The sequence below is a fragment of the Pelodiscus sinensis genome, chromosome 6 (assembly GCF_052426305.1).
Source record: "Pelodiscus sinensis isolate ZL-2025 chromosome 6, ASM5242630v1, whole genome shotgun sequence".
Taxonomy (NCBI): Eukaryota; Metazoa; Chordata; order Testudines; family Trionychidae; genus Pelodiscus; species Pelodiscus sinensis.
In genome coordinates, this window is record NC_143057.1 from 17,152,694 (window position 1) to 17,224,782 (window position 72,089).

General features: G+C 43.7%; 2 protein-coding genes across 2 annotated transcripts; both read left to right on the forward strand.

Moving 5' to 3' along the window:
* Window positions 1–35,631: 35,631 nt before the first annotated feature.
* Window positions 35,632–37,082, forward strand: TUSC1 (tumor suppressor candidate 1). Its single transcript, XM_075931467.2, has one exon. It carries the CDS (start codon window positions 35,664–35,666, stop codon window positions 36,216–36,218), a length of 555 nt encoding a protein of 184 aa, XP_075787582.1. The 5' UTR covers window positions 35,632–35,663; the 3' UTR covers window positions 36,219–37,082.
* A 6,375-nt stretch (window positions 37,083–43,457) lies between these two features.
* LOC149524123 (uncharacterized) lies at window positions 43,458–47,679 on the forward strand. Its single transcript, XM_089779176.1, has 4 exons — window positions 43,458–44,879; window positions 45,159–45,260; window positions 46,055–46,165; window positions 46,854–47,679. The coding sequence occupies exons 1-4, from the start codon at window positions 44,844–44,846 to the stop codon at window positions 46,911–46,913; spliced, it is 309 nt and encodes a 102-aa protein (XP_089635302.1). The 5' UTR covers window positions 43,458–44,843; the 3' UTR covers window positions 46,914–47,679.
* Window positions 47,680–72,089: the final 24,410 nt, after the last annotated feature.

The following is a 72,089-nucleotide window of genomic DNA, read 5'->3' on the forward strand; positions in this document are numbered from 1 at the left end:
TGCCAGAGCAGGGCAGGTCCCTTCCATTATGGCCTGTGCTGCCCTGGGCTACATCTAGACTGCATCCCTCTGCTGACAGAGGGATGCAAATCAAGCACTTTGGAAGTGCAAATGAGCCCGGGATTTAAATATCCCCGGCTTAATTTGCATACTCACGTTCCGACGCTGTGCCGATCAGCCTCAGTGTGGAAAGTGAAAGTAAAGTGCAACTGCAACTCTGCCGACAGCGGGGAGCTTTTTCGGCAGCTCCTGTTCTCCTCAAAAAATGAACATCGGAACGCGAGTATGCAAATGAAGCCTGGGATATTTAAATGGCAACTAAAATGATTAGGGGTTTGGAACGGGTGCCATATGAGCAGAGGTTAAAGCGACTGGGACTTTTCAGTTTAGAAAAGAGGAGACTAAGGGGGGATATGATAGAGGTCTGTCTATAAAATCATGAGTGGTGTCGAGAGGACCGATAAAGAAAAGTTATTTATTAGTTCCCTAAATAAAAGAACTAGAGGACACCAAATGAAATTAATGGGGAGCAGGTTTAGAACTAATAAAAGAAAGTTTTTCTTCACACAGCGTGTTGTCAACCTGTGGAACTCCTTGCCAGAGGAGGCCGTGAAGGCTAGGACTATAAGGGTATGTCTACACTACCACCCTAGTTCGAACTAGGGTGGTAATGTAGGCAACCGGAGTTGCAAATGAAGCCCGGAATTTGAATTTAAAAATGGCGGCGCCCGTCGAGATGCAAATGAAGCCTGGGAAATTCAAATCCCGGGCTTCATTTGCAAGTCCGGTTGCCTACATTACCACCCTAGTTCGAACTAGGGTGGTAGTGTAGACATACCCTAATAGAGTTTAAAGAGAAGCTAGATAATTTCATGAAGGTTAGATCCATAAAAGGCTATTAGCCAGGGGATAAAATGGTGTCCTTGGCCTCTGGGTGAAGCTCTCCCGCTTCTCCTGCCTAGTCGTCTTCCCTCAGAGGTCGGTCCATGATGTGGCGGGGTAATGCTGACTCCACCACACACAGTGGAGTCTGGGCTTCCTCACTGCCCAGGATGTGCTCCAACTCCTGGTAGTAAGGGCAGGTCTCGGGGGCTGCCCCAGAGCGGGAGCTCTGGTCCTGGGCTTTGGCATATCCCTGCCGCAGCTGTTTGACCTTGGCCCTGATTTGGTGCATGGTGACCTTTCTTGGCCAGTCCCTGGGCCATGCAATTGTATATGTCTGCATTCCTGTGGTGAGACTGCAGGGTTCCTTCCTGAGAACAGAGCTCCAGGGGTTTTTTTATTTCTGGGCCAGACTAGGCTGGTACCCGCCCTTTGATGCCCCTGGGTGGGTTCTCCTCACTCTCCTGTGAAGGGCCAGGGGGCCTTGAACCCGGGACATGGCTGGCATGGATGTGCTGGCTGGCTTCCTGACAGCAATGCCTGTCTGGGTGCATGTGCCTTTAAGAGGCTGCAGACAGGAACCATAGAGGTGCTCAACATCTGAAGGCTGGAATGTCCACCAGGGCTTCTTCCCAGTGGTCTTTTTTTTTTTTTCGAAAGAACTGGCTCCCTGCATCCACACACACCTTTTTTCGATAGATCTCTGTCGAAAAAGGTGTTCTTCCTGATAAAACAAGGTTTACCACTGTTGACAAAACCGCCACATTCTTTTGATTTACTGTCAACAGAACGCGGCGGTAGTCTAGACGCAGGTATAGTTTTTTCAAATAAAGGCCACTTTTTTTTTTAAAAAACCCTGCAGTTGTGAATGATGATAAAGTCCAATTCAAAAGATGCCTCAACATCTTCATTACTGACTTGGATGATGAGATGGATTGTTCCCTGAGCTAGTATATAGATGACACTTAGCTGGAAAGAGGTAGGTACGCAAGAAAGTAGGGATAGGGTCAAGAGTGACCTAGACAAATTGGAGGTTTGGGCCAAAATACATCTGATGAGGTTCAACAAAGACAAGTGCGGAGTCCTGAACTTAGGATAGAAAAGCCCCAAACACTGCTGGGGACTGACTGATTAGGCAGCAGTTGTGCAGAAAAGGACCTGGGGATTAGAGGGAATGAGAAGCTGGATATGAGTCAGCAGTGTGCCCTTGTAGCCCAGGAGACTAACACCATATTGGGGTATATTAGTAGAAACATTGTGAGCAGATTGAGGGGAGTGATTATTTGGACAAAGTACAGAGAGTATAGGAGATGGAGAGCAATGAAAATTATTAGGGGGCTAGGACACATGATTCATAAGGACAGGCTGAGGGAACAGGGCTTATTCAGTCTGCTGAAAAGACGAATGAGGGGTGATTTGGTAGCAACATTCAACTACTTCAAGGGGATTTTAAAGAGGATGGAATCAGGCTGTTCTCAGTGATGACAGAACAAGAAGCCATGCTCTCAAGTGGCAGTGCTGGAGGTCTAGGTTGAATAGTAGGAAACATTATTTCACCAGGAGGGTGGTGAAGGACTGGAATGTGTTACCTAGGGAGGTGGTCGAAGCTCTATTCTTAGAGGTTTTTAAGGCCTGGCTTGAGAAAGCCCTGGAAGAAATGATTCAGTTGGTGTTGATCCTGCGTTGAGCACAGGATTGCATTATATCCTGAGTTGAGCACAGGATTGCATTATATCCTGAGATCTCTTCCAGCCCTAACCTTCAATGATTCAAGGACTTTGTAGTCTTTTTTCTTTCTAGTTGGTAAACCTGCACCCATTTTAAATGTCAGTATCTTCAATAATAGTGTATTTTCAGACAATAATCCCTGAGCTTTCTAGGGTTCAGAGTTTTCACAGCACTCTAAGTAGCTCAATTATGCACAAGTTTGTATGTCTTGGAGGAAAATGATCAACTTGTTTAACAGTAAATGTATGTAACAATTGTTATAGAACCTAATATGCACATGTACAAACTCTTGAATGTTAAAGTGTATACTTGTGCACTGTTTCCCAGTCACTTTGAGATGGAACACTTAAGGCTTGATCTTCTGTATTTGAAATCAATAAGAGTTTTGCAATTGATTTCAGGAGAAGCAGAAACAACCCTTTACTATTGTTCAAAAGAAAAGCTCTCAATTGTGTTTCAGCTGAAGCTGTACATAGATCCCAGTGAGAGCCTTTAAGCAGAACAAAAATCTGAATTCCAGTACAGTTAATTTTCAATTCCTGGATATAGTTTCTTGCCCCACAATGTGATCTTCACTTCAGTATCTTCCAAGAAATTGGTGTTCTTTGCTCATTGGCCAAAATATTCATTGGTCAAAAAGTTCAGTAACACAGAGTTAAAGATGGCTAATATAGACATATCACAGTCATCAGAGAGAGGCCAAGGAAGCAGTCATAGGAACTGTCTTAGGTTAGAGGTTGGATCAAGGTTATAGTTTGGGTTCTGATTTAGGGGCAAGATTATATTATCAGATGTTCTGAGTGAGATTTCATCCCAAAGTTATGAATCTTGTGTGATTAGCTGACCTTGTGAAATGTCTACCTTTTTCTGTGTAAGGAAGGTATCTCTTGAGATCAGTTGTTCTCATGGTATTTCTGGCATATTCAAACTAGACCTGAAAAATAAGTCCCACTTAATTCTTTTTCTTCCCATCCATCCCTCTATGTATCTATCCTTCCCACACTCTCTAGTTATTTTGTAATTGAAAGGAGTTGCAGTCAAGGTTGTGATTTTGTCTTTTCTCCAAGACTGATTTTTTGCTTTATCTCTAATTGGACCCAATGTTCAACTGTTGTAGAGGGCAGTTTTCTAGGTGATCACTTCTGCTCCTTGCAAATGGTTATGAGTGCTTTCCTAGTGAGGGCTGATTAAGTGATTTGCTGTTTGAAACAAAGTGGAGAAAATTATTTAAATACTGATGAATAGCTATTTATAAAACAATAAGGAAGACAGCCCCAGTGCTGGAGTGTTTACAAGCTAAAGCTATGAAGCAAAAATGAGCACTTACTTGCGCTAACAGGAAAGCAGAGCCAAACTCTCCTGTGCCAAAGAGCTTGGCATCTGAAAGCTAAAGTACAAACCACAGAAAGCACTTGAAGACTGATCTGAAGAGGCTCTGAGCACCAACAGGTCCCAGTGAAGTCAATAGAGGAGCCAAGGACACAGTATCTTTTCAAAGCAGGCCATTAGCTTAAATGAGGGTAAAAGCAATGGTGGCTATAAAGTGCTTTACAGCGATTTATCTGACAGGTGGTGCCATTGAAATGGTAGAATTAGGACACTACAAACGGAACACATTTCAACTAAGCAATTGCAGCTGTTCTTTACAGAACTGTGTTTTCATTCTCCTCCCTGTAAACTATTTGGGAGCAAGACCTAGAGAATTAATACTGTCATATATTTTTTTTTGGATAAAAGGATTAATGTCTGTCACTCTTCTAAACTGTAACTAGCAAGGGTCTATAGTGCTCTTACCATAGCAAGAACCTTCATAAAATGAGCCTAATAATGAGAGTGTCTCCCATGTAAAAAAATCCCTGAATAGCACAAACATTCTTCTCTCCTTTAGTTTTGATGGGTAAACTAACAAGGACAAAATCAACGTTACATCTTCTGCAGGTCTGAGGAAATCCCCAGCATTTGAGCTGTCACTTGGGTAACACTCTAATTATTGTAGTTTTATTCTCCAGAGGTATCAGCATGCAGAGCTGGATCTGTATTGTGGATGGCTGCTAACATGCTTTGAGTGCAGAATTTATATTGTCTTCAGTAATAGCATCAAGTCACAATATGAACAGTGGATGTAATTTATGTTCCCATTTAGCAGCTATGTGTATTCTGCTGAAATTATATCAACAGCATTCTACTCTCATTTCTATATGACAGCCATACATTAATAACACTGAGAAAAGGGCAAAATTGTGTCTGGTAGAGTGAAATGCTGTAAATAAAGCAAGGTTTGCAGGTTTAGGTGGATAAAGAGTTACAGTATTAAATGACAGGGAAAAAAAATCAAAGGAAACCAATTGAGATATCTACAATAGCAATCAATTCACTCCTACACAAGTCTCTCCCTACAATGCAGGGGGAGAAAACTGCTGCATGTGAGAGATTACAGAAAACTTGACAAAATATCCTAGTAAAAAATGTGCAAAGCTCCATTTTTAATGCATACACATGAGTTAGTACAGTCTTCACTGAACAATGCATTGTGTAGAAAGGTGTGAAGTAGATAAGGTACACCAAGGTGTCCAATTTCCTGAGATGCAGATAAGGAACTGGGAAAACAAACATTTGCAAATTCTGAAAGAGCTGATGTCTATATATCCTACAACAGTACTATTTTCTAGAATCTAAAATATTGTGTGTCTGTTGGGCTAGATCCATAAAGATCAATACAAATTATATGCACATATTGGTAAATAAGTATACATATGTACTCTGCTGAAGCACATACTAACATAATTTTATTTTCCACGGATGGTTGCCTCAACCTGTGTTCTACCCACTAATCAATTTCTCTCAATATTTCAAAACTCTGAGCAATTTACATAAAACTTCTATTAACATAAAAAGCCTTAATAGTTTCTTGCTCCAGGCCCACATGAAATATTTCCCCTTAATACACTCTGCTCCAAGGCTCCTATCATTATTACATCTCAGATGACACTGGTTTAAATTCTAATACCTTGCACCCAAACAGGCTGAAAGTGGCAGGGACTGCACTCCAGAGGTTCCAAGCCAACGAGTTAGGTACAGGAGAGAAGAGGTGAGTTACCAGAGACAGAACTCTACCTCCCCAATGTGCTGGGCTGTTGAAGCTGGCTCAGACAGAAGAAAGTAAGATTAATCCTTTAAACGGCCTCAATAAATTATCTTTCCTTGGAGCAGGATGGGAGCACAGGTATCTTGGACATCTTTTACAACAGGTGAGTATGATAAACTTGTCTTCCCCTGGCTATGAAGTCACTTCACATATCTCACTCCAACATATCCGAGGTGTGAGGGGGAAAAAAGAAACAATCTGAAACTGTTGAATCAATCTGAAACATGCTGCCTTTAACTTCTTCCTCTCCCCTGTTCCTGTGTTTGCTCCTTTCACTGTGGGTGAGGAAGCAGGAGGGTTATTGAAGTGGTCTTATTCCCTCACCTTTCCCAGCCTGTCTTACTAGAACCAGGAACATTTCCTCTCCAGCCTTCTTACCCTCGGAGCTGACTGTCCCCTTCCCTCTAGTTTCTTTTTTGCCATAGCCCTGGTCTATACTAGAGCATTAATTCAAAATAACCCCTCTTGGGTTGAATTTATAAGTGGAGCGTCCACACTATCAAGCCCATTATTTCAAAATAACAGGCCACTTATTTGGAAATCTGTACTCCTGCTTCCCTTAGGGAATAACGCCAATTTTGAAAAAAAATGGCAGCCATGTTTACGCTAATGAAGCACAGGATATTTTAATCCCTGCTTCATTAGCAATTTCAACATGCCTAATCTCTGTCAACAGAGAGGTGTAGTCTAGACACAGCCTAGGCTACTTGCACAAGCACAGCCCTGACTGTGGATTACACCACACTGAACGGGTTCCCGACAGAACAGTAGCTATCTGGCATGGCGAGCTTGCACAGGCTGATGGCCATGCACTTCTGCACAAGGATGACGGGTCTCTTGCGGGTGTCCTGTTGCCTGATGGCAGGGGCAAGCCACTTGCAGAGCTCCAGGAAGATGGCCTTCTGCATGTGGAAGTTCTGCAGCCACTGCTGGTCAACCCAGAGCTGCAGGACGATGTAGTTCCACTAGTCCAAAATGGTCTCCTACTTCCAGAATTGGCATTCTGTGGTCTCCAGGAGATTGAGGGCATGAGCAACAGCAGGACCTGGGTGAGCATGTTCTGCGCTCCATGCTGAGGTTTGTGCTGTAAGTCCTGGTCCTCATCCTGCTGGAGCAACATGCAGGCAGTCTGAAAGTACTGTGCCTTGAGGCACAGCATGAGGCCCACAAGCCTGGTACTGCTTTGCAGTATTTCTGGCTCCATGCTCTGAGCACTATGGCATCCACAGAGCACAAGAAGGCACATGCCCACTATATCCCTTTTGTGTCCCATGAGTGGGGAGGCAGTAGAAGAGTGGGTTGTGAGATGCAGCCATAGAGAGGACCAAGCAGCCACAGGTGGTATCCGCCCTGCTGGTGCCCTCCCCAGAGTGTTTCCAGGGGCTCTAAGTCCAAGGCAGGCTCTATTCAATATGAACGCACTATTTTGGAATAATCCCGACTAATTTTGATGCTTCCTCATGGTGGGGACATACTATTTCAATTTTGTTAAATTGGGATTTATTAAGTCAATTGTATTTATTTTGAAATAATTTCCTAGTGTAGACATGTCCTAAATGTTTCACTATGAAGAACAAAAGAGTGACTGTGACCTTCACTTACAACGAACCATCCCACCCTATCAGGCTGGGTCTGAAACGCATTTTTATTAAATCACTTACACAGTCAAAAACTAACTAGACACCCACAATACTCTGTTCTGGTCCTAAAATCTATGGAAAAGATTAAATGTTTCCATTAGTTAGAAATATAATATACGTAACAACATATGTATGACAATACATCTCCTTTCCTTGGCATTAGTTTAACCATCCAGATAATAAGTGTCCTCTGGGAGTTAGGGTACGTCTAGACTACCGCGTTTTGTCAACGGAAGTTTTGTCGACAGATACTGTCGACAAAACTTCCGTCGACAAAGAGCGTCCAGACACATTGAGTTCTGTCGACAAAGTAAGCTGCTTTGTCGACAGAACTCCGTAGTCTGGACGCAACGTTACAGGCAATAACACCTTCTGTCGACAGAGTTCTGTCGACAGAAGGTGTTATGCCTCATAAAACGAGGTATACCAGCGTCGACAAAACTGCTGAGTTCTGTCGACGTTATGTCGACAGAACTCAGCAGTAGTGTAGACGCTGGTATAGTTTTGTCGACAAAAGTCCACTTTTGTCGACAAAACTAGGTAGTCTAGACACACCCTTAGCTATTCTTTATGTAGTGTGTGTGTGTGTGTGTGTGTGTGTGTGTGTGTGTGTGTGTGTCTTTTAAATCATGTTTCTTGAAAGTCAAATACTGTTTATTATTTGAAACTTTTGGGGCTTTCTATTTTATGTTTGAGGAAGACTCAGTTCTAATAACCCAACTGAGGTTTAATTAGGGTTCAAGAATAGCTAGGCTTTTATTTCCTTTAGGGCTAATTATTTTTCTCATGAGGTCATGTCTTCATAACAAGGACACTGCGAGTCTTTCCATATATTAAAGTAAGTCTGAGGCAGTGTATGCATGCCCCAGTCTCCTGTTGAGGTAGTCAATGTTTGTGCTGACACCACACCTGCAGTCTGCCCAACTGTCATGGGCCTAACCATGATAATGAAAAATGGTCAAGTTCAATAGGGTGGCCCTTGGGTTTGGGGCTGCGTGCCTACTGGCCAGTGCCAGTACAGCTGCCTTAAAAGCTGGGGCCGCATGGCCTGCATTAATGAATAGGCCCACCACCAAAAAGGGTTGGCAGCCTCTCCCTCTCCACCAGGTCCCAGTCTAGGTCCCAGTAAGTAGGGGACCTACCACAATATACTGACCTCCTTTGGGTGCAAAGTACCATTCAATACACCCTCTGGGCCACTTCCTATGGTGTGTCTGGGGTCTCTTCGAGCTCCTTGGCACAGGTAGCTTGTTGTGACTCCGACTCCTGTCAACTGGCTGTGGGCAATGGCAGACAGGAGCCTCCACTGAGTGTCCTCCTTCCCAGGCAGTCAGCTGCTCTCCTTTGTACTCGTGCAGTAATTGGAGTATTCCCAGTGTGCTATCAGGGGTGGGATTTCTGCTACTCAAAGTGTTGACTTAACCCTTTCCTGCCTTATGTGGGGTATGCACATCCTATCACAAGGACTTTTCATCCTTGTTACTTTACATTCTGTCTGATCCTGAATCAAACAGAGCCAAACTTTTGTAGTACTCATTGTTATCAACTGTGAATTGTGTGTTCTAAATTGAAACACTTATCTGTCTTATCTGTCACAGATGATTTGGAAATAAAAAAAGACTTTCCATAAGTTACTAGCAACTTCTTCCTTCCTACACTTTAAATAACATAAATGGTACTTTCCATTTTCAAAAATAAACTGGTGATTCATTATAAGCATATCAGAAAGCCAGGCTACCAGAGATGTTATTATTTGATAACCTAACCTTGCATCCTACCTATCAGCATGACTCACCATTTTCTTTTGCTCCTCTTTACTGTTTCATAACTCAGGTACAGGTATCTAGATATGATTGTCTATGCAGTCTTGTGTTTCTAGTTCTATGTCCAAAAATTATTGAAAGGCCAAATTCAGTATTCACTGGAGCTACATGTACACCTCTAGCAAGCAGAATGTTTGTAAGTGGTCCTCTCTCCTAGGTCAGCCTTTTCCTTTCTTTTAGGCCCTGATTATGGAAAGCAACCTTATTCAGGAAAGTATGTAAGCATGTGTTTAAGTGGTTATCTGCATAGGACTGTATTTTAGCACATGCAAAAGTGCTTTTCTAAATTAGGGTATGTCTACGCTGCACAGCTATTTCAGGATACTAGAAGTATCCCAAAATAGCTATCCTATGTTTTAACAAGCTGCCTGTTATTTTGAAATATTTTTCGGCATCCCTTAATTCTCGTTCCACGAGGGTTAAGGGATGTCTCAAAATAAGGCATTATTTCAAAATTTGGCACTGTGTAGATGCACCCTCAGGACCTTTATATGATCACCTTCACTCAGTTGTTTGAATTTTATTTCTCTTGCCCTTCTGTTTCTTTTGCTCTGATGTGTTCCTTTCTTAGCAAATTATTTTTTTGAAGACATAATCAAATATTCATAAATTAGTCTTTCCCCGTCTCTGGATTAAATTTATTTCTTTTTGTTCTTGCTCTTTCTGAATGTCTCAGGCTGCCATTTTTTTGCTACTTTTTTTTCTTGATCGGTTCCTGATATAAAATTTCAATGTGATATTTGCAATATCTCATGTGTTTGCAAATTCAATAAAATCCTAAACTAAACTAAAACATGATCCAGAATTCATTATGCTTTGGTTTTATCATTGTCTTTTCTTCTTTCTTTTTTAAATATATGTACAGGTACCCTGTCTCCAGTATTAGAATGGCAGAGTGCTAACAAAATGAATATTGACAGAGCAAGATAATATTCCACAGAGGCTTTTCCTTTCTTTTCTTTTTTCTCCATTCTTCTTTCAAGCAGCTCTTCTACAATAGCTTAGAAATCTCACAGAAATTAATACTCATTACATTGAAATCAAAAGAGACAGGCCAATATACAAAAGTCCTCCCTGGGTAGTGCAAAATCGAACAAGCTCATCTCAGTAATATGAGGTAAGGAGAGAGTGAGGCAAAACCATAATTGTTTATATTATTGTTTTCCCAAAAGAGGCAGACACAAAGTTGTCATGATATGGACACATTTTACCTTAAGACACACAAGGCTTGTACTTGTGCACCAGATTTATAATCCAGTGGATAACTTCTAAAGGTGGTTTATAGTACCCACATTGACCCTATTAATCAAAGCAAGACCAGCATTCCTGTGTTTCAGCTCTCGCGTGCATCCAGTACGTTCATTGCTGACTCTTTTTTGTCTCATCAAAAGCAGAAGGAACAAGAAAAAAAGTGTTTCTGACTTCTAGTTTTTTAAATATGGTTGCATTTAGTCACCAGTGTGCTCTAAAGCATGTCTTGCGATTAGAAAAAAGGACTGATAGTAAGGTCTGCTTGGTTCTGTTCTCATCTGTGCCACAGACTCATTGAGTAAATATGGGGCAGTCACTTAAATTCACAGCAATATGTAGCTACCTCATGAGGATGCTGTGAGGCTTCATTAGTTAATGTCTGTGAAGATCTTTTAAAGGCCCATACACAAGAATTTCTGTGTGTGTGCATGCGGGGAGTGCTTTTTATGTAAATGTGGACCCAGGCCTCGATTGAGGGGGAGGGTGAATCAGCCCCAGCCTTTCTTCAGCAAGCCGGAGCATGCGGGAGGGAGGCTCAGCCAACACACCACTCCTGCCTTTCCCCAGCTGGCCGGAGCATGCTTACTTCGGAACCATGGGGGGGTTGAGTTCACACCCTTTGCGCCCCCCTGCATACGAGCCTGTAGGGAGCTTCTGAAAGTAAATTCCAGGCTTTGAATATGATGGTCATCATTACACCGTGTAAGACAGCAACAATTAAATAAATTAATATTTTCTATTTGCACAGAAATATATACAGAGATTATAATTAAATCTCTCTTCTCCTCTCCAGTGTCTAAGGAACTGGATAAGAAATAGTTTTCCTGGGCAGCTGAATTTCTGCTAAACAAAAGAGTTGAGCAGAAACCCTCCCACCAACAGCACAAGAAGATACACTCCCTACACAAGCACAGGAACACACCCTGGGTATGTCTACACTACCACCCTAGTTTAAACTAGGGTGGTACTGTAGGCAACCGGAGTTGCAAATGAAGCCTGGGATTTGAATTTCCCAGGCTTCATTTGCATAAAGCCGGGCGCCGCCATTTTTAAATGTCCGCTAGTGCGGACTCCGTGCTGCGCGGCTACACGCGGCACGGACTAGGTAGTTCACGAGGAGTAAGGGTAGTTCACGAGGAGTAACGGAAGCCTAGTCCGAACTACAAAGTCTGTGCCGCCTGTAGCCGCGCGGCACGGAGTCCGCACTAGCGGACATTTAAAAATGGCGGCGCCCGGCTTTATGCAAATGAAGCCCGGGAAATTCAAATCCCGGGCTTCATTTGCAACTCCGGTTGCCTATATTACCACCCTAGTTCGAACTAGGGTGGTAGTGTAGACATACCCCTTAGAGGCCCAACTGGGGTTATTCTATCTACTACCCAAGATCTACAAACCTGGAAATCCTGGACGCCCCACCATCTCGGGCATTGGCACTCTCACTGCAGGACTGTCTGGATATGAGGACTCTCTACTCAGACCCTATGCCACCAGCACTCCCAGCTATCTCCGTGACACCACTGATTTCCTGAGAAAACTGCAATGCATTGGTCATCTTCCAGAAAACACCATCCTAGCCACCATGGATGTAGAGGCTCTCTACCCCAACATCCCACACACAGATGGAATACAAACTGTCAGGAACAATATCCCTGATGATGCCACAGCACAGCTAGTGGCTGAGCTCTGTGACTTTATCCTCACACACAACTATTTCAGATTTGGTGACAATATATACATCCAGACTTGTGGCACCGCTATGGGCACCCTCATGGCCCCACAATATGCCAGCATTTTTATGACTGACCTGGAACAATGTTTCCTCAACTCTCATCCACTAGCGCCCCTTTTCTACTTACACTACATTGATGACATCTTCATCATCTGGACCCATGGGAAGGAGACTCTGGAAGAATTCCACCACGATTTCAACAATTTCCATCCCACCATCGACCTCAACCTGGACCAGTCTACACAAGAGATCCACTTCCATCCTGCAAATTAGTGATGGTCACATGAGGGCGGGGGGCTGGACTCGAAGACCTCTCGAGGTCCCTTCCAGTCCTATTATTCTATGATTCTATGATTCTATGAACACCACCCTGTACCAAAAACCTACTGACCACTATGCCTACCTTCATGCTTACATCCCGGACACACCACACGATCCATTGTCTACAGCCAAGCACTAAGGTACAACCGCATTTGCTCCAACCCCTCAGACAGAGACCAACACCTACAAGATCTTCACCAAGCGTTCTTGAAAGTATGATACCCACATGAGGAAATGAGAAAACAGATTAACAGAGCCAGACGTGTGCCCAGAAGCCTCCTGCTGTGGGACAAGCCCAACAAAGAAACCAACAGAACACCACTGGCCATCACCAACAGTCCTCAGCTAAAACCTCTCTAATGCATCATCAGTGATCTACAACCCATCCTGGACAATGATCCCTCACTTTCACAGGACTTGGGAGGCAAGCCAATCCTCGCCCACAGACAACCCGCCAACCTGAAGCAAATTCTCACCAGCAACTATACAGCGCACCACAGGAACTCTAACTCTGGAACCAATCCATGCAACAAACCTCAGTGCCAACTCTGCCCACATATCAGTGACACCATCACAGGGCCTAACCAGATCAGCCACACCATCACGGGTTCATTCACCTGCACATCTACCAATGGAATATATGCCATCGTGTGCCAGCAATGTCCCTTTGCTATATACAATGGCCAAACTGGACAGCCCCTACGTAAAAGAATCAATGGATGCAAATCAGCTATCAGGAATGGCAATACACAAAAACCTGTAGGAGAACACTTCAATCTCTCTGGACATACAGTAGCAGATTTAAAGGTAGCCATCCTGCAACGAAAAAACTTCAAGAACAGACTTCAAAGAGAAACTGCTGAGCTACAGTTCATCTGCAAATTTGACACCATCAGTTTAGGATTAAACAAAGACTGTGAATAGCTAGCCATATACAAAAGCAGTTTCTCCTTGCCTGGTGTTCACACCTCCACATCAACTGCAAGAAGGGGGCCTCATCCTCCCTAACTGAATTGACCTCGTTATCTCTAGCCTTACTCTTGATTGATACTTTTTTTTATGTCTGTATATTTATACCTTCCCCTGGAATTTCCACTACATGCATCTGACGAAGTGGGTCTTTGCCCATGAAAACTTATGCTCCTGTAAATCTGTTAGTCTATAAGGTGCCACAGGACTCCTCGTCACAGTTGAGGGAGGAAGCTTTTTTCATAGCTTCATGTGGGTTTGCACATGTGGTAGGTCCAGGGAACATTTTTGAAAATAGAACCTTCTTGACTTTATCCAGCTGACAATATCCACAGCCTGCTGGGCTGTGCATGCTTTGTACACTCACCAATTCTGGCTCCTAGCAGGAAACTCTCTCCTGGAAGGGAGATGGAGGAGCCAGGGGTATGAGAATTAGTCCCAGCAGCGCACCACTTCTTACTTCTCATGGCCAACCGGAGTATGGGGGAGGGAGGCTGGGGCAGTGCGCCGCTTTTAGCTTCCCATGGCCAACTGGAGCACAGTGGGAGGAGGTTCGGGCAGCACCCTGCTCTTGCCTTTACCCCAGCTGAAATTGGCTACAGGGGAACTCTGGGGGGCATTCGCACCCTTTGCATCCCAATTGCTTATGAGCCTGTTTTAATTCTAGCATAATACTAGTCCTTCCCCCCCTCTTGTTGTCTGGATTCCCCTTGTAACTGATAGGCTTTCATTGCCTGATATCACAGAAGCCACCCTTCAACAGTCTCTTATGCCTATATTAGGTCTTTAGCTGGTTAACTTTTGAAAAGAGCAATGAATATTATTAGTCTCTGAGCCCTGGTCTACACTAGGGAGTTACTGTGAAATTATTTCAAAATAATAAGCAGTGTCCACACTACCACGCCCATTATTTCGAAATAAGGGGCTGGTTATTTCAAAATAATAACTCCTGCTTTCCATGAGGAATAACGCTTATTTCAAAATAGTTATTTTGAAATAGCACTAGTGTGGACACACCACGGTTGCTATTTTGAAATAAATTTGAATGACTCTGGAGAGTAATTATTTAAAAATAGTAGCAGTGAAATGTCCACACTACAGCTATTTCAAAATAACTACTCCCCAGAGCTTCCCAGGGCTTTAAGTTATGGTAGTGCATCCACATTAAGGGATCTTGCCTCAGACTAATTTTGAGGCTTCCCTGGAGTGTGAACATGCTATTTTGAAATAGTTATTTTGGAGTTATTATTTAGAAATAAGTTATTTTGAAATAATTTCCTAGTGTAGACATGCCCTCTGAGAGTTTACATAGCTCTACCTTAAATTAATCTAAATTAATTAAAAGACCTGAAAGGTAGCATTGGTCATCAGTAATAAGGGGCTAGATCCAATGTAAGATCATTCTGAAATAAGCTAGGGTATGTCTATACTACAAAGTTAATTCGAACTAACAGACGTTAGTTCGAATTAACTTTGATAGGCGCTACACTAGTGCTCCACTAGTTCGAACTTAATTCAAACTAGCGGAGAGCTTAGTTCGAACTAGGTAAACCTCATTCTACGAGGACTAAGCCTAGTTCGGACTTACTAGTTTGAATTAAGGGGTGTGCAGCCCCTTAATTCAAACTAGTGGGAGGCTAGCCCTCCCCAGGTTTCCCTGGTGGCCACTCTGGCCAACACCAGGGAAACTCTATTGCCCCCCTCCCAATCCCGGGCCCCTTAAAGGGGCACAGGCTGGCTACGGTGCCCGTGCCAGGTGCAAGCCTGCCAGCACACAGCTAGCAGACCCTGCACCTGTCACGGCTCGAGCCAGCCACCCGATGCCCCCCAGCCCTCCCCCTCTTCCCAGGACCAGGCTGGCAGCTCCCAGGAGCTTGCCCGGGACCGCAAGAGGCGGGCACCCGCCTGGTCTAGTGCGGACATCGTGGACCTCGTCCACAACCTCCGCACTAGGCACAGGAAAGTGGCCATCTAGGGCAGGCTAGCTGCCAGCCTGGCCACCCAGGAGCAGGTGTGCATGAAAATCAAGGTGGTCCACTGAGACCCCCGACCCTGAGCTCTGAGCTTACAATGGCCGTACTGCGTCAGACCAAAAGTCCATCTAGCCCAGTAGCCTGTCTGCCGACAGCGGCCAACCCTAGGAACCCTGGAGGGGATGGACCAAAGACAGTGACCAAGCCATTTGTCTCGTGCCATCCCTCTCCAGCCTTCCACAAAATTTAGGCAGGGACACCACTCCTACCCCCTGGCTAATACCACTCCATGGACCCAACCTCCATCACTTTATCTCACTTCTCTTTAAACTCTGTTCTAGTTCTAGCTTTCACAGCCTCCTGCAGCAAGGAGTTCCACAGGTTGACTCTTTGCTTTGTGAAGAACAACTTTCTGTTACTAGTTTGAAGCCTGCTATCCATTCCTTTCCTTTGGTGTCCTCTAGTCCTTCTATTATGGGAACTAATGAAGAACTTTTCTTGATGCACCCTTTCCACCCCACTCATGCTTTTATAGACCTCTATCCTATCCCCCCTCCGTCTCCTCTTTTCTAAGCTGAGAAGTCCCAGTCTCTTTAGCCTCTCTTCATATGGGACCTCTTCCAAACCTCTGATCATTTTAGTTGCCCTCCCCTCTCCCACCTCCTTTTCCAAGTCTCCCCGAGTTTTGTTCAATAAAGAGAGATTCTATTTTTGACCACACGTTTTCTTTATTTTGTACATCAGGAAGGGGGGCTAGGGAAGGGTAAGTGGAAGGAGGTGAGGGAGGAATGGGGTACGAGCCCCCGATGGGGAGGACTGGGCTAGCTCTGCGGGCTTCTGGGGGTGGAAGCTCTCCTGCAGCCCCCCAATTGTCCCCTCTCCCCAGATGGCAGCCTGCGGCAAGTGCAGCCGGTCTGATGGCCGAGTGCTGTGATGTGCACTCAGGGCACTCCAAGCCAGGACTGCTTTGCAAGCGGGGCACCCCTGAGAACTGTCTGTCCGGGGTGGGGGTCGGGTCCCTTTAAGCACAGCCCTTGGCTAGACTGAGGCAGCAGCTCCACGCTCTAAGTCCTCATCTGATGCCCTGCCAGCACTGCTTCCGGCCATCCTTAACCCCGGTTCAGGGTCCACTTAATGTGGACATGCTAGTTCGAATTAGCAAAACGCTAATTCGAACTAGTTTTTTAGTCTTGATGCGTTAGTTCGAATTAGCTTAGTTTGAATTAACTAATTCGAACTACGTTAGTTCGAATTAGCACTGTAGTGTAGACATACCCTTATGGACTAAAAGCAAACTAGATTAAGTATTCATATTTCAATATTCATGAAAATTCAGTTGAAAACAAATGGGCAGGCTGCTAGAGCTTAAAAAATGATTTCTCTTGAAGGTGAGATCAAAGGGGACTGTTTTTATGCTACCAGTCTCTTGCTTAATATAAAACATATAACCTTTAAGAATTACAATTCATATCTGTACTTAAGGTGCTTGAGCTAGGAATTCAGGTCTAAACATCATGCTGTAGTCAATCTGCATCTCTATAAAGCCTGAAATATGGAGTCTGCAAGAGATTTTTTATTTTGCATGCGATATTTATGTTGGATATTTTGAATGAATTTACTGACATGTTAGGTCAAATCTTTACCAATATGGTTTTCAAGCCTGATTGGTTTCCTGCATAGAGATGATACAATTTGATGAACCCAAGAAATATTTCTAACAGCATCCATCTTAACTGCATGTATATCTGTATCCCACAGAGGTTTCAGCTTCCACCAAACACAATGTTACCTCTGGCCCATGGATAGATCCAGAATATGATTTTTGGGGAGTGTGGAGGGGAGGAAGAAGGATCTGACACTGTTTCTTGATAGTCTTCTGTAGAACATTATAGAAATGTTTACAAAAATTTGTACAGAATTTCAGCTGCTTAGTCAAATCCCTGAAACAAAGAAGTTTGCCATTCCTTTTGATTTCTCATAGTTAACTATTCTAGCATATCTCCTTTTAGTTGCTGCCCCAAAACACCAGCACTCTCCCTCAACCAGTTCTCCAGCATCCTCTTCTTCACTAGCAAGTTTCTCTGCTGTTAGAAAGTTCATTTGTCTCTGCTGGACCCTCGGTATCCACAGGCAGTGTAGTATGGGGTGATGCATCAAGATCCATGGTCCACAAGCTCATATGAGAATTTAAGATGGTGTCCTCCGGGCTAGTAGAAATGTAGCTAAGTTAAACACTAGGGCTACGTCTACACTGGCCCCTTTTCCGGAAGGGGCATGTAAATTTCACGAGTCGTCGTAGGGAAATCCGCGGGGGATTTAAATATCCCCCGCGGCATTTAAATAAAAATGTCCGCCGCTTTTTTCCGGCTTTTAAAAAAGCCGGAAAAGAGCGTCTAGACTGGCCCCGATCCTCCGGAAAAAGTGCCCTTTTCCGGAGGCTCTTATTCTTACTTTGAGAATAAGAGCCTCCAGAAAAGGGCACTTTTTCCGGAGGATCGGGGCCAGTCTAGACGCTCTTTTCCGGCTTTTTTAAAAGCCGGAAAAAAGCGGCGGACATTTTTATTTAAATGCCGCGGGGGATATTTAAATCCCCCGCGGATTTCCCTACGACGACTCGTGAAATTTACATGCCCCTTCCGGAAAAGGGGCCAGCGTAGACGTAGCCTAGATCTGCAAAGATGGGGGAGTCATGTGAAACTGGGGGCAGAGGCAAAATTTGCAAACAGCAAATTAAAGCCCTGGGCATGGTGCCTAAAACTGTAGGTTGCAGTGAGCCTCTGAGGCAAGGAAATCTGCCAGGAAGTGCAGGATTCTCTAAATTTTCGTAGGAGCTTTGTCACAGTACCCCTACATACATTGATGGAAAATTCCCTTCTGTCAGCGTAGGGAGCTTCTACACTATAACACTACAGCTGCAGCACTGTAGCCACCCAGTAGTGGTTCAGCTACTGAAACTTTTTGAACTAGCTCCTATCTGTTACTTGAGACTATATTGAGAATAGCCCCTCTTCTTATGTTCTCTAGAATTAACTGCTTCAAGAAACAATACTTAAATTGTCAAGAAATTGTTTCCCTAAGCGCTGACCCATTGTGCCTTTTGATTAAGTTATATACAAATAACTGAAGTCTACCATTATCTCCAGCTTGTTAGATTTTGCTGTCTCTTTGCTAGTTCTTTCAATTTCTCTCAGCTCTCATGATTTCCTTTTCTTGATCTTGAGATACATAGTACATGCCTACTAATATATTTACATTCTTACAGTTTGGGCTGTATATTCAGATTCAGCTGTATGGGACTCTTCAATCAGAATTTTTATCTCGATGGAGTCTATGGAATCTTGATGCTCCCCCAACCTCTTTGGCCTCCTCATTCTTTCCTGGATAATTTGCAACCAAGTATTACAATACCCACTGTTTTATGTCAGTACACCAAGTTTCTGCCATGTTCATTATGGCAAGGTCTTTGGGTATTATGTAAGAGGAAAACAGATCCCCTAATTTAAGAAAAAATATTTTGTGACTAGTTAACAGCCACCCACTCTGCCTAGCTGTTAGTGACTGAGACATACTATTTTGTACAATGGATATTTCAGGTGATTGAGTCTACCGAACCACTTGAATTAAATGAGCCATTCAGACAGGTGGATGTTTTGATAGCCACTATCTCTAATTTGAACATTTTATGAAACTCATCAATATGTTTATGAGTTCTTTTATAGACTTTTTTTGTCATCTGTATATAGCTTGGGCGATATTCAGCATTGGACGTACATTTGAGGGATTGTGTTGATAAAGTTTGCAGTGAATATTTGTGATAAAACGAGTCATTTTATTATCCACTGGCAGTTTGGGTTTTTTACTACTTTCTCATCTTTAGCAGAAATCAATCTGGCTCTATTTCACATCAATAGAACATCTAGTTGAACCCCTGAGGTGGGTACATAAAGGGTATCTGATTTTTTTCATTAATGCAAAGCTATTAAAGTCATAAATAGGGTTTAACAGCATTCAAGATCCTTTGCAGAAGAAATTCTCTGAGAGCTGGTAAAGCAGTACACACAATAAAAGGGTAATTTCCCATTAAATTTGCCATTTAAAGATGAGAGGTTATCAGAGGACTGTAGCCTTGAAAAAAAAATATGGTCAAAAGATTTGGCAATCTCACAACCGTTATCATATCTAATGAAGTAATCCCTAATGAAAGGAACAGGTGCAGGCTTTTAATACCAATTTCAATTCTACTGGTAGATGTAAGGTATGTATTTCTTTTCTTTGTAGATGGATCTCTGATAATTCACAACAAAGTAGAATAATTTAAATTGTGATGAAGAAATCCTAAAATGTACCAGAGGCAAAAATCAAACCTGTTTGAAAAGAGAGTTGTTAAATTAAAAGCATTCCAAACCTAGCCCATTTGGGCTTTATCCCGCAATCAGTGCTCTAGAAAAAAAAATCATTGACTTCACTGGATGTTTTGTCATAAGCAAAGAATGTAGGGTCAAAGCTTTCAAAGTTATCCTATTATTTGAAATTTTTCAGATTATACAACTTCCCGTTCTTCCATGATGTTAAAGATGTTTACGTGCTATGAAGATGTAATACAGATTTAATATACTATAGGGGTAATAAACTATACAGACATAATACATCGGGGCAGAACAAGTGAGTTATGCTGATTTACATCAGCTGAGGATCTGGTCCACAGTAGGTAGACAGAATGTAGAAAACAGATCATTACTGTTGGATTTAAATTCCACTCATGAATATAAGCATTATTTTAAAAAAATTTTAAGCCATTCTTATTGTAGTCTTTAAATTCCTGATTTTACAAAATTAAGTATTTTGAGGTATCTTTATTTCATGGGATACAGGTACAAGTTTTAACTTAATTGTACATACCCATATTATAAACCAGGAACAAAAATATTCATGAAAATGATCTAAGTAGTAATCTGAGAGTTACATCATATAGCACTGCTTTAGTTACGGAATTCAGAAACTTACAACATTTATGACTGAAGTTTTGTTTAGAAATGGAGAAAACCAGGAAAGAGCTAACATTCCATTCCTCTTGAAAAACTTTTCATTTCACCTAATGTTAAGAGCCAGACCAGCTTCCTATTCGGATCAGGCTCCTAAAGCTTTTAAAAATTCTGAAAGTTTATAAAGTCCTCTCCAGTCCCATCCCAATGTTTCTTGCTTTTCTGTGCATTAGAGCCTTTGTTATTTATCCATTTTTTTCAACAACAATAAAATATAGATTTCCATGGCAGGACATTATAAAACATTTAGATTTTGAAGATGTTTATGAAGTAAACAATATCCTAGACTTCAGTAAAATAGTTACTATTAACTTTAGAGAAAATTTTATGTACACCTTTATAGTTTATTATACTATCATGATGGTTATGGGGTTGATTTGTTCTATTTCTATAAATTGACAAGTCGGGTGAAGAATAATTGGTGTTTCTTGCGCCAGCTGGTTAATATATTAGAAAATGACCACATCTTCTTAATTGTTTTCATTCTGAGTTATGGGGAGGGAAAGGGTGAGAATGTGAGAAATGGAGGATGGAGAGAAAAAGCTAGCTCAGAATCTGCATTTCCACTGTTCTTATTCTTAAGCACACAACTTTCTCCTGAAGAGGTTTTCAAATTGTGATCTACAAATCCTTTGTGTTCAATGGAATATTGCTGATGGTCCACAGAGACTTGACTTGCCACATGTTCTCCTTTTTTCAGCTTCCTTATCACAATCAAAGAAATGAAAACCTTATGTCCTTTTCTGATATTAATTTTCCATGAACATAATTACTCTCATTGCCATAGGGATGTAATATAATCACAGATGAGAGAGGTGGACAACTGCAAATGTTGGGGAAATGACCTAGAAATTACTTAGAAAAGACTTTTTTTTAAGATGTGATGTATGCCATGAAAAACATTGACAACACTTGTTTTACTGTAGGTGAAAAAATAATACAGCAAACAAAGACTCCAAGAAAACTCCAGTCCAGGCATCAAAGGCATAATCATGGGAGTTTTGCCATTAACATTGGTGGCAGCAGAAATAGTTTTCAATTTTGTAGACCAAGGCATTTATGCTCCTTATTCTTTTATTGTTCGGTTATAAAAATACACCTATCTGTGTATGACAGGGTGCTGAGCAAACGGTTGCTGATTCAGTCCTCTGTCACACCAGCTCGCATTTAAGCAAATAAATTAGAGCTGGCAGGAGAAAACTTGACCCTAATTGGGTAAGCAGAGACAGCTGCTGCCTAATTAGCCTGGAGCTGCATAAAAAACCTCAGGGGACAGAAGCTGGGGAGGCAGAAAGAAAAGTAAAAAGGCAGGAAGGGAGTAGAAGTAGGGAGGTATCCTCCCGCCTGAAGGTAGTGAAGGGTCACTTTATATGGTGGTAGGAAAAAAATCTGTGAATAAACTGCACCAGTGGTTATTAACCCCAGGATCTCAGAGTGACTTTATGGACATAGTAGAACCAAAGGGGCCTGCCATGCCAACACTGTAAGCTCTTAAGGGCAGGAACTATCATTTATCTTAGTGCAGCTCCCAGCAGCCCTGGGCTCTGATCCTGGTTGGGTTCTCCATTTTGATAAAAAGAAACAAAAATTAATCAGATGAGAAATGGGGCAACTGGGTTTACAAACAGAGAGCTGCATGTTCTATGTTATTGCCCTACCTGTAACCCTACAAAGGAGGAAGCTATGCCAATCTGTGGTTGTATATGTAGCACCCACACATGCTTTTTTAATTGTGTAGACTTTCAAATGCAGTCACTAATCAGGTACTGAACTTCCACTTGGAGTCAATAGGAGTTTAATGCTTTTGCAAACCTCCCACAGGAATAATTTACACCTGTGTAAATTATGCATTATTCTAATTTTGTAGCATTTTTTGTGCATTGGAATTTGGCTGATGGCTTTTCCCTGTTTTCTCATTCACTTTAATGCGTGATTTACCGGACTAAGTATAAACTTAGTCTGGACTTCTTGGAACTTGGCAATTATCAATGCAAACCATGATCTTGATGAGTGTGATTGCTTCTGAAAGAATGTTTGAAACTTTTCACTTGTTAAATTGTATACAAACAGCCTATTATTCACTGCTTAGAGAGAAAAGGATACTACTATGTCCAACCTGTCCCTTTTTGATACAGGTGCTTGCAGTACCAATAGGACAGCTGTGGGCTATTCAGGGAATAATCTTGCAAATCCTACTCTCTTGTAGGTAAAGGATTCCAGGCCTGGGGCCTAATGATTCAGTAAATAGATTATCTGGAAATTAGTTACCTAACACTCTATTGCATCACAATGACCACCATTATAACAGCACTTAAGAAAACAAAGTTCACAGCCAGAAAGGATAGAAGATAAAGTAACATCTTTGAAAAGAAAGGGAGCTCCTTATTTAAACTCTGAACATTGCCTCTTTCTTTCTATAAAAGAATCTTTAATCTAGTGGACTCTTGTGTTAAACCATTGTGTCAAAAACAAACAGGAAGCATATTCCACAGAGGTTGGACTAGTATCACAGTTATACCTATGCATTTCTAATATGTAACAGCTAGTCAGAATGGGTGCATCTACACAGCAGTGTTATTTCGGACTAACTGACGTTATTTTGAAATAACAAAATGTGCATCTACACAGCAAGCCATTATTTCAAAATAATGTTGAGATGAAGGACTACTTACCTTGTAATGGTCATTTCACGAGGAAAAGCTTCAGAGAGGTAGCCGTGTTAGTCTGTAACAGAAAAAAACTTAAAAAACAACTAGTCTAACAGCACCTTAAAGACTAACAAAATCTGTAGATGGTATCATGAGCTTTTGCGGGCACAGCCCACTTCTTCAGATGAATGAAGTGGGTTTCATCTGAAGAAGTGGGTTGTGCCCACAAAAGCTCATAATACCTTCTACATGTTTTGATAGTCTTTAAGGTGCTGGAAGACTATCTGTTGTTTTTTAAGTTATTTCACATGGAGTAAGGGAAGTTGAATGAAGAGTTTTCTTCTTTCCACTTCCTGCTGTGTAGATAGCGCCAAAAGCCGAATTAAGCTATTTCTACTTCAGCTATGCAATTGATGTAGCTGAAGTTGCATATATGAATTCGTCTTTTGCCCTGCTGCATAGACGTACCCTAAAGGAGACACTTGAGTTCCTGCTGCCACAGAAATGTCCCTTCTCTCTCAGCTTCCGTATGCTGTAAGCAGATATTGTTTCAAAATTAGTGTAGATCCAGAACAATGCAACGCTGAATAACACACACTGTTAAAATTAAAAATGTATTTATCTGAAATAAGGATTGTGGCCATTCTGCGTAACAAGGGCAAAGCTGTTCACTTTCCTTCTATTTGCTACTCTGTTCCATTGTTGCTACTTGACAAAATTGCTAATCATGCAATAGGAGAACATTTGAAACTCATTTTAACGCAACTCATTGGGGGGAAATAAGGAGGGATTCTAGTTCTCCACCTCTGAAATTGGACCAGGGGTCTACCAGTCCCAGCCAGAGCTCTTAATTGCAACACAGCCTAAAGTATTATATGTGATAAATTCAGAGGCCGGAGCAGCAAAGCCCTTAGGGAAGGAAGTTTGTTTTTGACCAGAAGCAGGGTGAATAAGATAACAAAAGGTTTGTCATTAAAGTAAATTAAAGATCATTAGATGATCTAGAAAACATGGTCAGACACTGCAGTTAAAAGATAGGAAACAAAGGGTGGGAATAACTGGTGAGAATGCAGAGAAGTAAATAGTGTTATCTCCCAGGAGCCTGTTCTGGGACAGTACAGTTCAACACATTCATAAATTATCTAGGAAAAAGAATTAACAATGAGTTGGCAAAATGTGCAGATGATACAAAATGTATTCAAGATACAATAGACTTCCAATAATCCGGAACCTATGGGACCTAGGTGGTGCCGGATTATCAGATATGCCGGACTATCAGGAGGTATTATAAGATGGTTGTATATATACTGTATACATTATATACTGTATATAAAGTGTTCTTAACCCTTTTTATTGTACATACTGTATATAGTATACTGTAATATATTAGGTTTTTTTAAGCCTTTTTTACCCTTTTTGCTCAGTTCAGCTGCTGCCGCTGTTACCTTGTGACTCATTTTTTGCTGAAGCTCACTCACTAGGCTCTTGCCATTTTGATGCCGGACTATTGGAGTTTTACTGTAGTTAAGTCCCAAGCAAACTACAAAGAGTTACAAAGATATTTCATAAAACTGGGTGGGTGAGCATCACAATGACAGATGGAATACAATATTGATAAATGCAAAGCAATGTACATGACAAAATATATTCCCACATATACATACACAATGATGGGGTCTAAATTAGCTGATCTTGAAGTCACAGTGGAGAGTTGTCTGAAAATATCTGCTCCATGTCTAATGGCAATCAAAAAACCTAACAGAATATTGGGACTTGTGTGAAAGGATAGGTAGGAAGATACAAAATATCATCTTGCCTCTATATAAATCTATAGTATGCCCACATATTAATATGTGAAGATTTGACCATTCCGTCCCAAAAAAAGATATATTGGATTTGGGAAAGGTACAGAGAAATGCAACCGAAAGTATTAGTAATACTGAACACATTCTATATGAAGAGAGATTAATAAACCTGGGACTTTTCAGATTAGAAAAGAAATGATTAAGGGGAAGATATGACAGATGCATAAAAGCACGAATAGAATGGAAATATTGAATATGGATGTGTTATATACTCCTTCAAATAACACAAGAATTAGAAGCCACTCAATTAAATTAATAGGCAGTAGATTTAAAAGAAAGTATTGCTTCATAGTCAACCTATGGAACTCTTTGCCAGAGGATGTGATGAAGGCCAATGCAATATCAGGGTTAAAAAAAGATTTAGATAAACTCACGGAGAATAGATTCCTAAGTGGCTATTGGCCAGTGTGGGCAGAGATCTATCAACATGCTCTTCATGTCTCTCATTTCTGTTTGCCAGAAGCTGGGAACTGGTGGTGGGATGGATCCCTTGATAATTTTCTATTATGTTCATTCCCTCTGAAGCACCTGGCATTGGCTACTGTCAGAAGTTAGGCTACTGGGCTAGATGGACCTTTGGTTTGGCCCTGTATGGAAGTTCTGCTCTTCTTACATAGAACCCAGATATAACCTACTAGATACCACTCCCATCCCAGAATGGAGGTACAAGCCAGGAGTTCTGTTAGGGTCTCTCTCTCTCTCGTCAGAGTTAGTAAAAAAGTAAGAATATATATTACAATTCTAAACCTGACAGTGTCCTTTAAGTGACTTGCCACAAGACGTCAGAGCATGTTATTGTTAGAGTGAAGTGGGTCTGCTATGTATTTGTCTTTCTTTGATATGTATTTCTTAGATGCAGGCCTCCTGTCAGCTAACTGACAATTTATCTGCTAGAGATTTACACTTTTCAAGTGCCTAAGTAGCTCCTAGAATCATGATTAAAGTTGCCCCCCCAAACAAAATCTGAAATAGTGCCCCTGTTCGAAACCCAATAATCTTTTATGGCCATTTTGGTGTTCTTACATAGAACCCAGATGTATCTGCCCTCTGCTGTAACCCACTAGACCCCACTCTCCTCTCAGAGATGAGATAAGACCTAGGGGTATGTCTACACTACAGCGCTAATTCGAACTAACTTAGTTTGAATTAGTTAATTCGAACTAAGCTAATTCGAACTAACGGATCCAGACTAAAAAACTAGTTCAAATTAGCGTTTTGCTAATTCGAACTAGCATGTCCACATTAAGTGGACCCTGAACCGGGGTTAAGGATGGCCGGAAGCAGTGCCGGCAGGGCATCAGATGAGGACTTAGATCGTGGAGCTGCTGCCTCGGTCTAGCTGAGGGCTGTGCTTAAAGGGACCCGACCCCCACCCCAAACAGACAGTTCTCAGGGGTGCCCCGCTTGCAAAGCAGTCCTGGCTTGGAGTGCCCTGAGTGCCCACACTGGGCACATCACAGCACTCGGCCATCAGACCGGCTGCACTTGCCACAGGCTGCCATCTGGGGAGAGGGGGCAATTGGGGGGCTGCAGGAGAGCTTCCACCCCCAGAAGCCCGCAGAGCCAGCCCAGTCCTCCCCATGGGGGCTCGTACCCCATTCCTCCCTCACCTCCTTCCACTTACCCTTCCCTAGCCCCCTTCCTGATGTACAAAATAAAGAAAACGTGTGGTCAAAAATAGAATCTCTCTTTTTTGAACAAAACTCGGGGAGACTGGGAAAAGGAGGTGGGAGAGGGGAAGAGAGAGGATGGGAGAGGGGAGGGCAACTAAAATGATCAGAGGTTTGGAAGAGGTCCCATATGAAGAGAGGCTAAAGAGACTGGGACTTTTCAGTTTAGAAAAGAGGAGACTGAAGAGGGATAGGATAGAGGCCTATAAAAGCATGAGTGGGGTAGAGAGGGTGCATCAAGAAAAGTTCTTCATTAGTTCCCATAATAGAAGGACTAGAGGACACCAAAGGAAAGGAATGGATAGCAGGCTTCAAACTAGTAACAGAAAGTTGTTCTTCACAAAGCAAAGAGTCAACCTGTAGAACTCCTTGCTGCAGGAGGCTGTGAAGGCTAGAACTAGAACAGAGATTAAAGAGAAGTGAGATCAAGTGATGGAGGTTGGGTCCATGGAGTGGTATTAGCCAGGGGGTAGGAGTGGTGTCCCTGCCCAAAGTTTGTGGAAGGCTGGAGAGGGATGGCACGAGACAAATGGCTTGGTCACTGTCTTCGGTCCATCCCCTCCAGCGTCCCTAGGGTTGGCCGCTGTCGGCAGACAGGCTACTGGGCTAGATGGACCTTTGGTCTGACACAGTACGGCCATTGTAAGCTCAGGGCTCAGGGTCGGGGGTCTCAGTGGACCCCCTTGATTTTCATGCACACCTGCTCCTGGGTGGCCAGGCTGGTAGCTAGCCTGCCCTAGACAGCCACTTTCCTGTGCCTAGTGCGGAGGTCGTGGACGAGGTCCATGATGTCCGCACTAGCCCAGGTGGGTGCCCGCCTCTTGCGGTCCCGGGCAAGCTCCCGGGAGCTGCCAGCCTGGTCCTGGGAAGAGGGGGAGGGCTGGGGGGCATCGGGTGGCTGGCTCGAGCCGTGCCAGGTGCAGGGTCTGCTAGCTGTGTGCTGGCAGGCTTGCACCTGGCACGGGCATCGTAGCCAGCCTCTGCCCCTTTAAGGGGCCCGGGGCCGGGAGGGGGGCAATAGAGTTTCCCTGGTGTTGGCCAGAGTGGCCGCCAGGGAAAGCTGGGGAGGGCTAGCCTCCCACTAGTTCGAATTAAGGGGCTACACACCCCTTAATTCGAACTAGTAAGTTCGAACTAGGCTTAGTCCTCGTAAAATGAGGTTTACCTAGTTCGAACTAAGCGCTCCACTAGTTCGAATTAAGTTCGAACTAGCGGAGCGCTAGTGTAGCGCCTATCAAAGTTAATTCGAACTAACGTCTGTTAGTTCGAATTAACTTTGTAGTGTAGACATACCCTAGGAGTTCTGATAGGGTCTCCCCTCCTCCCCTCGCAGAGTTATCAACAAAGTAAGAATATATATTAAAGTGTTAAACTTAACAGTGTCCCTAAAGTGAGTTGCCACTATGACAGAGACTCTCCTTTTGCAGAAAATTATCTACTTTCTATTTGGCTGATGATATTTAATGAACTGTTTCCTCTTTCCCTCTACTATTTTCTGTTCTAAAGCTTGTTTCCCCATTCTGAGCCATGGTATTATGAGGCAGAATATTACTGCAACATTAATCCTAATTAAAGTGGGGAAGTCATGCTTTCTTTATATATGTCTTAATTCTTCTTATGGCCACACAGAGCTAGGATTAAATGGTGTCATCAAACAGCAAAGCTAGTGTTTGATGACTTCTAATATTGTTGTCCATATCAAAGGAATAAATATACACAATCAATATTACCTAATCTTAACTCCCTAATAATTATTTCAGTAAAGTGGTATTCATTTTGTCCTGTATCAAGAAGGACTCTGGGAAGCAACTAACACATCTATTTGCTGGTAATAAACCATCTTCTGTGGGGACTTTGGAAGGAATATTGGTAGTAGCAGGAGCAACAACAGCTCAGTGTGTAGTTTATAAAACTTTTCAATATGTACAGATAATAAAATAACAGATTAAAAAACCAAAAGAAAACAATTTAGACCAAGAAGCTATATATGGTAAAGATCAGCAAGCCAGCCAACAAAAAATACTTGTGGGCGCCAAGGGTACCATTTATGGGGGGTAAGAAGGTAGTAGCCCCTCCTCCTGAGGTTTGAACACCAGGTTTTCATAACTAAGGTTTGCTGAAAGCCAATGTCTTCACTTCAGATGCAGTTTTTAAATGCAACAGAGTTTGAGCTGCTTGCAGCTTTGCCTTTGGAGCAGGGAGTTTGTTATAAAGAGGGAGGCAGGGCATTCAAGTTATTGAAGGATAGATAGATCATCATGAAAACATTGCCAGGTACTCCACCTAAAAGATAAGGTGGGAAAGAATAGGAATGAGTTTTGTGCTGCTGGGATTTGCATATGAACCACTGCTGTTAAACTTTTAAATGTTCTTGAAAAGGAGGTAAACAGTGACTAACCCAAAGCCGACTGCAAAGAGCTAGAAAGGGATCTCACAAAACTGAGGGACTGAGCAACACAAGGGCAGACGGAATTCAGTATTGATAAAAGGGCAAAGTAATTCACATAGAAAAAATATAATCCTAATTTTATAGATACAAAAATGATGGGATCTAAAATAGCTATTACCACTCAAGAAAGTGATCTTGGAATCCTTGTGGATACTTCCCTGCTCAATGTTCAGTGACAGTCTAAAAACCTAAAAAAATAAAATAAAAATTACAGAATATTTGGAATAATTAGGAAAGCAATAGATAATAATACAAAATACCACTTTCCCTCTATATAAAGTCACTGTATGCCCACATCTTGAATACTGTATGCAGATATGGTCACCACATCTAAACAGGATGTATTGGATTTGGAAAAGGTTCAGAAAGGGTACCAGAAATGATTAGGGTTAAGGAACAGCTTCCATATGAGGGGAGATTAACAAGACTGGGATTTTTCAGCTTGGAAAAGAAATGACTAAAGGGTGGGGGATATGGTAGAGGGCTAGAAAATAATGAATGATGTGGAAAGACAGAATAAGGAAATGTTCATTCCGTCACTAACATAACACGATAGCTGCATCTAGACTGGCAAGTTTTTCTGCAAAAGCAGCTGCTTTTGCTGAAAAACTTGCCAGCTGTCTACACTGGCCGCTTGAATTTCCGCAAGAACACTGACGATCTCATGTAAGAAATCAGTGCTTCTTGCGGAAATACTATGCTGCTCGGCTACGTCTAGACTGGCATGATTTTCCGCAAATGCTTTTAACGGAAAAGTTTTCCTTTAAAAGCATTTGCGGAAAATCATGCCAGTCTAGATGTAGCCAAGAAGTTTAGCTGACCCAATTAAATGTATAGGCAGAAGATTTTAAAAAAAACTAAATAGGTGACAGTGAATGGATCATGATGATTGCCTCTTCTGTTTACTCCTTCTGAAGCCCCTGGCATTGGCCACGGTTGTAAGACAGGATACAGGGCTAGAAGGACCATTGGTCTGACCCAGTGTAGTCATTCTGATATTCTTATATAGATCTGAAATGTATCTGTCCCCTATTGTAACTCACTAGACCCCATTCCCCTTCCAGAGCTGAAATAGAGCCCAGGGGTCTTGATGGGGTCTCTCTCTCTCTCCACAGAGTTAGTAACAAAGGAAGTATATTAAAATTTTAAGGCTAACTAATGTCCCATATGTGACTTGCTACAAGATGTCAGAATATGTTAGTATTAGAGCTGAGCAGGTCTAATATTTATTTCATTTGTTTTCTTTTATATAGGAATTAGATATAGTGCTTCTGTCAACTATCTGCTAAGTTATCTGCCAAAAACATAGTTTTCCAGTGCCTTAGTAGCACCTGGATAGAGAAGATGTGTGGGGGGATGCGGTTGGTTCTCCCCATATTTGGTGCTTAGCTCGTACTGAGCATGCTCAGTAACATTGCTGACGTCTGTATCTTCAGTCCACCCCCCATTCTTTTACTCTCCCCCCCCCCCATCACGGCATGCACAGGTAGGCCCCCACTTCCAAAATCTAAAATGGTGCCCTGGGTGGGCACCTCTCAAATCACCAGCTTTATCCCTCTTACTTCAAACAAGGTGCTTTGATGTCATTCCCAAAACTACAGCTCTTCCAGGGATGACAAGGCAACAGTAATATTCCCAATTTCTTAAGACTCCTGGCCTTCAAAGAATGATGATAACTCAAACACAATGCCCAAGGCAGATTGGTAATAATACAAGTAAAGCAGTTACCAATCCTTCTTTCCCTTCCCAACAATATATTGCAGATCTTCAGTTTCAGAGTTGGCTTCTGATCTCACTTATACCAGGCCAACTGCAGTATAATTCCACCGACATTCGAAGAGTTACTGTAGATTTACATGGTGAAGAGGGAACAGAATCACATTCTCATTATTCCCAGATGACTTATTCATTGTGCAGAACTTCTGAAAATACATATGCTGTACCTCCTTTCACTCAAGCTAATGCACAATGATAGAAAAGGGGCCATCATAAGCTTTATGAACACATCACTCTTTTTAGGAATCATCCATTTAAAATGCTTGAATTCCCTCCTGATTTAAAAAAAATCATATATGAAGACCAGTTAAAAAGGACCATCAGCCTGATGCGATCAGCATATTGATCATCTTATCACAGGCCTCTCCTCAGTGTGCCAGCAATGTTCCTCCGTGTATAAAAGGAGTTGCGATTAATATTTTCTTACTAGCAGATTTACCCAATGTTGCTCAGGTCTTGAAGTGAAGTAATGGGTTTGAGGTTGGGTTTTTTTTGAAAATAAAGGAAAATATACATGCTTTATTAAAATAATTGTATTTTCAAAAATGAAGGGAAAATAAATTTGTATGTCCATGCAAAGTCACAGAAAATAACCTAACAAAGGTGAGGATTCCTGGAGGCCTCATTTACCCCCTGCAGGTAGACAGTATTTTCCACATAACTCGCAGGTTGTGGGAAGCTTTTCCTGACATTGTCAATAGCACACTGTTGCACTGTCACATGTTCTCAAGCTTGACTACTTCTTGGCAAAAGGAACAGAATATGCCCAATAATACCAGTTCTAGGACTTTGTAGGAAATAATAATCCGGAAATGAGCTCTGTATTGTACTCATCTTTGACAGCAACTAACCTGAACTGGGCAAGAATAAATATCACCATGTACTTCAGCTCTGTTTGTTATTAAGAAGTGCCTGTAAACAATACGTTTTTTGGCTGTACAAGTAGTCAGCATGTAAACATGTTGATGGCCACTCAGTAAAGAACAACAGACATTATCCTCTTGTCTGTATACTCCAATGCATTCTGAAAATGAATGGTGAGTACACTACCCACCCCTCAGCTTCCAGTCCACAATGTGCAAAACCAGAAAGCGCTATGGTTGGGCATGGAAGGAAGAAAAGGAGATTATACAATTTGCACTAGCTTGTTTTGCAGACATATTTCTTCTCTACACACAAAAAAATAGCTGTGGCATATCTGTTATGCAGAAAAGTGTGCAGGGAGAAAACGGCTGACACACCAGTGCAAGGAGAGCAAGCAGCACACTAAGCAGTATGCCCCTTTCATAACATGCTAAAGTAATGCATCAGTTCCCACTTGACACCTTACAAGTCTCTCCTCTGAAGGGAGGACTTACACAACATCTGGACAGCCCCTACATGAATGCAGCCCTGCTGGATTTACCTGACTGGCATGGAGCAAGAGGACAGTGCAGGGAAATAACTACTCCTGAGCAGGAGATTTGGATTAAACATCTAGTGATGAAATGACAATCAGCAACTTGAATACTTTTGTAAGAATTTTAGAAAGGGTTGCATGCTGAATCATTTTGGTGTTTTGTATTTTCAGAGCAGTTGTAATGGCATTAGCCAAATGATATAGTGAGTGAATTCAGCTATTTAAAAATATTTTTAAAGTGAAGAAGGGTTAACTGACCATTCACTTTGAATGGTCCTTAACTGTGTGTTAAGAACTTACACTAAAATATGTTTCAGTTTGTTTTTAGTCAAGAGTCTCCAGATTTGAAGAAGAGCTCTGTATAAACTTGACAGCTTCTCTCTCTCACCAACAAAAGTTGGTTCCTCACCCATCTCGTCTCATTGAAAAGAATAGGCTACACATTACCATGTCACTAGAACCATTCACCACTGACAGTCGGTATCAAGCGGCATGCCCTATTTGTCAGCTGTGAGATGATTTTGTTCAACATCTTTACTAGTAACCTGGAGGAGGGGATGGATTGCACTCACAGTAAGTTTGCAGATGATACTAAGCTAGATAGATACGCTGGAGGGTAAGGATAGGATTGAGAGCAATCTAGACAAATTGGAGGACTGGACCAAAAGAAATCTGATGAGGTTTAGCAAGGACAAATGCAGAGTCCTGCACTTGGGATGAAAGAATCCCAAGCACTGTTACAGGCTGGGGACCAACTGGCTAAGCAGCAGTTCAGCAGAAAAGATCTCGGGGATTACAGTGGATAAGAAGCTGAATATGAGTTAACAGTGTGCCCTCGTAGCCAAGAAGGCTAACGTTATATTTGGGTGCATTAGTAGTAGCATTGCCAGCATATGTAGGGAAGTGATTATTCCCCTTTATTCGGCACTGATGAGGTCATATCTGGAGGACTGTGTCCAAATCTGGGCTCCCCATTACGGTAAGGATGTATATGCATTGGAGAGAGTCCAGCGGAGGGCAACAAAAATGACTAGGGGGCTGGAGCACATGACTATGAGGAGAGGCTGAGGGACTTGAGCTTATTACATCTAGGCTGTGTCTACACTGGCATGAATTTCCAGAAATGCTTAAAACGGAATATTATTCTGTTTTCAGTTTTTCCGGAAAAGGAGCGTCTACATTGGCAGGATGCTTTTCCGGAAAAGCCCTTTTTCCGGAAAAGCGTCTGTGGCCAATGTAGACGCGCTTTTCCGGAAAAGAGCCCCGATCGCGATTTTCGCGATCGGGGCTTTTTTCTGGAAAAGACTACTGAGCTGTCTACACTGGCCCTTTTCCGGAACAGTGTTCCAGAATAAGGACTTATGCCCGAGCGGGAGCAGAATAGTTTTTCCGGAATAGTGGCTGATTTTGTACAGTAGAGCATCGTTGCTTTTCCGGAAATTCAAGGGCCAGTGTAGACAGCTCGCAGCTTATTCCGGAGAAGCGGCTGATTTTCCGGAATAAGTGGCCCAGTGTAGACACAGCCCTACAGAAAAGTGGGGGGAATTTAATAGCAGCTTTGAACCTTCAGAAGGGGGGTTTCAAAGAGAGTAGCAAGAGGCTGCTTTCAGTGGTGACTGAACAAGGGTGGCAGAACAAGAGGCAATGATCTGAAGTTGCAGTGTGGGAGGTCTAGGTTGGATATTAGGAAAAACTATTTCGCTAAGAGGGTGAGTTACCTAGGGAGGTGGTGGAATCTCCATCCCTAGAGGTTTTTAAATCCCAGATTGACAAAGCTTTGCCTGAGATAATTTATTGGGGTTGGTCCTTCTTTGGTCAGGAAGTTGGACTCAATGACCTCCTGAGGTCTCTTCCACCCCTATGATTCTATGACTGGATATGAATTTCATAAACAGTGAAGAGTGAGGCAACAATGAAATGCTTCCTAGTCTCTTCACATCAGTATTGAGTTCCTGTGGACAGCTGCACCCACCTGAACAGATGCCTGCACCGGCAGCAGGTTTGCAGAAATGTTGGTGTGCCTAGAACATCACCATTCCCTTCATAAGGCTCTGGGAGGCAGTTTGAGTTCTAGGTGCAGGCTCTGGGCTTGGACAAAGGATTAAGGTGTAGGAAGGAATGTGCAGGATCTGGGGGGGATTTGGGAGACTGAAAGGTTGTGGGGGAAAGCAGTGTGGGAACTAGTAGGAGCATTAAATTGCAGCAAGGGAGGTTTAAGTTAGACATTAGGAAAAACTTCCTGTCAGGGTGGTTAAACACTGGCATAAATTTCCTTAGGAGGCTGTGGAAACTCCATCACTGGAGATATTTAAGAGCACATTGGTTAGAAATCTATCATGGAAGATCTAAACCAGGGGGGAGGAACCTTTTTTGCGTATTCACAGAAAAATCAGATGGTGACTGCTCACAAGTGAGAAGCAGAAGAAAATCTTGTACATTTTGTGTGCGTCAGCCCCATGGGGGGACGGGAAGCAGCAGGGGGACTGATAATAGGGCAGGCTCCCCTGTGCTGAGGGAGACTGAGGGTTGGGCCGGATCCAAGCACACTGAGGGCCACATCCAGCCCCTGGATGCTCCCCACCCGGGATCTAGAGGATGCTAGGTTCTGCCAAGAGGGCAGCGGACTGGATTTTGGTGATCTCTAGAGGTCCCTTCCAGTTCTAGTATTGTGTTTCTATGGGTGTGTCTAGACTACACCTCTCTGTAGACAGAGAGATGTAGATTAGGCACATTGAAATTGCTAATGAAGCAGGGATTTCAGTAACCCATGCCTCATTAGCATAAACATGGCCACAGCTTTTTTTCGAAACAGTTTTTTTTTGGAAAAAATGGCAGTCTAGATGTGGATCTGTCAAAAATAAAGCCTTTTTCGACAGGTCCTGTAAATCAGCAGCTGTGTGGAGTGAGCCTTTGGCACCTGCTCTGGACCCACTGCACTGCCAGTCTCCCCCGAGCTGTTTTAATCTTTGGGGATGGCAGACAGGGCTGGGGGACACACCAGGAGGGCGGGTGGCAGGAGGAGCCTGGGGAGAGACCCAGCCTAGAGCTATGCCAGAGCCAGGCCCCAGGTCAGGACACCGGGGCTATAGAGCTCTCAGGCAGAGGCAGGCAGGCAGGAACTCTGGCTGCAGCAGCAACAGGGGTCGCTCCCGCGCTTCGTCCTGCGCATCTGGCCCTGGGAAATCAGGCTCAAAGCCAGTTCCCGCAGCCGCGCTTTCTGCCGCTCCCGCTCCTCATGCCCCGCCCCCGCCGCCTATAGCCCCGCCCCTTCGTTTGCATAACGCTACCTCATCTTTGAGCGCCTTTTTTCCGCGGCTGCGCCAAGAGGCAGGCGGGAGCGCGGGCAGGCACGGATGAGGCGCATGCGCGGTGCTGGACGGCGCTGGAGCTGCGGGCCCGGCGGGGGCTCTGCGCGGAGGGGCCGGGGCGCAGCCGCGGGCGGTGAGGCGGCGTGCGGCTGGCGGGGCCTGGCGGGCAGCTCGCCGCAGCAGCTGGCGGAGCGCTACGCGGACTTGGCCGCCAGCCACAGCGAGGCGGTGCGGGCCCGCGAGGAGCGGGAGCGGCAGAACGCGCGGCTGCGGGACGAGGTCGCGCGGCTGCGGCTGGAGAACCGGCGGTTGCGCCGGGAGAACCGCAGCCTCTTCCGCCAGGCGCTGCTGGGGCCCGGCCCGGAGCCCGACGCCCCGCCCCGCCCGGGCTCCGCCCCCGCCCCGGAGCCGCTGCCGGAGGAAGCGGCGCTCGAGGCCCAGCTGCGGCGGCTGCAGGAGAGGCACCGCCGGGCCCTGCAGCAGCTGCGGCGCCGCCGCGCGCGGGACGGGCCGGAGGAGGACGGGGAGCTGGACGCGCTGCTGCGGGAGGAGGATGGGGAGCAGCAGCCGGAGAAGAGGAGCCTGTCGCCGCCCCTGTGACGTGGGAGAGGCTGGCGCGGGTCCACTGCGGCCTGGGGCCCCCCCCACAGCTAGCCCGCTGGGGTGAGGGGCCTCCCGTCACTCCCCGGCCCCCTCTGGGTGCCCGAGGCGGGCCCAGCTGGCAGCCGCCCCCTCAGTCAAGGGCCGCCCCGCAGGCTTTTTGGATCCCGGAAGTAGCCACGGAGCTCTCTGCAGGACAAGCAGCAGCGTCTGGAGACCTGGAGAAGGCCACGAGGAGCAGCAGCAGGTGCCGCGGGCCCTTAGCGAAATGGATGCTGGGCTCTGCCACCTCCTAGCAATGCCCTATCTGCCTTCCCTGCTTTTATTTTTGGACCCGTGTGTCTAGTTACCTTCGTGCAGGAGTGAACAAATCGCATAGAGGGCATAATAGCCCTGTAGATGACCCCAAATTAAACATTTCTTAGCCTGCTACTAGTTTTAGTAGCCATTTTTATCAGTTTAAGAAGTAAAAAGTTTGTGCCAGTTTCTTTTGACAGTACTTTAAATGAAAACCGATAACCTTTGCCATCCTGAATTGTTTGGACCTCTACAACTCCATTCTCTGTATATCTATGTTGATTTGTTCATACTTGTCTGTGGCATAATTGGTCTAGACATGCCACTTCCAATTCCGAAAACCACAGGTCATGCTAAATAAATCCTTGACATATCAAAATGCTTCACCTAGATGTGATTTATATTATGCAGTTGAATATAATTGAGAAATTACATTTTATACTGTAAATGTTCTTCACAGTTCTTAAATTTTGGTACTGAGGGGTTTTTCCAAAATTCTAAAATCTAAGCTGCTCGGTCACATCACATTTCCTGTTCTAAATAAAACTGTTTCACTTACAAAAATAACCAAGTATTTTAATTTTTAGTTTACAAAGCTGGTCTTTCAGACAGGAAATAGAAACATAGGAGTAACATTAATCCTACTAAAGGAACTGGACTACAGCTGCAGATAATCAGATGAGGAGAGTTAGTATTGAATGCCACAGTTTGTGGAAAGGGCTCCCTAAAACTTAACTACTAAAATTTTGACTGAGAGGAGATGGCATTTCATATAACCTTTTTTAAAAAAAACAAACAACCTTTAAACTTTGTTTGGGCTTAGCTGTATCTATGAGAAAAGATGAGTACTTGTACCAACTTCACTATCATTTTATGTAGTTTGTTTAAAAAAGCGTGTATAGCCACCAGTATACAAATTTAATGGTGAGAGAGAACTTACAGTATCATTACACCAATATCAATAAATTAAAAAAATCAATTACTATTTAGGGGATATATTTGTTTTGTGTTAGGTCTAAAGATTACCTCTGATAAGCTGTTTTTCCTAAGTCTTTAAGGGGAATTCCAGAATCTCCGTTTCAGAATGTCTTGTTAGTTTCAATCAAGCGAATAGTCCTTATTAGCCATTTTTAAGTTGACTGATAAAAGTATATTAATGGAATACCAATGGATATAAAAAAATTGGTAATGTGTCTAAATACTAGTTTACAGAGCACAGTAACTTTTATTTAAACATTCTCAAAGTAGATGTATAAAGTGCAAATGAAAAGAGGGATTTAGAAAGAAAAATGCCCAAGCAAATTATTCTTCGCTAAATGACAGTATAATACAGTACTTGACTTGATGTCCTATTGAGGCCCCTTCCAGTTATACTTTTCCATAGTTAGGTGATACAGGACATTCCCACTATCGCCCCAGCATACGTTGGTTCTGCATTAGTGTGGTTGATGCTTGTGGAAACTGTGTACACACACACACACACACACACACAATTGTGCAAAGAAGTCAGCTGTGGGGAAAAAATACCTTGTTTATGTCATTTCACGGTATGTCCACTGCATGTATCTTGGCCACATAGGCTATGTCTAGGCTATGCTGAAGTTTTGGAAAAGGCTATGCAAATTCTGTGGGAATTTGCATATATTCTGATCTCACTTTTGAAAGTGAAAGTAGTTGGGATGTGGTTTTTTTGGCAAACCCCACCCTTTTTTGAAAAGCTGCTCTTCTTCAAAAAGTGAGGCTTGAGCCCTTGACTTCTGGGTCTGGGAACCTTATCCACTGTGTCACTGAAATAGCCCCCCAACCTCTGTACATACTACCCTCCCCCGTCTGTCCTGTGTCTCAAGGGTGCCAGCTCTGTTCCTTGGGAACATGGGTCAGCTGTCCTGGGGGGGCGGGGCTTGAGCCCTTGACCTCTGGCTATGGGTGCCTTATCCACTGTGCCACTGGAGGAGCCCTCCAACCTCCCTACATTCTGGGCCCCTCTTATATCCTTCCCATGTCCCAAGGGTGATATCGGGAGCCTGGGTTTGCTATCCCCGGATGGTGGGTGGGATGGGGCTTGGGCCCTTGATCTTTGGCTCCGGAGGCGGGTACCTTATCCACTGGGGGAACCCCCAACCTCCCTACATCTGAGCCCCCCTTACCCTTCCTTTGTTCCAATGGTGCCTGGTCCATTCATTACCAAGCTGATGGTGGCTGTCCCGGGGAAGACCAGCTTGGCAATGGATGCACCTGGCACCCTTGGGACGTGGGACAGATAAGAGGGGGCCCAGAATGGAGGGCAGTTGGGGGACTCCTCCAGTGGCGCAGCAGATAAGGTACCTGCCTTCAGAGGTCAAGGGCTCAAGCCCCACCCTTAACCAATGTGGACCTGGCACCCCTGGAACAAAGGACAGATAAGGGGGACCCAGAATGCAGAGAGGCTGGGGGGCCGCTCCAGTGGCACAGCAGCTCTGCCTTCAAAAGTGAGATCAGAAGAATATATACAAATTCCCACATTTGCATATCCTCTTTCAAAACTTCAGCATAGTCTAGACAAGTCCATAGTGGGAACTTGTAGGCTGTGTCTAGACTGGCAAGTTTCTCTGCAAAAGCACCTACTTTTGCGGAAAAACTTGCCAGCTGTCTACACTGTCCGCTTGAATTTCTGCAAGAACACTGACTTCCTACTGTCTGAAATCAGTGCTTCTTGCGGAAATACTATGCTGCTCCCGTTCGGGCAAAAGTCCCTTTTGCGCAAAGCTTTTTGCGCAAAAGGGCTAATGTAGACAGCTCAGATTTGTTTTGTGCAAAAAAGGCCCGATCGTGAAAATGGCGATCGGGGCTTTTTTGTGCAAAAGCGCGTCTAGATTGGCATGGACGCTTTTCCACAAAAAGTGCTTTTGCGGAAAAGCGTCCGTGCCAATCTAGATGCTCTTTACCGCAAATGCTTTTAATGGAAAACTTTTCCTTTAAAAGTATTTGTGGAAAATCATGCCAGTCTAGACGTAGCCGTAGTGTATTGTTCCAGTACTGTCATGGAAAACATCTGCTATGCTGAAATTTTGTCTGAAGACAAAATATTGCCATAGGTGTTAGAGCCTTGATTCCTAGATTTTATTCAGTGCTCCAGAATTTATTCATGGCATGTACTATTTTGGAGATATCAATCAAATTGTATATTGCAGCCTATAGATGTCAAATACTGTGAGGGCAGTTAAGATACCTTCCTTTAACAAAATAATTAATATTGTAAGTTTACCTAACTGATGCTTTCTTTTAAAGAGATTTAAGAAATAAATGAAGAATAATCAGACAGAAGGATCACAGGTTCTAAAACTCAGATTTATACTAGCAATCTGCAGAAATATATGTAAGCCTTTCAAGCATTATTTAAGGTTAATATACTTAAGGTCCAAATCTTTAGCGTGTATAAATTGTCATTGACTTCAGGTCAGTTGTAACAGTTTACAGTAGCTAAGGATTTACCCCTGTGTTTTTTGTCACTTGCTATTAGAAGACATTGGCTGAAGATTGATGAAAAAGTAACTTCGAACTCTCAGCATCAATATTATAAGGTGAGGGAAAGGAATGTTAACCTTCCCTCTTTGTAATCATGGTTGGTCTTTTTCTTTGGATGCTCTGATTTCTATAATTCTGGCTCTTCTTTCATTTAGTAATTCAGTCTTTTAATGTCTACTCAAGACCAGAAATCTGAAGTTGTCCTGCACCTTACATGCCTTACATCTTCAGCTCCCATGTTTCAGTTTATTTATTCTCGTGTCTTTATCATTCCCAGTGTTCATCCCTCTCTTGATCTACTTGCTGTGGAATCCTTACTTGTCCTTTCTTGCACTTGGCATTGACTATTGCACTTCCACATTTGATATTTTCTTGAATATCCACTCTTACAAACTCTTTTTGGGGAGTGGAGGGTTGCAGAATGTGGTCTCCAAACTATTATCTGTACATGGAGTTGTACCACCCCCTTTTTCTTATCTTCACTAACTTGTTTTTCACACAATTAAAAATTACCTTCCTGGTTTTCAAAACTTTATGGTGTATCCTGGTTTTCTTTCTTCCATGCCTACCTATCGGGGAAATTGCTTTTTCATTTGTGTTGCCATAATAATCTGTAACTAGAAACCAGTAAATCACTTCCCTCTTTTTAAATCCTTCTTTAAAACGAAACGTGCACTTTTCCTGGCTGCCTTATAATTCTCACACAGTGTCTTGTAGTATCGTGTATGAAGAATTTAGAGAAAAAACAGTTATATAATGGTAGGTTTTTTTTTTTAAAGTAGGCTTCTTCCTGTATCTTTGCAAAAGTGTATTGATAAGAATAAATAATGGTCTTGCTTAATCTAGCTAAAGGAGAACTTTATTAAAACATGTAGTCTACAAAACTTAAACATAATCTGTTTTTAAACTCGTTTGCTGAAAACTCCCATCTCCATTTGGAGAAACACAAACCATTTGATCTGGGTGTAGATTTGCTATCTTGCATAACTAATGAAAGCCTGGCTTCTTGTATGAAATATTTAGCCTTCTTACCTGGACTCTTCATTATCTTTCTCTCCTGTGGCCCCTCTTCGTTATCCTAGCCTCAGCCCTACCAAAATTAAGTAGATGATGCAACAGAAGCTATCTATGGTGATATTAAAATTCATTTTTGGGATGTGTTTGTGATGGCAATTACTTTAAAACACATGCATATGAATGGAATATCTCAAGTGTTGGTGCTATATTTAATGTACATTCTGCTGCTCTCTTGAGACCTAATTTTAAGTGTTTTTTATTAAACACAAGAAGCCCTTTCTTCCAACACTGTACTGTAAATCTGCTTGCGCAAGAGCAGGTGGGCAGTGTGGATGCTCTGCGCAAGAACCCGCCACTGTAGACATTGCCTTAATGTGGACGCACTACCTCAACTAAGAGCCCCAGCAAGCACGGGAGTAATTAGTTCAAAGTACTCTGGGGAGTAGTTTTTTCAAAATAGCAGCACTGGAACATCCACACTAAAGCTATTTTGAAATAACTATTTCAAAATTAGCATTATTCCCAAGGAAAGCAGGAGGACAGATTTTGGAATAAGTGGCCCATAATCTGAAATAATGGGCTTGGTAGTATGGGAACACTACTTATAAATTCGACCTATTAATGTTTAAGCTATAAGGAACATTACTCTTCAAACCAAACTGCTAAAGATGGTGGTTTTAAAATTAAAATACAGGATTGAAGCTTTCTGAATTGTGATGTTAAAATAGTGACAAGGAGTCCTGTAGCACCTTCTAGACTAAAAGATGTATTGGAGCATAAGCTTTTGTGGGCAAAGACCCACTTCGTCAGATGCATGTAGTGGAAATTTCCCGAGGCAGGTATAAATATGCAGGGAAGAATCAGGCTAGAGATAACAAGGTAAATTCAATCAGGGAGGATGAGGCCCACTTCTAGCAGCTAATCTGGAGGTGTGAACACCAAGAGAGGAGAAACTGCTTTTGTAATCGGCTATCCATTCACAGTCTAGGTTTAATCCTGAGCTGATGGTGTCAAATTTGCAGATGAACTTCAGCTCAGCAGTTTCTCTCTGAAGTCTGGTCCTGAAGTTTTTTTGCACAATCAGTGGAAAGTAAGTATTTGGTATGTTCTAAGGGTACCTGCTGCATTGGGTTCCATTCAAAATAAAACTGGATCCAGGAGCTATCAACCTTAAACTTATAACCAAAGCATTAAGATGGAATAAGGGAGACCCAGTCAGCCCCCACTCCCCCATCCTCACTCTCTTCTGTCAGAGAGATGAAAGGTTTTGAAGGGGTGTCCTACTTCTCAAGGGAGTACTGTTACCACTGGTCTGTAGGGTAGTCTGCGGTGGTGCTCCATCAGTCTTTATTGTTGAAACTATTCTGTGGGAAATTATGAATGTTCAGGGAAATGACATGAGGTCTTTCACCTCTGAGGTGTATGCCCTAATCACAGGGCAACAGACCAATTCCCATTCTCTCTCTAATCCAGTGACTAAATATCTACAGTAGAACAGCCACTGGGCTTGATACTGAGCATTATCATACATGTACTTTTGTGGATTCTATTCCTAGTCTTTAGCATTGGCTGAGACCACTAGCAGAAGTCATTAGGACTAATTACCTCAAATGAAATTTGGGATACCAGACTTAGCCACTTTCCTACAAGTGTGGTAGACTGTGAGTGGGTAGGACCTTTGTTTAATGACTACAGATGGGTAGGACCTCTGTATTACATTTTTCTGAAATGTGGCACCTTTTTTGCACAGTGATTCCTAACCCCATGCTCTGCAGCATTACTTCAGTATTAATCTGGAAAGGAAGAGTACCACAATCAATGTCACTTTTGCACTCTTTGGTATTCCTTGAAGATCTCACATCCAAGTGGTTGACCTAGCCTGCCACTGATGAGATTGTAAGCACCGAGTAGATCATAGTCTGAGGTGATATAGCTGTAAAGTATATTATATAGCATGTCTGCTATATTAGTAGCCATGATCATTACTAATAATGGTTACTTATAAAAATTATAGTTAATAGTCTACTAAGGTAACACAGCTGGTATACCTGTACATTATCTGCAAAAATTTATCTCTATTCTTCCTTCTTCGTTAACTCTACACCCTTCCCTCAGCTTTAGTCACAACCATGCTTGTGTGGCTGTGTCTAGACTGCATCCCTTTTCCGTAAAAGGGATGCAAATTAGACGCATCGCAATTGCAAATGAAGCGGGGATTTAAACCCCCCTTGCTTCATTTGCATAAACATGGCTGCCGCTTTTTTCTGGCTCGGAGCTTTGCCGGAAAAAAGCGCCAGTCTAGACGAGGATCTTTCGGAAAATAAAGCCTTTTCCGAAAGATCCCTTATCGCTCTTAAAATAAGGAATAAGGGATCTTTCGGAAAAGGCTTTATTTTCTGAAAGATCCCTGTCTAGACTGGCGCTTTTTTCCGGCAAAGCTCCAAGCTGGGAAAAATGCGGCAGCCATGTTTATGCAAATGAAGTGGGGGGGGTTAAATCCCCGCTTCATTTGCAATTGGCATGTGTCTAATTTGCATCCCTTTTACAGAAAAGGGATGCAGTCTAGACAGTCTATGTGTTCAGTAACACTATGCCCCTGTCTGAAGCAGTCAGAAGAGTATCTTGTTAATACAAAAAAATATGAAGGGGGAATAGTGGCATGATCCCAGATTTGGTTTTGTTAAAGGCTAAGGGCTAGATCTACAAAGGGACTTGGGCATTGCAGTGCTGAATATAGCATTGCCTAACTTTTCAGCACCCAGTGGAATTCATGAACCCTGCATTAGTTGCCTAAGCTCCCAGTACAATTTGTGGTGAAAGATAGGCACTTGAGAATGGGATTCACAAATCCTGCATGTTGGGCGAGGAGCTACTTAAGCTAGTCAATAGCAGATGCTGAAGAGAGGGGTATGCCCTATGTCATATCTCTTTTATGGAGTTCGAATTCCAGGCAGGAGGAATTCATGGTTGGAAATATTCATGGAGTCAGGTGCTGTAAGTACCTAAGCCATTTCTTGCGAGAACAGAGTTGTCACGGGATAAGAGGGAAGGTCCTTTCATGGATTGATAACTGATTAAAAGATGGGAAACAAAGGTAGGAATAAAGGGTAAGGCTATGTCTAGACTGCAGGCTTCTTTTGGAAGAAGCTTTTCCGGAAGAGATCTTCTGAAAAAACCTTTTTCCGAAAAAGCGCGTCCATGCTGCCAAAGCGCATCGAAAAAGTGATCTGCTTTTTCAAAAGATAGTATCCAATCAGCCTGGTCGCTATCTTGCATAAAAGGCCACCCGGAACCACTTCAGGCAGGGCTTTAGGTCAGCAATTGCTGCCAAGTGCTGGTGCCAGAGCCTAGAAGAGAGACGTGCTGGACAGCCGTTTTTCTGCTTCTGCTGCATGCTCGCCTACCTATTTGAGGGACAGCAAAGCTCGGACAGTGCCTGTTGTGGTCGCCCAGCTTTTTTGGACACCACAGCTTTTTCCTTTGTGCAATGGAGCAGGAGCTGCCCCTGGGCATGACATGGCCCCACATGGACATGCTACAGTTTCTGCAACACTTTGTGCTAGCTGCCTTCCTGGTCCTGATTGAGATCAACACCGAGCTCATTCTTGGGACCCTCTCCCTGGGTGTGGAAGCAACACCCTTGCCACCGCAACCCTCAGGGGAAAGGAATTTCTGGAGGCTGGACACCAGTTTGGACAACGCGACACCCACCTGCGGCCCGCAATCCTCCTGGAGAAGTGGGTCGTTATTGCTGTATGGAAACTCACCACCCCCGGCAGTTACTGATCGGTAGGCGACCAGTTCAGCATGTGGAAGTCCACCATCGGGGCCCTCTTCATGGAGGTAAGGCACTCTTGGGCTGCAGTCCCTGCAGTGGGGGAGGGAGTCCTGGAAAAGGGCGATCCTCGGGAAAGGGGGACTGGAGGGTGGGGTGAAGAGGAAGCCCTGCCCTGCCCTCGGGGGGTTGTGCTGTCCTGCCCTCACACATCTCTGCTGCTGGGGGGTAGCTTCGTAGGGGATGGCTCCTGGGTTTTGGGGGGGATGAGAGCGGGGGGAGCACCTCTCAAGGCTCAGGCACTCCCTCTCTCATTCTCTGTTTTATGTGTTTGTTTCCTTCTGCAGGTTTTGAGGGCTGTCAATTCCATCCTGCTGTGGAGGGTCATCCGCCTGGGAGATGTGGACCCATCGTGGCCAAATTTGCTGCCCTACTTCCCAAACTGCAGGGTAGTGATTGATGAGACCCACATCCCTGATCCACATACCTCAACATCTAGTGGACCAGTACATCAACTGCAAGGGCTACTTTTCTGTGGTGCTGCAGGCCCTGGTCAACCACCATGGACAGTTTACGGACATCTTTATTGCGTGGTTGGGCGGGGGACATGATGCCCGGATTTTTTGAAACTCCAGCCTCTACGGGAAGCTGGAGGCGGCTACATTCTTCCCCTGCTGGGACTTAGCAGTTCGGGACATGCAGATGCCACTGTGCATTGTAGGGGATGTGTCCTACACCCTTATGCTGTGGCTAATGAAGCCTTATACCAGCCATCTGGACCCCAGCAGGGACCAATTTTATACCTCTCTGAACCAGGCCGGGATCTAGGTGGAGTGTGTCTTTGGCCACCTGTAGGCACCGTTCTGGTGCTTTCTGACCTGCCTAGACATGGGGGAACACAACATCCCTGAGGTGTTGTCAGCATGTTATGTCCTTCACAATATTGTGGAGAGGAAGGGGGAGGTCTTCATCCCTGGGTGAGGGGCAGACGCCAGCTAAGAGGGGAGACCCTTCGAGCAGCCATGGGCAGCTGCCATCCACTAGGCTGGGGTGTGCATTTGGGAAGCCCTGAGAGAGAGTTTCTCTGAAGGAACCCAGTAATTCTCCCCTGAGCCTCCCCACTAGAGGCCTTTGGCTTGCTGCACCATCCCTTTCCCACCACAACCCCTTCCTTCACCCCTTCCCTGACCTCTCAATAAAGACACCTATTTGGTTTTGAACAAACTTTGTATTTCTGTTAAAGAAAAAAAAAGGGAGAAGGGGTCCTAACCTGGAGGCAGAGGGATCTGAGTGGCATCGGGGCCAGCTGGATGTGCCACCTCGGGTGCGGGGACCGCGTCGTAATTGGGGTCGGGTGAGTACAGGGACTGCAGGAGGGGGGGCTGGAGTGGGGGACAGCGCTTGCAAGGGGTAGTGGGAGGGGACATGGGCATGTCTTGGGGGCGGGGCAGAGGGAATGGGCATAGCAGGGAGGGCAGAAGGGTGGTAGGTAGGAGCAGCGACAGCAGCTGAGTATGCCATCATTTCCCTCATGATGACAGACATGCTATCACACCACTGAAGGGCTAAGATCCTAATAATACGTATGTAAGATTCTGACCACAGTCTTAGTTAAGAATCTCTCTCATATGCCCAAACTGGACGGGCCTGGTCTGGGGCCTGGTCTGAGGCCTGAGATCTAACAATGGACAATATATGGCTAAAGAAAAGTTGAGATAAGCAGGAAACAACTTTGTTTGTTTAACCAGGCATAAAACAAGCTGACAGCATAACTGCAGGTGGGGAGCAGTGATTGGGACTTATTGTGAGTTATAGGCACATGACTCACTGAGAGGGGCCTCAAAGTCTGCTTCCCAGTTCAGGAAGACATAACAGTGTGTCCTCACTGAATACCAACTAGGGTTCAGGGAGAGGGCTAACATGTTGGCATGAGTGAAGACATCTGCTCCTCACAGATGCCAATTTGAGCTCAAAGGGACGCATTGATAAACTATACACAGTTGCCATTGCTGTGTACTGATTACTGTTCTCTTTGCTTTAAGACCACCCAGGAACATACCTGTGGGCAGACCTCTCTGGGAAGTTCCACCCGTCATTTCTAAGGACCTGAAATCAGGGCTTAACCTACCTTCTACAAGAAAAAAACCTGAGAAATAACACTTGTGTATTAACAAACGTGAACCTGAGCCAAGGGCGGAGTATTTATGTAATCTTTTAGACTATTGGTTTATTGTGCTCATTATGTCTTGCTGCTAGAAACCTATCCAGAGGCTCGGGAACTCCCATCTCTGCCCATCGGTGCCCTATATAATTTATTGTAATCAGCTGTTTGTCCGTCTCACTAAGCCTAATAAGTGAAATTAAGGGTTCAAAAAGGAGCCAGATAGATTCATGGAGGTTAGGTCCATCAATAGCTATTAGCCAGGATGGGTAGGAATGGTGTCCCTAGCTTCTGTTTGTCTGTAAATGGATGACAGGAGAGGGATCATGTGAGGATTACCTGTTGAGTTCCCTCCCTCTGGGGCATCTGGTATTGGCTACTGTCAGAAAATAGGATACTGGGCTAGATGGACCTTTGGTCTGACCCAGTATGGTCGTTTTTATGTTCTTAGAGATGATATATAATTACTTACACACAAACAATGAGAGGGTGTGTTTGTGGAAGAGGAGGCCTCCTGTACAACTGTAGCCTGGTGGTTAGGGTATTCACCTGGGATATGGGAGACCCTGGTTAAGTTCCCCCTTTTCCTGATGAGAGAATGGATTTGAACTGGGGTCCTTTACCCCACACTGTTGAGTCATTCTCACTCTCCTGCTCTGTCTATACCATGCGGCTGTGTCTACATTGGCACCCTTTTCCAGAAAAGGGATACTAAGGAGACAAGTCGGAATTGCAAATGCCGCGGGGGATTTAAATATCCCCTGCGGCATTTGCATGAACATGGCTTCCACTTTTTTCCGGCTCAGGGCTTTGCCGGAAAAAAGCGCCAGTCTAGACGGGATCTTTCGGAAAATAAAGCCTTTTCCGGAAGATTCCTTATTCCTGATTTTAAGAGGAATAAGGGATCTTCCGGAAAAGGCTTTATTTTCTGAAAGATCCCATCTAAACTGGCGCTTTTCTCCGGCAAAGCCCCGAGCCGGAAAAAAGCGGCAGTCATGTTCATGCAAATGCCGCGGGGGATATTTAAATCTCCCGCGGCATTTGCAATTCCGACTTGTTTCATTAGCATCCCTTTTCCGGAAAAGGGTGCTAATGTAGAGACAGCCTGGGTGTGTCTAGACTGGCAAGATTTTGCACAAAAACTTGCCAGCTGTCTACACTGGCCGCTTGAATTTGCACAAGAGCACTGACTTTGTAATGTACAAAATCAGTTCTTCTTGTGCAAATACTTTCATGCTCCCGCTCTGGAAAAAGCCCTCTTGTGCAAGAATACTTGCGCAAGAGGGCCAGTGTAGACAGGGAAGAACTGTTTTGTGCAAAAAAGCCCCAATGGCTTAAAATGGCGATCGGGGCTTTCTTACGCAAAATCGCGTCTAGACTGGCCATAGATGCTTTTGTGCAAAAGCACTTTTTGCGCAAAAGCATCCGTGCCAATCTAGACGCGGTTTTGTGGAAATACTTTCCGTTAAAAGTATTTCCACAAAATCATGCCAGTCTAGACGCAGCCTATGTGTTTTGTCAGAAGAGGCAATGCAAATGAAGCACTGATTAGCATTTTCTCGCTCTTTATTTGCATAATCTATTCCAATCCTTTTTTGTGCAAAAACACGCAGTGTGGACGTGTCTGTTTTGTGCAACCCCCCCCACCTTTTTTGGTATAAGGATCTTGTGCAAAAAGGGGATTTTGCACAAAACAGAAATGACCACGCTGAATGGTTTTGCGCAAAACGGATCAGAATAGATTATGCAAATGAAGCATAAGATGCTAATCAGTGCTTCATTTGCATTGCTTCTTTCAATAAAACATCTAGTATAGATATAACCTCTGGGTACATCTATACTGTGGGGTAATCTCGAGTTAAGAGACACAACTTCAGCTACATTAATTGCTTAACTCGGCTTTTGATGCTGTTTACACAGAAGGAAGTCGAAAGAAGAACGCTTTTCCTTTCTTCCTTCGACTTCCCTTACTTGTGAAAAGAGGATTACCAAAGTCGGAGTAAGAAGCGTGTTATTTCAAAATTATTTCAGAATAACTGGCTTGCTGTGTAGATGCGCACACTGTTATTTCAAAATAATACTTCTGTGTAGACATGTTCTTTGTTTGGTGTAATGCATGTTTAATTATTTTTACAAAGTGGGATGGTTTCAACAGGAGAAAGTGAGGGAAACCCACCCACAGTCAGAAGGGAGAGGTGGTAAATCCCTGTTCAATTCCCTTTATGTCAGCAGGCAGAGAAGGGAATTGAACCAAAATTTTCACATCCCAGAAACAGGATAATCAGACCTTCTGGCCATTTTGTGTGAACCTAGTTGTGCTCAGAATTCACCTGTCCAATTAGGCCACGTAGTCAAAATATATTTTCTTTACCTGATTTAAGAATAAGCTTAGGTGTCAGATAAATGCACATGTGCCTGAGCAATGAGCCTGCCCGCACACATTAACTTAGGCAGTTATGGCATGTCTACATAGCAGTGTTATTTTGGAATAACATGAGTTATTCTGAAATAACATATTGCCCTTCTAAACAGCAAGCCCGTTATTTTAAAATAAATCTGATATAATGGGTTTATTAATCTGACTTCTGTAAACCTTGTTGTATGAGGAGTAAGGGAAGTTGGAGGAAGAGTGCTCTATTTTGAAATAAGTGCTATGTAAATGTGCCCAAATATGAAATAAGCTATTTCAACTTAAGCTACACAGTTAGCATAGCTCAAACTGTGTAGTTTATTTCAAGTTTGGCCCTTCAGTGTAGACTTTAGGGAACTGTATAATGAAAATTTTGGTGATGAGTGAGTTTAGGTGCATATAAAGTTAAGCAGCAGCCAAATAAGGGTTTTTGTTGCTTGCAGCTGGATTTAGGCATCTAAATGGCATCTAAATGTTACAGTGGATGAGAAGCTGGATATAAGTCAACAGTATGCCAATGGCATATTAGGTTGCATTAAGAGGAGCATTGCCAGCAGATCCAGAGATGTCATTATTCCCTTTTATTCGACTCTGGTGAGGCCACATCAGGAGTATTGTGTCCAGTTCTGGACCCCCCCCCCACTACAAAATCGATGTGGACCCATTGGAGAGGGTCCAGCGGAGGGCAACCCAAATGATTAGGGGGCTGGAGCATATGACATACGAGGAGAGGCTGAGGGAGTTGGGTCTGTTTAGTCTGCAGAAGCGAAGATTGAGGGGGGATTTGATAGCAGCCTTCAGCTTCCTGAAGGGAGATTCCAAAGAGGATGGAGAAAGGCTGTTATCAGTAGTGACAGATCATAGAACAAGAAGCAATACAGGCAGTCCCCGGGTTACATACAAGATAGGGACTGTAGGTTTGTTCTTAAGTTGAATTTGTATGTAAGTCGGAACTGGTACATATTGTAGGGGAAACTCTAGCCAAACATTTCTCCAGAGCTCAGTTTTATTCTCCCACACCTCACTTCCCTCAGTCCTTTATTCTCAAGCTGAGGTGTCTGCTGAGAAAAGCCGCTCCGCGTCTCCCTGGTCTGCTGGGGGGAAGCAGCTAGTGCGGGGTTGCCTCACCCCGTTTGTAAGTAGGGATCCGATGTAAGTCGGATCCATGTAACCCGGGGACTGCCTGTAGTCTCAAGTTGTGGTGGGAGAGGTCCAGGTTGGATATTAGGACAACCTATTTCACTAGGGGTGTGTCTAAATTACATGGCTCCGTCGATGGAGCCATGTAGATTAGGCTGATCAGCAGAGGGAAATGAAGTTGCGATTTAAATAATCGTGGCTTCATTTTCATTTTAAATGGCTGCCGCGCTGAGCCGACAGACAGCTGATTAACTGTTTGTCGGCTCAGCGCGCTAGTCTGGACGCTCCCGCGCTGACCTGAAAGCCCTTTATCGACCTCCCCATTATGCCTCATAGGATGGGGTTTACCGGGGAGGTTGATAAAGGGCTTTCATGTCGACAGGGGAGCGCCCAGACTGCCACAATCTGCCGACAAACAGCTGATTGGCAGAACGGAGCAGCCATTTAAATTTAAATGAAGCTGCGATTATTTAAATCATGGCTTCATTTCCCTTTGCTGAACAAACGAATCTACATGGCTCCATTGACGGAGCCATGTAGTCTAGATGTACCCTAGGAGAGTGGTGAAGCACTGGAATGGGTTACCTAGGGAAGTAGTGGAGTCTCCATCCCTAGCGGTGTTTGAGTCTCGGCTTGACAAAGCCCTGGCTAGGTTGATTTAGTTGGGATTGGTCCTGCCTAGAGCAGGGGGCTGGACTTGATGACCTTCTGAAGTCTTTTCCAGCTCTATGGTTCTATGAGTATGGGCCAATAATAAGCTCACTGTACACACCAAGGTGCAGGTCTACACAGCCTGTGTTTTGAGCACACTGTTGTACGCCAGTGAAACATGGACTTTGTGCTCAAAACAAGAGCAGCGGCTCAACACATTCCATATGCACTGCCTTAGGTGTATACTCGGTATCTCATGGCAGGACAAGATCCCCAATAGCACAGTGCTTGAGAGGGCGGGCACCGTCTCCATGTTCACCCTTCTCAAACAGAGGCGTATGTGCTGGCTTGGCCATGTCTCACGCATGTTGGATGGCCGAATACCGAAGGACCTTTTCTTTGGCGAACTGGCGTCTGGAAAGAGGCCGAAAGGACGACCTAAATTGCGCTCTAAGGACACGTGCAAGTATGACCTCAACACGCTCTCTATCAGTGCAAACACCTGGCATTCGCTCGCCTTAGACAAGTATGCCTGGAAACAGGGAGTGAAGGAAACTCTTGCTATGTATGAAACTACCTTGGTGAAGGAAGCGGAAGACAAGAGAGCCCTCAGGAAGATCCGTGCCCGTGATACCAGAGCGACATCTGCCTACTGCTGCTCACAGTGCGGAAAGGACTGCCATTCCTGGATTGGATTGCACAGCCACAGAAGACGCTGCTCGAATCAGTCCAACAGAGGCGCAAACCCATGATCCTTCAGGATCGAAGGATGCCTACGAGGAGGGTTCTATGATGTGTATCTAAGCCTCATTTACTTTCAGTGAAATTTAGGCTCCTAAGTACCTAAATCACGTCTGAAAATGAGATGACCATCTAAGTCACTTAGGCCCCAAATCCTCAAAAGTATGCATGTAACTCCTATTAAAAGCAATGGGAGTTGGGCTCCTAAATTAAGTACCTCTGAGGCTCCTAAATTAAGTACTTCAGCTTTGCAACCATGAACAGAGTAACACATATCTTGAAAATCTGGGTCTGACTCACCAAGCTTGACAAGATCAGGGCTTTAAGTAGTTTCTCACCTGGATGGTTGTAGGTGCAAAATGTCAACATTTGTGTAACTAAATTTATTTTGCTGAATTTGTGAATATTTACCCTCTTCCAGATCTGTAGATTTCTTAATTTCATAAAGGTGGTTTTTGTTTTTTGCTTTTGGTTTGGCATCCTACTAACTCTCTTCTGGTGACAATAGAATCGTTTAGGAAAACTGCCAGTAGCTAAGAGCTGTAGATCCCTCTTCTCCTCGGTATTCATTTAAATGGCAATAAGGGAACAAGAAGAAAAATAAATGCAGAAATAAAATATTGATAATAGTTGACTCACACCTAGCACCAATCATTAATATTATCCTCCTCTCTATTTTGAGTGTTGCCTCCTAGATGTGAAGATGAGGAAATTAATAGCAGAATTTAGCTTCACAACTTGTGCAGGTGAAATCTGGACAATAGGGGCTGGATCAGAGAAAAAGAGTTACTAGGCAAGCAGCCTGACTGACATGCCCGGTAACCACTGAGATTGTTCAGATACTCACAGTAAATCTTCCCCTCCCCATTATTTGGGGAAGAGATAGGGGAGTTGGCTTCTAGAAGCAGAAAGAGGTATAACCCTCCAGCTTAGGAGAGAGAGTTCCATTTTAATTCTGAGAAAAGTACAGCTACTCTCCCCTTTATAGGAATTATTTTCTCTTTAACCACCTCCATCTGCTTCCAGAACAGCTACTAGTGGCAAGTGATAAAGAGAAGCCAACTTGTCAGATCCCTTTTCCCCAATCAAAAGGGCAAAACAATAGGGAGAAAGGCAAGCAAGCAAGTCTGGATTGGAATGTATCTTGAACTCCACTATCCAATGAGAAAGATTTGACTGCTAGTTTCATTTGTTAAGCCTCCTTGGGCTAGAAGTGAAAGGCTTGAGCAACCCAGAGACATGCTTCACCCAGAGAGATTACTGTCTTGTGGTGGGATAACACAAGAGTGAGTACTGGGTAGAAGAAAATAAAGTGGTTTGACCAGTGGATGAGCTAGGAGCAGAACCCAGATCTCCTGAGTTCTAGTCTAATGCTGTAGCCTGCCAGAGTAAGTCTCAGGTCCAACACTGGGCTCTCAGGGTACAAAATACGCCACACAGGTATCTGTCAAACACAAGGGCTACGTCTACACTGGCCCCAAATTCCGGAAAAGTCATGCAAAGCAGGTAAGTCAGAATAGGGAAATCCGCGGGGGATTTAAATATCCCCCGCGGATTTAAATAAACATGGCCGCCGCTTTTTTTCCGGCTTGGGGAAAAGCCGGAAAAAAGCATCTAGTCTGGTGCGATCCTCTGGAATAAAGCCCTTTTCCGGAGGATCTCTTATTCCTACTTTGAAGTAGGAATAAGAGATCCTCCGGAAAAGAGCTTTATTCCGGAGGATCGCGCCAGTCTAGACACTTTTTTCCGGCTTTTCCCCAAGCCGGAAAAAAAGCGGCGGCCATATTTATTTAAATCCGCGGGGGATATTTAAATCCCCCGCAGATTTCCCTATTCTGACTTACCTGCTTTGCATGACTTTTCCGGAATTTGGGGCCAGTGTAGACGTAGCCAAGTAGTTTATTTCCTGACAGCTAACAGCTGTGCCCCATAAATGGAAGAACAATATAACAAACAAGTGGCATATCTTACGTCCCTTCCTGCAAGTCTGGGACCCGAGATAGACTGTGGACAAAGTGGGAGGTTGTCTCAGCTTCCGAGGCGTTGGTACCCAAAGCCCATCGGTGAAGTCCGATTTGCTAGACTCTGAGGCAGCCTTAAATACAATTTTCCCTGCTTTGTTTGGCAGTTTGGAAATTTCCAGGAATTACTCATTACATGCTGATGTAGTTATCGATCTGATTCTGATCTGGATCTACTTGTTCTTTGGCCCTGTTTACGTGATCAGTATGTTAGGGTAAACAGAATTGTTTGTGTTCTTGCCCTTTACCCTTATCTTATACTTGTTCTTGCTATACTGGCAACAATGCTTATCTTAAGTGGAGTATGTTCCCAAAGACTTGCTTCTGGCTTATCAGATATAGGGAAAAGGGGGGAAGAAATACAGGCCTCACCACCCCTAAACTAACACGTACAAAGTTCTTCCACAATTGACCACTACAAATGCTCAATCCACTAGGAGGTCATACTGCACCCAAGAGAGAACAAACCACAGAGAGAATCCTAAACCTATATTTGGGCCTCAGGATTGCTCTGATTTTACTTTTATGCTTTTTTGTGGGATTGAGAGTCTTATTTAGTTATAAAAGGAGAATCAGAATTATCTGAGGGAGTATCTGATTATTGTGGTGGGTTTAATTTATTAATTGGTGTATCACTTCTCCAGCCTTCTCCTTTCATCCTTATTCTTAGGCTGAAGAGTCTTCCCTTTAAGTGCTTGTGTTGATTACATCTGTGGACATACTGAATAGTGAGGGAGAGATGGTTTCTCAAGTGACCAAGCCTTTACCGTGAAGGGCTTTGAAGTTAAAGCCAACACCTTGATCTCCTTAATATGAGTAGTAATTAGAATCCTTAATATCACAACTACTGCAACTCCAAGCACTTTACCTCTCAGCAGGGACTTGAAAGGTGAAGAGGAAAGATAACCTACATTAGAAAGCCAATGTGAAAATTGCCCAGCTGCTGTCCGTAAACTGAAAATTAGAACAAAGGGTGACAGTTGAGATTTGGGCTCAAACCACCACACATTCATCTGAGGTACCCCTCCAACCATTATCCTCTGTTTTAAAAAACAACAACAACAAAAAGGTGAGGCACAGCCTCATAGCTATTGTATCAATACTCTGTTTTCATTGGGAATGTTTGTCACCAATATTTCTGAAATTAATCAAGTGGTAAGCAGTTCATTCTGCAGTTCTTTAATGCATACTCTGTTTGAACATGTTGCTAAAAAGCTTGCTAATGCCTCATCTGAAATAAAGATCCATAAATAATATAGTCTGACCTGTCTTTCACTGCCTCAGCAGAGACTCTCTCATTCATTAACTGTCAATTGGCTGTACACGCTTGGACTTTCCAGCCATGCACTAATACTGCATTGGACAGTATAAAACATTAATTTAACAATTTTCTTTGGAAAAATAAAAGCAAAACTTACTGGCAGCTGCACTTAAACCCTTATTTCTGAGTCAGACACCTTCCAGCTGAAACAAAGAGAAAATATTTTGTTACCACATCCATTTTAACCACCATGAAGATTCTGATTATTTTGGGTAATCTTGCTGTCTATAATGTGCAGTACAAAAATCTTTAATTTCATGACCATATACTACTACTCAAATAAAACAGTATAAGGCCATGATCTTGCAATTGATTGCACACTGAAGTGCATCTGTGCAGTCAGCTGCAGAATTGGGGTTTAACATCAGACTCCCTTTTTCCCTTAGTCTTAGATATCCACATGTAGTATCGTGCAAAATCTTTGAAATTTTTGCTTGTGTATGCTATTTTCAATGATATAATTGTCCAGTATTTCTTTCTTGACTCAGACCTTTTATTATATGGTAAAATCTCTTTATTTCTAAGGATTTTAATAGTTTAGTCAGGAACTGTGTTCTGTGAGAGCTGTTTTCAAGCAGCAGCGTGGGACTAGTCATGTGAGAGAGAAGCAGAATTTGTCCCTTCTAGAATGACATCTGATACTGATGTTGTATGTCCGCTAGACAATGATTGTTACTAAAATTAATTCTGTCTGCCCTAGAACTGGTGATAAAGTGAATGAGAAAATTGCATGTGCAGTTAAAAGTCTCATAAAGATGGGAATTATAAGCAAGTGCAGTTTCTTAGTGTCTGGGGAAGTCTTGCTGTGCTAGAATTGTAAGTGGAGATGAGGGGGATGCTGATAATATGGTGTAAGTAACAAATTTTTATGCTAGGTTTCAGTTTTTAATAAACCATTAAAATTGTGAAATAAAATTCTCAAAGCACTCTACAAATATTGCATCAGGCTATTTTTATTTCTCAGATTGCCTGCATTTCATTTCCTGAACTCCATAACCTGTAACCAGCTGTAAAATTGTTATGCATAGCTACAGAGCCTCTCCAGAAGGACATTTCTCAGTTTGCTGCTGACGAGGTATATTTTTTAAAATGTTGATTGCTGAAAAGAAACTTTCCTAACCTCTCTTGACCCAAATATATTGAAGGTTTATTGCCTTTATAGGTACAGTAAGTTGCTTCTACAATATCCCCTAGACATCTCTGGTGAGCCTTGTCTTATTTCAGAACTTTACACTTACAGATGTCTTTAATATTAACTGTCTGTAGCTATCTCACTTGCTAAAGAATGTAAACCAGTCTTGCACATGGTGAGCAGGACTGAACAATATTGGTGCATTATTAACAATGAATCAAAGTATCTACTCTGTCAGCCTGGATTACTTTTTAGCAAAGCTCTGATATTTGTTTATTTAAAACATGGTTGTGTTTAATGTTCAGAGCTGTGTGGGAATAATTGTTAGACCAGGCCTGATATTTGGATACAAGTGCTGAATATGAACACTGAATAACATAATTTTTCGGTCAGATTGTGTAACTCCATTCACTTGCATGGAATTTCATTGCTATAAATTAGGATTAAGTGAGAGAATGAGACTCATATTTCAGATGCTTCATATGCTCCTCTTGATCTTGATCAGTATCCTTGAAGCGCCCATGTGCCTCCAGTCGTGGGGAAATGTACGGTTCTTTTACTCTGCCTGAATGCCCAGCTAGTAATTTTCTTTCCAGTTTTAGCTTCCCTTTAGTTCTAAAGGATTTGTGGTCAACTTCCTTCAGTTCCAGGGCTATTCTAGCAGATATCGATTACAGAAGTACCCCATGTTCTCTTGGGCTATGTCTAGACTGCAGGCTTCTTTCGAAAGAGCTTCTAGACTACAATGCGCGGATCGAAAGATCGATCCGCTATTTCGAAAAAGAGCGTCCAGATTGCTGGACGCTCTTTCGAAATTCAAAGCCACCCGGAACTGCTTCTGCCAGAGCATGGGGGCAGCATTTCCTTCCGGGTGCTGCCTGCCTGCCCTTTGCAGAGATGCGTGGTTAAAGGGACACTCCTGAACACCCGTTGCTCTGCTCCTGCAGCTGCCTTTGCTGTCCCTTGAGGAATTTTGCAAGGCATTGCAGTGCTGCTTTGGAGTGCTCAGCTTCCTGGGACACCCCCAACAGCTTTTTTCTTTTGAGGTTTTTCTGCTTGCAGACCCTTATTTTTGGCATGGAGCCAGAGCTGCCCCTGGGCAGGCGATGGCCCCACACCACCATACTGCAGCTGTTGCTGCATCTTCATGACACTGTCATGAGGCTCCTTCCCGAGCTGCTCCCAGACCAGAGGGACGAGGGGTTCCTCCGTCAGGCAGCCGCACTGCCCTTGCCTCCGAACTTTTTCGTGGACAGGCGTGTTTGGAGGTTTGACACCAGCTCTGAATGGTGGGACCGGCTCGTGATGGAGATCTGGGATGACCAAGACTGGCTACGGAACTTCCGCATGAGAAAGACCACTTTCCAGGAGCTGTGTACCTGGCTCGCCCCTGCTCTGGAACGGCAAGACACCCACCTGCGGCCCGCCATCCCCCTGGAAAAGAGGGTCGCCATTGCCCTCTGGAAGCTGGCAACCCCCGACAGCTACCGCTCCGTGGGACACCAATTTGGCGTGGGGAGATCTACTGTCGGGGCCGTCTTGATGGAGGTAAGTCATTGTCTGGGGACAGTCACAGTTTGGGGTGGGGGGAAGGGAGACTGTCAGGAAGGGCCAAGTGGAGTGGGAGTGGGAGGGAGCTCCTCCACTCACCCTGAATTGTGGGGGGGGGGGGGTTCTGAGGAGGGGATTCCCGGGGTGTTTGAGAGGGAAGGTGGGCGGTGGGTTCTCCTCCTAAGACATAAGGCACCCCTTCTAACACTTTGTTGTCTGTCTCGTTCTGCAGGTGGTGAGGGCCATCAATTCAGAGCTGCTCAACAGGCTCATCTGTCTACCGGATCTGGACAGCATCATGGCCGGCTTTGCTGCCCTTGGCTTCCCGAATTGTGGAGGAGCGCTCGATGGGACACACATTGCAATCCGTGCACCGCCCCATCGAGCAGCCCAATTCATCAATAGAAAGGGCTACTTTTCTGTGGTCCTCCAGGCCCTGGTCGACCATCGTGGACAGTTTTCGGACATTTGTGTTGGGTGGTCAGGGCGGGCACACGATGCCCGCATCTTCAGGAACTCGTACCTGTACCGGAGGCTTCAGGCAGGAACATTTTTCCCCTATCGCCAGTTTGCGGTTGGGGATGTGCACATGCCGGTGTGCATAGTGGCTGATGCCGCCTATCCCCTGATGCCGTGGCTGATGAAGCCCTACACCGGCCAGCTGGATGCGAGCAAGGAGCAGTTTAATGCTCGCCTTAACCGGGCTCGCAACCAGGTCGAATGTGCGTTTGGCCGTTTAAAGGGCAGATTCCGGTGCTTGCTCACACGCCTCGACATGGGGGAGACCAACATCCCCGAGGTGGTGGCCGCGTGTTGCGTCCTCCATAGCCTCGTGGAGAGGAAAGGGGAGGCCTTCCTACCAGGGTGGGGGAGAGCTGCTGATGCCCAGGAGAGGCTCTTTGCCCAGCCCCGGACAGCTGCCATCCGCCAGGCTCACCGGTCTGCAGTTGGCATCTGGGAGGCCCTCCGGGAGCAATTCTCCAGTGGAGGCCACTGAGACTGAGTGCACTGAGGGGCTTCTGCCTGGGGACTGGGCCCTGGCCCAATAGAAGCTTCCCTCCACAACCCATCTCCTGACCCAGTTTGGACACATCACTTACACCAGGGTGTGTTTCAAAATAAAATGTTCTCTTTACTTGTTAGGTAATATGTACAAAATTATAAATGTTGCAAACATAAGAATTTTTTTTTTCATTTTTGTTGTTGCCAAACTATATACAATAAAGAAACAGTTCGTTTAACACTTTGTTTGTGCTTTATAACTGGGGTGATGGGGGTGATTGAAACCTGGAGTGGGGAAGGGGATCAGGTTGAACGGGGCTTGGCAGATTTCCCTTTCCTGCCTGGGCCTCGTGTTTGGGGTGCTCCCCGGCTACGGGATCGGGTGATGCACCTGTCGGTTGGCTGGCTGCTGGGGTGCTCTTGGGACGTGGAAGCCTGGGGGAGAGGAGGGCCAGGGGGAGAGAGGGGCTGGGGAACTGTGGGGGCTGGGGGAGACGGAGGTCCAAGGGGGGAAAGGGATGCTGTTGTGGAAGGGGGGTTTGGTGGGGTGGGGTCATGGGGTGCTGGAGGAGCAGGACCAGGCACAGCAGCAGGCAAGCCGCTGACCTCCCTCAGGGTGCTGTACAGGACCGTGCGCTGCAGGACCAGCTCGTTCATGAGCCGATCACGCCAGCGCTCCTCTGCCTCCGCCCTCTGTCGCAGGATGGAGTTCTGCTCCTGCACAGCCTCGACGTGCTGTCTGAGGATGTCCGCGTAGACACGCCTGTGTCTGCGGCTCCCATGTCCCCGAGATGGAGATGGAGATGGAGGTGGGGCTGGGGTGCTGCGGCCCTCTTCCACGGCTGGTCCGGCTGTGGAGGAAAAGAAGAAGACACAATCAGTCCTATAAACTGGACTCTGTAGCACTGAAAATACTAACAGGATGGTTTATTAGGGGATGAGCTTTCCTGGGCCAGACCCACTTCCTCAGATCAGAGTAACACGGCTACATTTCTATCACAATCAGTCATGTGTGCAACAGCTGTCCAAAAGGGCATGCCCTCTCCCTTGAGACAGGGGTAGCAGACATTCTGAAGGTCACACTGTGTGTGTGTGTGTGACCTGGGCATCAGCCTGAGCATGACAGGTTTCCCTTGTGCATCACCCACCTACCTCCTCCCCCCCCCCCGGGTGTGACACAACCTCACTGTACTCACCTGCTGCTTCCTCTCCTGTGCCAGATGACGCCTGGGAGGCCTCAGAGGTCTGGGTGACTGGCTCCACGGTGGTGAGGGTCGCCGTCTCCTCGCTGTCCTCCTCCTCCTCTGGGACCATGTCCCCGTCTCCAGAGTGCTGTAGCTCCCGCTCTGGAGTGTCCACCACGGGGTCTGCCAGTCCGGACTGCACGAACCTCCGTGGTGTGCGTGCTTCTGCACTGCCACCCAGGATCTGGTCCAGCTCTGGGTAGTAGGGGCAGTAGTGGGGGGCTGCTCCCTTGCTTTGGCGTAGCCCTGCCGCAGCTCCTTTACCTTGGAGCGCACCTGGTCCTGGGTGCGGGGGTAGTGGCCCTTCTGGGCCAGGGCTTCAGCCATGCGGCCATAAATTTCGGCATTTCGCCGCCGGCTTTTGAGGGCCTGTAAGGCCTCCTCCTCTCCCCACAGCTCCAGCAGGCTCTTGATCTCTGCGCCGGACCAGGATGGTGCCCGGCGCTTGGAGCCCTTGGCTGGGTCCTCAGAAGGCTCGGTGGAAGGGCCAGGACGGTCTTGGAGCTGGGACATGCTGCAGCAAGGTCGCCGTGTGCTCTGGCTCCTTGTCTGCAACAAGTGTCTGTGAGGGTGCCTGTCCCTTTAAGGAATGGCTGCAGCCAGGAACCACAGACGTGCAACCCATGCCCCAGATTGTCCACCAGGGCTTCTTCCTGGAGGCCAATTCTTTCGAAAGAAAGGGCTCCCCCCATCCAGACTCATGTTCTTTCGACGGATCTCCCTCGAAAAAGGCGTTCTTCCTCGTGAAATGAGGTTTACCGCCGTCGAAAGAAAAGCCGCGTTCTTTCGATTTACTTTCGAAAGAACGCGGCTTGAGTCTGGACGCAGGGGAAGTTCTTTCGAAAAAAGGGTACTTTTTTCGAAAGAACCCCTGAGTCTGGACACGGCCTTGGTGTTGAATCTAAAGGTGTGTCTGCACAGCACCTAAACTCAAAATAAGATATGCAATTTACACTACGCACATTACATATCTTATCTCGAATCTATTTCAAAATAGCTTATTTTGAAAATTGGCATGTCTACCCAGCACCAAATTTAAAAATAACACACTATTTCAAGCCATTCCTTAATGCTCATGCAATGAGGTTTACCGGGATGGTGAAATAGTAAGCCCGTTATTTCAAAAAATATTTTGAACTAACAGGCAGCTTGTGTAGACGTGGGGTAGCTATTTCAGGATACCAAAGGTATCCTGAAATAGTTGCGCAATATAGATGTACCCTAGATGAGGAATGTAGAGCCATTGTAGATTTGATCCTTCCCCACTGGAATTACTGGGACCCTGAGCAGGCACAGGGATCTGGAAGCATGGAGTCAATTGCAGTGTCTCCTCTGTGTGACATAAGTAACGATGTAAGGTAGTTTTCCACTGCTGGAGCAACACAAATCAGCTCGATGGTAGCAGAGGATTTGGCTCTGTAACTCCATTAACATAAAGAGTAACACATTTCAAAGTGGTTAGTTTTGTGAAACGAAAGGGAATAGACATGAGGATTTTTTTTTAAATGTGCTAATAAACTTGAGAGCTTCAAAGGTAAAATCATGTGGCCATTCATAATCTAACACTTCTACAGTCTGACAGAACCAGATTTGTCAATTTTTAAGGCGATAAAAGAATTTGGTGGCTTTATTTGACAACCATCACTCTTGAAATCTGTCCAAAATATTTTGCCGTAACTGATTTGGTAAATAGAAATGATGATGGTTATTATTTTTAGTGTTTAAATAATGGCCGCTCTCAATCCCCTTTTATTTTTCTTCAGATATAAAAATTACTGGCATGGTAGGTCTGAGATTTTAAACTAAGTATCACAGAGCAATTAAAATTAGATGCACATAGTGATAGAAAATTACCATTTTCATTGATGTTGAGGTGAGATAGTTTGTAGAGCTATTTCATAAAAGTTCTTGGGAGTACCATCATGTTGTTTATCCTCCACAAGCCCTCATATATTTTTGCTAAGTCATTTAGTTTGAAAGAAATACTTGATGAGTTCCAAGTGTTCAAAGGAAAGTACCAAAAGATAATGACTAAAGAAGAAATCTTTGATTCAGAGGCTAAACTAGGAGTGGGAGTTATTGTAGGGCTCATAGATGAGAGATTATTCTGTAATAGTTATCAGAAGGATTATTGGTAAATTTCCAATTAAAAAAAAGGTTTAAACACCACAAATTCATTTATTTTGTTTTGAGGGGAATAGGAGAATAGAATAAGTGAAGAGAATAACATTTGCTTATATTACCAAACTCTAGAATTTCGGAGGTGGAAGGTATGTTTAGCCTTGAAACTCCCAATTAAACCCAGAACAGTCATGAAGTCTCTTCTGCTCCCCACCATTCTGGTGTAGTTCATTGAAGATATAACTGATCTTTGAGCCGGATTAGCACAAATGTACATATCTGCAGGCTGTCAGAATTCCGCGTTTTCCAACTGTGGTATTTACAAAAGAGTTCATGTAATGTACACAGCATGTAAGATGACCTGATCCAAAATTTGTTGAGGTCAGTGTAAATCTTTCCCTTTACTTTAGGGAACTTGGGAATTTCTTCCTGTGGGGCTACCCTCAAACTCTTTGACCCTCCCTTAGGAGAGAGCTTGAAAACCAACTGTAATTCCTAGTAGATGACCTTCTAGTAGATGAACCTCCTGCTTTTAGGACAAAGGAATCAGACCATAGTCTTTAAAACATGATTTTATTAACAAATCAAAGGTGATACGTTTGGCAAAACATACTTGGTTGCTAGGTATTAAAAAGAAACTGAAAAAAGGCAGATTAAAAGCTCAGAAAATTGTTTGCCTAGGGTTCCATTTAAAAGTTACAGTGTATGGGGAGATTACAGAGGCTTAGCACCTAGGAGTTAAAGGAAATAACCTGATTGCGTCCAACTAAACATTCTCTGTTCACTTACATGTCAGTTGTTCCAAGGTTCATTCCCTTTTAGATATGGATATTGTTGAAAATTCCATGCTTTATTCCTGGCCCAGTCCATTTCTCCCCCAGCTCTTGCTCTGAACTCACACAAAAAGCAGGAGGAAAAACTTGTTTAAATTCAAATCTTTGACACTCTTCCTATTAGCTCTCCCTGTCAACACTTCCTGGACACCCACTGTGTCTAGGTTTAACCCTTTACAGGGAATTTAATTAACTGAATGGCTGGGATGTCTAGAAAAGGGTAGCACTCATCCCATCCATTACACCATTTTTCAGAATGGTTTGCAGTTTGAGCACAGCACTCTTGCAGGAAGAAGACAATCTCTTAAGTGGATTGAAACAAAAACACGACTATGTAGCATTATAAAGACATAACATAGTCCTGTTTTTTGTTTCAGCTACACCAGACTTAACATGGCTACATTTCTATCACTATTCTTAAGTGGATTGAAAGTGTTAAGTTACAATGAACCAAAGCAGCACTTTCCTTTCACTTTATTTTTACAACTGTGCCCTTGGAAACTCAGACATTACTCACATTTTGAGTATCACAGAACAGAGAGAAAAAACATTGGCAATGAAAACAAACGACTAGGTCAAAGGCAAAACATTCATTGGCTTCATTGGGATTTTTGAGTAAAGACTACCATTATGTGCTTGCAGTTAGTGGTACAATTTCTGTCTAAAGTATGAGTTTAAAACAAAATCAGCTAGGAAATGAAGGCAATACTAGCTCCATGCAGGAGGTCCAAGAAAAAGCTAAATATCAAGATTCTCTCCCGATAGAGATAAGTGTTTTATATATGTATGTATTTGACAGTAACACATTTGTGTAAAGATCACTTTCATTAACCTTAGATGTGATTCATCCAGTCTCATTGCCCAAAGGTATTCTGTTTACAGTTTTGCTTCCTCCTATGCAAATCTAAAGAACCATGACTGTGAGGCTGATATGTGTGAAGTGCTTCAGGCACATTCCAATTAAGAATTAAAATAGGTTGGAAAATTGCAAAAACATTTAGTGAATATCACTTTCAGTCATTTTCATTTAAAATTAATAGCAAGAATTAAAATGTAATATACCTGAGGACTGGGGGAACATATCATGGAGCTTCAACTTGGTCACTTGCTTCTGCAAACCCAGGATTCTGGTGAATGACAACCAAGGGTTACAGTCTGCTCTCAAGTACTCTATTTTGTATATGTGTCTATAGGGCAAGGCTTCATGGAGGGGGATTGTTAAGGATAATCATTATAAATTAATGGCAATGAATGTTGATGTGTATTTCCTGCATAGGGCCTGAGCCTATGTGGTACTGAGGACTGTCAAATTTCATAGAGTAAATTAGATGCAAGCGCCCTCGGCAATCTCCAATTCCAGGTAGCTCAATCAGCATTAAGGATAGTTGGCAGCATGTAGGATCAGGCTCGGAGAGCAATAATCAATATGTTTTAAAGGGGATGGGAAGAAAGTGGGATGAAAATTTACAACAAACCAGCCACCATTTTACAAGAGACCTTAATCACAGTAGGTACATGTGTATTCAGTGATGTGTAGCATCACAGAAATGAGTGGTACCTAAACCCAGATGGACTAGGTAGTGAGGAAGATAACTGACAGCACAAGAGTTAATGGGATACTGGCTCTGCTTTATTTTCTCACCGTTTTTCATATTTATCATTTTCCTGAAATGCATGTAGCAGCTCAGGCTGGAATTGTGCCTTGTACAGAAGATCCATGTGAGATGTAGGAATCATCTAAAACTCATGTTCTATTTCAAGGTGTTTAGTGATATGTATATTTAGTGTGACTCCTCTTCAGAGCACTAACGATCATCCAGGGTATGAAAGGTAGGATCTTTAAAACATTTCTACAAGAGGTATTGCAATTGATTCTCCATGGCAATTGGGCAAGCAACTAAGGTTCCTGATCCACTTTTTTTCTTTTAAAAATCTCATCCAGAAAGTCTGCTGCTGGGAAAAGATTTTCTTTTACAAAGGTAGAATTTATTACTGGTGAGGAATGGGATTACCTAGGGGAAGGGAATGGAATGGGTTACCTAGGGAGATGGTGGAATCTCTATCGCTAGAGATTTTTAAGTCTCTGCTTTACAAAGCCCTGGCTGGGTTGATTTAGTTGGGGTTGGTCCTGCTTTGGGCAGGGGGCTGGACTTGATGACCTCCTGAGGTCTCTTCCAGCTCTATGGTTCTATGAAAATAGTGTATATATTTACAATCAGTTCTTGCACTGAAGACAAGACTAAACATAACCACTGAATTCCAATACATAGGTGTGCTGCGTAGAAATCTAAAGGTAAAGATAATCATTGGTGCATCTTATCCAGGGCCCTGGCACTTGAAAAAAGGGATTCAGTATGTTGGTATTTGCAACTGATGAACATTGTGCCTTTAAAAAGCTGATTATCTTGTCCTTAATTATATCCACATGTGTGGATAGGTTTACCCTGATAATCTCATGGTCTTCTGCATAGGGCCTGATCCTGCAAAGACACTTTACTCATGTGAATAACTGTTTGAAAAATCAATACTTTAATATATAAAGGCTTTGTCCAATGCTTATTGATTTTAATGATTTTCTATTCTATTTGCAGGGTGTTGGATTGGGCCCTACAGTCTTTGTTCTTTATTCTATTTGTAGGAATGTTTGCAACATTTTAAAACTTTGTAGCTTAACTCTCAAGTTAAAATCCTTGTTATGCAAGTTTGAAAATGTCTTCTGCAGCTGTTTTAAGCCTTTCTAAGATTTCTTTGTTAATGGACTGTATGCCGCGAAAGCAATCTCCATCATTATTAAGGGTTTATATTATGTCTCGTTGTCTTCATAAATGCATATTGCTGAGAATATTGACTTTAATGATAATGAAATGACATTTGAATACTTAGTCTGTAACTTAATTGATCTGAACAAACGTTATACATGTGGTAAAATTAAAATAAACTCTAATGCATATGTATTTGCTTAGCAGTTTACTTTGTTTATGTTGTGGTGATCAGCAGATGACCTGCTATTCAACACCCACCCCCCTTTTTGTTGACTTGTTTAGTTGGGCCATTATTTTTGCTTCAGGCTTCTCATTATTCTTCAGTGTCAGACTGCAAATTCAGGACAGGCTTTTAAAGCGAGTGAGGAGGAAACAAAGGCTCAAGCTTGATGTGCTTTCTAGTTTTTATTATATGAGGAACAATATTTCTGGCTGATAGATACGTTGCCATTATCAATGTGCAGTGACTGGTTGTAAAAGTGAGATTTTTCTGATGCATATAGAATACAAATTGATTCAATGTGAATCAACCACAGTGTTTTAAAAAACAGACCTTACCTGTATACCTCCACAATCACTCCACAAAGTTTGTGAATGAAAATATCATGTTCAGTATAGAGGGGGAAATACTGTATGTAGATTATCCAATGTGGATGATTTCAAAAAACAAGCCATTTTTTTCACAGTGCCCTACACTGCAGCATAGGAGAGCCAGGATTGAGTCCTAAGGATACTCTTATACAACCTCAGGTTAGGAGGCGTATTAGAGTATGAAGTAGAAAAAATGGGGGACATGCAGATTCAGAAGTCCAGATGATGTAAATGGTGTATAGCTCTATAGAAGTAAACTGGCTGTCCGCACTCTAATAGAGACATGAATTACGTATGATGGCTGCAGTTATCTGATTTAACCTGTCAAGGTTATCAAATTTTGTCAATTCTTTATTTACTTGGGTTACCTGCTAATTGTTATGGGAGTCTTTTCTTTTGAGTTGTCTCACTGAATTCAATAGAACTATTCATATAAGGGCAACAGAATCAGGCCTCATTTTTAAATATTATTTTCTGGTGGTGTTTTTACTTCAGCCTTTTCTTAGTAAAAATTTGATATTGCTCCTGCAAGGTGGCATATGACAAACAATGAATTGATGCAAAATATGCATCTTTGAGAGGAGATGGAAAAGGGACTCTTCATCAACAGTTATCGGGGAGGACATTACAGATACAACAAAGCCAGGGCAAACATCTGATTAATAAAAATGGGTCACTTGTAAATCAGTGGTGAAGTGTCAGCTCTTTGAATAGGCCAGAGGATTTATTCTGATGAAAGAATGGCAATAAAGATGCATTTACAACTGAAATGGGACTGCAAGTAATTAAGAGCTCCTTTTAAAACATAAGGATAAATGAACAAGTTGAGTAAGGCAAGGCTGTTAATAGGAAAAAATAGGCTGCAAACTATTTGTCTTGTTGATTGGCTAACTTTATAGATTTTTTTTAATGAAAGCATTAGGTAGAGACCATTACAGTACCTGGAATTCCAAACATTAATATCAGAGATGACATGATAATGACTCCTGCAATCAAAAGACATCACATGGTAGAAAAGTAAGGTCATACTTAAGGAACGGAAAGGTTGGCCAGGAAGTTCCTGTGTAGCAAAAAGTGTTTTTTTTTAAGTTTTAAAATATTATTTTGTACTGTTATACTTAAATAACAGTACAAAATAAATCTGGGTAAGGATTCCCGCCACTAAAAGCAAAAAATAAAGTTAAAAATGCACTATTGGAAATGAAAGAAAACCTGGCAAAAGTCATTCAGGATGGGATTTAAAAAGTTCTAAACAATGACAAGGCACAATACAGATTATATCTGGGCATGTAACTTGTTACAGGGGAAACACTTGCCAGGACCTGGTATAAGGGTATAAAAGTGTCAGTTATGTAAACAAAATAAAAACATGAGGAAATATTAGGTACTATTTAGTTTCTTCGTCAGACTGTGAGAAAGAGACTATAAGCCATATTCTGGTTCCAAATTAGTATGTTGGGCTTCATTTATGGCAGAACGAACTTGGCACCTATAGGTATTGCCCAAAGCAACTTGAGGAAAAATCTGTCTCAATGCATATGGGTTAATAAAGTGCCCCAAGTAGATACACATTATGCTTCAAAAGCAGCATTCCCATTCATGTCTTACCTGTTTAACAGCATCCCAAGCATGATGCCACACGCAGATAATTTTTGCTCCTGACAAGAAATATCTGCTGATGTGTGTGAGTGCAGAGGTGTTGTCATGCTCAGGGTCCTCTGTGACTAAAGAAAGCAACTTCTGTACTGCTTGTGGAGGTCCCTATCCAGACATTGTGGGAAGAAAATTTCCCACCCTGTACTTAGGGTTGCCAACCTTCTAGAACTTTCCTGCAGTCTCTAGGAATTAAAGATGTATCTTTAATTAAAAACTGTCACGTGACAAAGCCTCCAGCAACACAACCAACCAACGCTGGCAACACTGCTGCTATGCTTTTGGGAGCGTGCCTGCTGCCAACACCCAACTAAAATCTGACTCCTTTGGTATTTTTAAATTCTTTTTCATACAACAAATGATGCTGGGTAGTTTGTTTCTTTTCTAGGTAGGAAAAACAAACTACTTTGAAAATAAATCTTTGATATTTTACCTGGGGAAACTGGATAACAATCTTGTCCAGGATTTCCTACTTGAATTGACCTGTGTATTACAACAGTGGGATCCCCCACAGATGCTCTTGCTGAACTGTGCAACTCTTTGCCTGCCTCATGCTGCTGCAAGCGTATTCACTTTGGTGTCTGGGCAATTCTAAGAACCAGGATTCATGCAGAAGCAATTCTTGGAGTTCCATTGAGCAAGTGATCTTTCCAGAAAGACAGGCAGAGAGCCTTTAAAATGTATTTTGTAATAACACAGAAAACAAGTGAATTTTGTGAACAATGCAAGAAGAAAAACAAAAATCAATTTCCTGCACTTTTCCAGTCACTCTTGCAGTTAATGATGTCATGGGACATTCCAGTTGCCCTCTGGGTTTGTGTTTTTCTTTTGCACAGTCCTAAATATATCAGTATATATGGCAAGTGCAGTGGTGATCTTTAATATTCTGTTTGGATCTGTCACTAGCTTGGCATTTCTGTGTCATGAAATGGAACGGCTATTTCACTGGATTGGGATCTCTGGATATCAGAATCTATCCAGCTAGGGAAAAATGGAGGAGGTACTTTCTAAAACTTTCCACAGACCTTTCAGTGGAAGTTTAGAGCCTACATGCCTTTGATCTGGGCTGAAAAGTGTACACTTGATGGGCATTAAGAAACAATGCCCAAGGTGTAATGACTCTAGCCTACTGTCCTTGGAGAGCACATAAGCCAATCTGAACAGGTGGGTTGGAGAGAACCATTGGAGAAACTCTGAAAGATATGGCCTTGCTAGGAGAATGTGAATTGGTTGTCTTCTGTTCCTATAATGTACGAAAGGCTGTCTAATTGAGCTTATAGGGAAATGTAAGATTAGATGATACTACAGATGCATGTAGGCTGTTTTTTAAAATCGGTGGCAAGGTGGGCCTGCCCTTTTATGGACTAGGAGGCCTGAGGCAAGTCAGCCCTCTTCAGTTAGCTGTGCAGTGTTACACTTTCACTGATTGCTCAACTTAAGAGGAGGAAACCCCAGCAGCTAAGGGATGCCTGGGAAGGAAAGTGGACACAGGCTGTTCCAATGAGGAGCAGGAAGTTGTCCTTGAGTGAGAGGGACAGAGGCCTTTGGTAGATAGGAAGAGATGACCTGGCCTTGAGCCTATAAGAACTGAGCATCTTCTATAGATACTCTTAATCCTCAACTTCCACTAACTTCAGTGGGAGTTGAAAGTGCTCAGAATTGAATAGAATTGAGCCCTAGAACCACATTACGTCAGATGTATCAGGATTCTCAATGGTTGTGGAAGAAGGGCCAGGATTGCCCGTGTATGAACTTGCTTGTATTATTTCCTCATGTTAGAACAACATCCAGAACTGCAGAATTGTTCATAGTGGAGATGAAAATAGGAGCAGAGTTTCCTAAGACAATAGTCAATAAACAAGATGGGGTCTGCCATGGCTAACATTACCAATGCTGAGATTTAAGGGAGCATCATTTAGCACCTCCAAATAACCCTGCTATAATAGCATTAAAATAATCAAGGGGTATGTTCTACAGCCTAGAGTATTAGTAGACGTGTGACCCAAAAGAAGCTGTCATTACACTGATATTGTCCATTGTGCAAGTAAGGGGAGAATCAATTAGTGCCTGAAATGGAAAATCAGACACACTTTCAGCCTTTGAACATCTGAATGAGACATAAAAAAATTGATAAACTACAATAAAAAGCTACAATGAGATGCAATTAGAAAGCAGAACTTTTTATTGCCAGATGTTTCCCATGTTAAAGGAAAGGATTATTTTGAGTGTCTGGATCAACTGGACAGCAGTGGGACAGATCTGCTGTGTATTTTTGTTTTTTGAGGGGGGAGGTAGTGCTGTAGCTCACTCCACCAGGCAGAGGGTTTCAGACAAGCCAGAGGAAGCTTGCACAAATCTGGTCAATCATGGTGGGGAGCAGTCAGCCAATCAGGGCCATGTTGGGCCCTATAAAAGGATGCAAGACTGAGAGGTGCTCACTCCTGTTGTGGGTAGATGAGCAGTAGGAGTACCTGGAGAAAGGAGTGTTGGGCGGGTTCAAGGGAGCAGGAGAGAGACTTCAGCCTCTTATCTCCCAGGCTGTTGGCTGATACAAGGGCCAAGAAGGTGCAATGGTCTCAGATAAGTATCTTACGGAATGGGAGCTGACAAGAGGTGAGAAGGAGGGCAGGACAAGGCTGCTGTCAGAGTGTCCTTGGGTCAGAGCAGTGGGTGAGTCTGGGTCCCCTCTTTCCTCTTACTCCGCATCTTGCCACACTGCAGCATACAGACTGTGGCCTTCTCTTAATGCAAGGGGCTAGACTTTGGGCTACAGTTGGCCATGGTGGCACATATACTGATGGTGGACTGATGATACCCATGGAAGGGGGCAAAAACCTACTGGTGGGTACTGTCAGAGGTCAGAGTCCCGAGGAGAGCAATATGGTCTGGGTAGTGATGTAGGTCTGGTAACAGATGGTGGAGATAGTAGAGCAGAGCAACAATGGTGAGACACTAACCAGGAGTGGGCACAGTCCCTGGACTGAGCTAATTCCTGTTATGACCAGCAGGAGGTGCTGCAGCACTGGGTAGAGTTCATTTCAGGGGAGTTTTTCAATGCCAAAATGTATCTATTTATACCAAGTTCAATAATTTTGCCATGATGTTTCACTTACAGTTTCTTAAATCAGTGAATTTAATAGCTATCTTTGCTGTACACATCATATTATGGAGGTGCTAGTGATAACTCTCTTCAGTTAAGTTTTTCCTGGTTGAACCTCCCTGGTCTGGCACTCTTAGGACCTGACTGGCTCTGGATGAGAGATTTTGCCAGATCTGGGGAGGTCATTTCCGGCCGCCTTGTGGCTGGCCCCACCTCCTGCCCTGCCTCCCCACCAGGCTTCCCGGCTCCCCCTGCACAGCCCAGCTGAGTTGTGTGCTGGGCTTCCTTCTCCCATCTGCCCTCTCCCCCACACACAGAGCCCAGCTGAGCTGTGGGCCAGGCTTCCCAGGCAGAGGGGATGGGAGCCTGACCCCAGCGCAGCCCTGCTGAGCTGTGTATGAGGCTTCCCCCGATATCACACTGAGCTCCCAGTTCTCCCCATCCCCCATAGCACACCGTGACTCTCTGATCCTGGAACATCTGTGGTTCTGCTGGACCATGGATGTTGCCGAACCAGAGAGTCTGGGTTTATAGATGTGCAGCCTGTATTACATTTTGTATGTGTGGCAGGGACTCCGCCTCTTCATTTTGTGTGAAAATTACAGCTTCTCCTCCCCAAACTTGCACCACAGTTTGAGAAAAGGAGAGAGAAAATATTCAAAAGTGAGCTAGGATCCTGTGTCCCATTGATTTTTCAATGACTCTTAAGCTGCAAAATGCCAAAGTGATTTTAAAATAGGACTTAGGTTTCTGAGATCTTGGCCTTCTAAAATTTTACCCAAGCTCTTAGAAATAAACCTTGATAAGCTACTTCATTTTCTTTTCCATGATTTACTCACAATCA

Coding starts and splice junctions, on each gene's coding strand:
- TUSC1 (XM_075931467.2), top strand. CDS start 35,664: ATGAGGCGCATGCGCGGTGCTGGACGGCGCTGGAGCTGCGGGCCCGGC.
- LOC149524123 (XM_089779176.1), top strand. CDS start 44,844: ATGTGGAAGTCCACCATCGGGGCCCTCTTCATGGAG. Junction 44,880..45,158: donor TCGGGGCCCTCTTCATGGAG/GTAAGGCACTCT, acceptor TTCCTTCTGCAG/GTTTTGAGGGCTGTCAATTC. Junction 45,261..46,054: donor CCTACTTCCCAAACTGCAGG/GTAGTGATTGAT, acceptor TTTCTGTTAAAG/AAAAAAAAAGGGAGAAGGGG.